Source organism: Balaenoptera musculus, chromosome 4, assembly GCF_009873245.2.
Source record: "Balaenoptera musculus isolate JJ_BM4_2016_0621 chromosome 4, mBalMus1.pri.v3, whole genome shotgun sequence".
Classification (NCBI taxonomy): Eukaryota; Metazoa; Chordata; class Mammalia; order Artiodactyla; family Balaenopteridae; genus Balaenoptera; species Balaenoptera musculus.
Genome location: NC_045788.1, coordinates 29,571,465 through 29,643,553, shown reverse-complemented (window position 1 = coordinate 29,643,553; position 72,089 = coordinate 29,571,465). Strand labels below are relative to the sequence as shown.

Here is a 72,089-nt window from a genome sequence, read left to right as displayed (position 1 = left end):
AGTATTATTGGAAATAGAAGCCTGCTTATTATAAGATGAATTTATGGCATCCCTGGATATAACCCCGCATATCCTGAGTATATGATTCTCAAAGTGTGGTCCTGACCCAGCATCATTAACATCACTTGGGAACTGGTGTTTGAAATGCAAATTCTCAGTCCTCACTCCAGATGTAGTAAATCAGCCCACATGGGAGTGGAGCCCAGTGAACCATCTGTGTTTTAATGAACGCTCTAGGTGATTCTGATGCTTATTCAAGCTTGAGAACCACTGCCCTGAAAAGCTTGAGACCCATTGCCCACTGTAAAACCCTCTTCCTTGGTATAAGACATAGTCTTCCTCCAATACCCAACCCCGACCCCCAAACACACACAAAGGCAAAGATAAATTTTAGTATTTGGAGATGCACTTGGGTGATAAAACTGTAAAGAAAGGTAAAAAAATGAATACTCTAAAGTCAGGATGATGGTTATTTTTAGGCAAGAGGGAAGGAGATGTGGGCTGTGCAGGAAAGGGCACACAGAGGACTTCTGGGATGGCTTCTGGGATGGGGGTGTTATGCATTTGAAGGAGCACCCATTATGTGTCTAGCATGGGTTTCAGGAAGACACAGTGGAAATATGATGGCTAGGGATTTGACACACTCACACCTCTGTTCCCAGCACAGAGTAGCTATGCATCTCTCTTCATAAAAGTAGAGTCTCAAACAAAGGAAACCTAGTACATGTATATTTGACAAAATATGAGGTATTTTCCAACACCAACAGTTTTCCAATTCTTTGGACACCAATCAGGTGTCAAACAATTAAATTCAATTCTGATACTAAGTCCCTGGAGTTAGTGTCAGATTCTACAGATTTAAGGGTTCAATCCCCCAAGACTGCCCCTACTTGAGATGCCAGTTGCAAATCATGGGGCCGCTCATACTTCTGACCAAATGGCTATAAGTTGGAGGTTCTCACCATCCCCTTCTTAGGCACAATAATTTGCTAGAATGACTCACAGAACTCGGGGAAAGAATTTACTTAATGTTTGCTAGTTTACTCTTAAGATATAACTCAGGAACAGCCAGATGGGAGAAATGCTTAGGGCAAGGCCCAGGGGATGGGCACACTTCCACTCCGTCTCTGGCTGGACCACCCTTCCAGTACCTTGATGTGCTCACCAACTGAGATGCTCATCAAATCTTGTTATTCAAGAGTTTTTAGAAAGCTTAATGTCTAGCCTTCCTTCTACTTCCTGGAGGTTAATGGGCGGGGCTAAATCTTCTAACCTTTGAATTGCTTCGTCTTTCTGGTGACCAGCTCTATCCCGAGGCTCTCTAGGGGCCTCACCCTAAGTCACTGCATCAACACAAGCTCAGGTGTGACCAAAAGGGATTCATTATGAATAACAAAAACATTCCTATCACTCAGGAAATTCCAAGCGTTTTAGAAGCCCAGAAATCAGGGACAAAGACCAAATATATTTCTTATTATACCACACAGAGGAAAAATCTGAAAGGGGAAATATGTTAAATGTAACAGAAACTCGACTGGGATGACAATGAGTCCAAGGGACTCTGGGCCTCCCCCAGGGCTGTCTACACATTTTGTTCTCTTCCTCTCTTCCATCTCCTATCTCTGCATCACCTGGCATGTTGACCTCGTTTATTACAGATGACAGTGTGTGGGCAGAATGCATAGTGTCAAATAATTCCTCAATTAAATGATTTATCATCCCAGCTTAGTGATCCCAGAGGAAAGACTCATCTCTCCTAGTATCCATAAATAAAATCCCAGGGAAGGGCCATATTGCCTTGTTTGGGTCAAAAGACCAACTTGCTGTGGCCCTGGAGTTAGGGTATTTTGACTGTCTGGTGTGGAAGGAAAATAAAAATGGAGTCAATATTGCCAAGAGAACTCTCTAAAATGGAGCCAGGAAGCCATTGAAAAAGTATGACTCGTGCATGTCTCAACATGTATGGAATTTGACCTTTTGACCATGCACTGTCCTACTCCAGATACTTATCAGACACTTACTCTAAAATAACTCATGATGGCCTATCTACCTATCGAACCCCTACCCTAAAATTAGTTGTGATTCCTTAAGGACAAATATTTCCTGATTTGCATCAGAGTTGATCACAATCCTCTCTGGGCAACTTTAACCACCTTGTGGCTTTTGTCTTTATAAGCCCTTGACTTTTTCTCTTCCCTAGAACACTCTTCCGGTTTTATTTGAATCTGTGTCTTCTGAATCATAATTCTTAAGACCTCAGATGAGGCTGGTTGTTCTTTTCGGCCTTGATGCTGGGCGTGGGTCATGTGTTTACACAAGGGGTGGTTGGGACTAGCCAAACCCACCAGAATCACATGGAATGCTAGAGGGTAGTTCCGCAAGGAGCGAGAAGAGGACTTCCAGGTGGCCAAGACAATCATACATGTTTGCTAGAAGTTTTGATGGAAACCCCACATGGCGGTACTATGTGCCTGGGATAGAGAGAGGGACATAGAAAGTAGAGAGCAGGGTGAGGCTGCTCCAAAGATCAGCTGCAGTTTGAACTCCTTGGTCCCTGGAAAAAGACATGTGTGTTCAGTGGAGGGATGCAGAAAACTAGAACAGATGCTGAGGGGTCTGCCTTGACCATCTACCTTGACTCATTTCCATCTCTCATCTAGCCTCTAGGAAAATCCTTGACCGTCCCAGCCTGGGAGTATTCTCCAGAGGCAGAGATGCAGAGCTGTGTGACAAAAAGAGCACCGGACTAGAAGTCAGGACCCTGAGTCCCAGGTTTGCCCCTGACTTGATCAAGTTCACTCCCTTCTCAATAAACATGGCCTTAGACCAGACCATAGTTAAGCAGCATACGGTAAAAAACAAAGACAGGGCTGGGGCTGGGGAGAAACAGAAGGAAAAACACCTCCAAGGAGTTGGATACATTTACTATCACAAAGTTATTGTATTATAAATCTATAACTTCATTGAAAAATAAAAACGATAGAATGGAAATATATTTCGTGCTATTGTATCTTAGCCCTGTAAAAGGAGATAATCTTCTCTTGTATCTCTTCATTTCTTTAGTGAGGAAAGTACAAGCTACTTTCCCTTATGGACCAGGATGGAAAATAGCTTTGTGGACTCCTGGGGGGAGTTTTCCTTTAAGAGGATACATATCATTTAAGCCACACCAGACACATAAGTAAAGGGTGAGTAGCCTAGACTGACTAGGGAAAGGCAATATAAAGAGACCCTTTATGTTTGGGAAGTTGGGGGGCAGGGGGCTGCCACCTTGCCCCTTGGCCATCACTAGAGAGAAAGGATGGCAAGGAGTTCTGTGAACAGTGGAGTCCGTTCTGATTCAAAGCTTCAGGAGCCAGCTCTGGGTATACAGAAACTAAAAGAGCTTGGTTGAAAGGGCAGCCACGTTGGGGTCCCTGGCAAAACGGAGTGCTGAGGGAGGGCACTGTCCTCTGTGAAGACCCCCTGTGGCTCTTTCAGGGACTGGCATCCTGAGGGCTCCTCACAGAGAGAAAGCATTTTAAGGTGAGCCAACTGGTCTTCAACAGTGACACCATGTGGTCGAGAGAAGTAAAGACAGCATTGGACCAATTGCCTTGCCCCTAGGGTTGAGGATGCCTGGCGAACCTGTGCCCAAACTTGAACGACTGGAGAGAGTGTGCACTTCAAAAGGGAGACACTGACCCTCTTGTTCTAGGCCAGGTGGGGCTACAGCGATTTTTTTCAGTATTGATACTTTGAGTTGTTGGAGCAATTCATACTGGTTACATACATTCTAAAACAAAGGTTATCAATAGACTTTAATTACATTTCTGAAAACCTATAACCACGTCAGTTTGACTTTTGCAGGTTTTGCTGGAGCCCCAAGCATCGCATTCTAGGCCACTGAACACAAGCTTTGTTTCGTTTCCTCTTTCACCGCATGATGTGCCAACTTGTTTTCTGAAAAAGGGGAAGAGGGAAGAGTGGAAGGACCCAATGTTTGACTTTCAAACAGGACTCCTCTGGGGTCATTACATTTTCCTCTAAGGTAACTTTAGTGCAAGTGTCTACATTTTTATATGGAACTGTTTAATGTTTTAAGAATCTCCTGGGAAAGTTATTCATGCTACTCACTACAGGCTTCTAGTTAAGAAATGTTTCATTTGATTTCTAGCTGAACACCACAGTATCGATTTCTCAAAGCATTTATAGATTTATTAGGAATATGACTGTGTAAACTAGTCAAATGGGTATAGACCATGTGGCTTGGAATGTCATACATTCAAACAATAGGGAGCGTGTGAGCCCCACCATGTGTCAGGTGGGGCTGGGCATGGAAGTCCCACCATGTTTGGGGGCTTGGAAGGTAGATTGGTACAGAACAAAACATAGCCTCTCCATCAAGGAGCCTGCTTGGCGGGAAGCAAGCACAGGAAGAGCTTGAGAGGAGGAAGATCCGAGCCAGTGTCAGTTGCCACCGCTGATTTTGAGAGGCATAGATAGACAGATGCCAACAACCAAACACAGAACTAGCCCTTGAAATCGGTCATTCACAAGGGAGGCAGTGTTGCTCTGAAGTTAGGTGTGTCAAGTGCTGGATCTGAATCTCAGTTCCACCACTTAGCAGCTGTGTGATCTCGGGCATGTCACTGAGCCCCAAGTGCCTCAGCTTCCTCGCCTGTGAATTGGAGAGAATACCCACCTCCAGGAAGGTTTTAATCAGAGAATACTGGCAAAGTGTAATGATGAGTAAAACTGCTCTATAAATTGAGCTTTACTGTAATAACGATAGTGAGTCAAAAATTTGTAGACCAATCAGATCATCGATGTATTTTCGTTATGTTCAAATCAAGAGTTGATCCATTTAATAAAGAGTTGCGGTTTTAGACCAGATTAGATTCATCATATTTCTCTAACTCTTTGGATCTCAACCTTGGCTGCATATTAGACTCACCTGGGGGGTTTTAAACCTACTGATGCTCAGACTTCAACCCCACAGAGTCTGATGCAGTTGGTCTGGAGTGTGCCTTGGGCTTCAGGATTTTCAGTCATGAATTGATGTGCAGCCAGGGTTGGGACCCGCTGGTCTAACTGAATATGAAGAGTGAGCAGATCTGTCCTTGGGTCACAGGCAACCAGGGCAGTTGCTGATGTCTATCTCCTTATATATCCACATTCTGAGCTAGGAGTTGTCTTGGAAACAAGCAGTGGGAGAGGGTGCTAAAAAGCTGGCACTAAAAATTGACTAGGTACCAAATAATTCTAACCCCATGAGGCATTTGTGAGTCCTTTTGGTACTAGGGCATGTTCTTCAGCCAGCAGCTCTGGGATGCGTGGAACAGCTGGAGTTAGAAAAGTGGATTCCAGGGGGCAGCTCTGCCATAGCCCAGCCAAGAGAGTATGGGCAAGTCAGTATGCCTGTGCCAACTTGGCTTGGTTATCTGTGTGTTTACGAGATGAAAATGTTCTTCTGCAAACCCCACAGAGCTGTTCTTAGGTCACTGAGATGATGTCGAGAAAATACTTTGTAAATCATAAAATACTATATGAATGAAATCAAATACCCAATAGAGATTAGACATTGCATTTTATGAGACTGTAAAAAAAATTGTAAATTATGGTTTCTGCTGTCCTGAGCTAAGTTTTCCACCACACTGTAGCAAAGTTGTGATAATTGAGACCATTTTACAAAGCAATTCTATATGCAGGATTTCAACAAAAGCAATACTGCAGTGCACTCTATTTTCTATCCTAATCAGTAACTTATCATGATAAACCTTTTGCAAAACATTATCTAGGGAGTGGGCCTGCCTGGTAAAATGACTCCTTTTTGTGCAGAAAAATAATTACTGTAATGAGTTTCTGTTATGCAAATATAAAGCACAAGGGTCCATGCAATTTTACTGAGGATGAAAAGTAACCAGCATTCAAATTAAGGGGTCTAATTTGTTATGTAAATTGAGTGGGTTTTTTGTTTTGTTTTGGTTTTGGGTTTTTAGGGGTTTTTTAGCAGAATTATTTCCTTCCAGTTTATGGTGACTTTAGAAAACATTCTTTTTGTTAAAGAACAAAATGTAACTGAATACATTTTAAAGATCTTATTGGCTTTTTTCAGTGATTCATGAATCTGGCAGTATCCTATCTAGCAGATAGAAAGGAGCTCCAATTAGTTGTACAGTTCAAGGGGGTTTTATAGACCAATGTGAGCAGGAACAAGGAAGTTACACTGGGCAAAAGCAGATTGGTTATTGCAAGGCTATTTCCTTACAGAGAGCAAAGGGAAGCCTCAGAGCAGGGTCAGGTACCTTGTGCCGAGCAGGCGAGCAGAGATTGGTTGATGTAGACCTTCCTTTTCTGGGAGAGCCCAGCATAGAAACTTAGCTAAAGTTTTGGTTTGCTGACATGGAAGCAAACTCCACCTTGGGCCCAATCTGGTTACTTTAACACTTTCCTACGTCTGATTGGGACTGTCTAGTGTTTGCGCGTTATTGTGTGTTCTTATGGGGTTATGTGTGTTGTGTTGAACAGCTGGATGCAGAGGTGGAGTTTGTCGTTAGGGACCATAAGGGAAACCTGCAGGCTGATCTCCATCTCACGCTGCAGAAAAAAGGTTATACGAAAAAGGCAGCTGCCCATCTAAGGAAAGGTCAAAGGTATATTGAGAGGCAGGCTAGAGCACAGACTCCTTCTAGAGTCACATTGCCTTGTTTGAGTCCCAGTTTCAATTCTTACCTGCTGTGTGACTTCGGGCAAGTAATTTAACCTCTCTGTGCCTCAGTTTCCTCTTCCATCAAATAGAGATAATAAAAGTACCTAAAAATAATTAAATTTTTATGAGAATTAAATGAGTTAATATTGATAAAATGCTTAAAACAGCTGAAACATTGTAAGCATCCTGTAAGTGCTAAATAAAATATACTTTTTAACCCACTATTTTATCATCTGTAATTTACTTTAAGATGCCTCAGTATAGGCAGACTCTATGAGTTAAATTAACTTTAACTGACAGCTTAATGGTGAGAAATGAACAATGAAATATCCAATTTGAGAGTCCACACTCCAAGGGAGGTTAGAGCAGAGCTTCATTATGTAAATCAGTACCAGAAGGTAAGCTGTTTGATTTAGTGCTAAGAAGAAAAAAATAGCAGATGATGACAACAGCAAACAAGCAACTTACTGAATAATGTGCTTTGTACAGTGTCATTTACTTAATACATTCATTCATTCAAAAAATATTTATTAAGAATCAACTATGTGCCAAGCACAGTGAAAGGTACTGGATATATTACATTTGTCTAAGATGGATGGGAAGCCTGCACTGTGGGCTCTAAGATGAGACCTGAAGGATGAGATGGTGCCCACGAGCCAGGACAGGTGAGGACAGAGTTCCAGGCAGTAGGAACAGCAAGGACAGGACCTGGGGGCAGGACACACTCTGCAGTTTGGGGCAACTGGAAGGCAGTTTGGGTGGTTGGATAGTGGAAGGCAAGAGGATGATCAGCAAGGGATGCTTCTCTGGGCATGTTTCACTTGACCTCTCCAGGGCACTGGACCTACTGAACCTTGAAATTGTCTCCTCTTGATTTCCATGTTGCTTCTACTCCTTGGTTTTCTCCCAGCTTATGTGGATTGAATAGCGTCCCCCCTACCACCCCAAATTCATGTTTACCTAGAACCTCAGAATGTGACCTTATTTGGAAATAGGGTCTTTGCAGATGTAATTAGTTAAGATGGTTAGTTACATGGATTAGGATAGGCCCTAATCCAATGATTAGTATTCTTATAAGAAGTCCGTGTGAAGACACACAGAGAGATGAAGGCCATGTGATGACAGAAGCAAAGATTGGAGTGATGCAGCTCAAACCAAGGACTGCCAATGATTGCCAGCAACCACCAAAGCTGGGAGATCATGGAACAGAGTCTGCCTCAGAAACTCCAAAGAACCAAACCTGCTGGCACTTTGATTTTGGACCTCCAGTCTCCTGAACTGTAAGAAATTAATTTCTGTTGTTTTAAGCCACCCAGTTTGTGATAATTTGTTATGGCGGCCTTAGGAAACTAATATGCATCTCTTCAACTGTACACTCTCAGTCCTTTTCCTGGTTTCCTCTTCCTGTGCATACTCTTGGTGTGATCCAGGGTTTCCATCCTTTGTTGATATGCTCTTCTTACACCCTCTCCCTGGCACCTATTGACAAAGAGCTTTATTCCCCACTCAAGGCAAATAGGAAAGAAGTCTGGGAGTTAGCCTGGACACTTTCCTCTATCCCAACTTCTACATTCAATTAGTCACCAAGTCCATGGACATTGCACTTTTATAAAAAAATTATTTTCAAGAAGAATGAGGAGTAACATTTGCATCTGATTTTTAAAAACATAGCATGGGGGCTTCCCTGGTGGCGCAGTGGTTGGGAGTCTGCCTGCCAATGCAGGGGACACGAGTTCGAGCCCTGGTCTGGGAAGATCCCACATGCCGCGGAGCAACTAGGCCCGTGAGCCACAACTACTGAGCCTGCGCGTCTGGAGCCTGTGCTCCGCAACAAGAGAGGCCGCGATAATGAGAGGCCCGCGCACCGCGATGAAGAGTGGCCCCCGCTTGCCGCGACTAGAGAAAGCCCTCGCACAGAAACGAAGACCCAACACAGCCAAAAAAAAATAAATAAAAATTAAAAAAAAAAAAAAAAACATAGCATGAATAGCTTGTATCTGTTAATCTCATACCCCTAATTTGTCCCTCCCTCCTTCCATCTCCCCTTTGGTAACCAGAAGTTTGCTTCCATTCATTAATATTGTAAATCAACTAAACCTTAATAAAAAAAATATGGTATGAATAGATATACAGACCAATGGAATAGACTAGACATTCAAAAATAACCCCAAATATATATGGAAATTTAGTAAATGATTGAGATAGTCACTAGTGAAAATATTAACTCTTTAAAAAATGGTGTAGGGACAACTGGATAGCCATTTCAAAAATGATCAAATTAGACCCCTGTCTCATACCACAGACCAGAATAAATTTCAAATGGATCAGTAATGTAAATGTAAACAAGGCAAGGCATAAGTACTAAAAGAAAACATAACTGGGTTTGGAAAGAATGTCTCAAAGCTATAAAACTAGATCCAAAAACAACAATAGAAAATCTTCATAAGTTTGATTATGTAAAAATAAAGGTTGTTTTGTTTTGTTTCATCATAAGCAAAGTCAAAAAGCAAATTACAAATTAGTGGAAAATATTTGCAACTTATACTGCAGAAAAAGGACTGATCTCTTTAATATATAAAGAGTGCCTAAAAATCAAAGAGAATAAAATCCAAAACATGATAGAAAAATCATCAAAAACATAAACAGACAATTCACGGAGAGACATAGATGAATCTCTTAAATTTTAAATTTTTTTTTAATTTTTGAATTGAATTTAATTTATTTTTTTATACAGCAGGTTCTTATTAGTTATCCATTTTATACACATCAGTGTATACATGTCAATCCCAATCGCCCAATTCATCACACCACCACCCCCACCCTCACCCGCTTTCCCCCCTTGGTGTCCATACGTTTGTTCTCTACATCTGTGTCTCAATTTCTGCCCTGCAAACCGGTTCATCTGTACCATTTTTCTAGGTTCCACATATATGTGTTAATATACAATATTTGTTTTTCTCTTTCTGACTTACTTCACTCTGTATGACAGTCTCTAGGTCGGTCCATCCACGTCTCAACAAATGACCAAATTTCGTTCCTCTCTATGGCTAATATTCCATTGTATATATGTACCACATCTTCTTTATCCATTTGTCTGTCGATGGGCATTTAGGTTGCTTCCATGACCTGGCTATTGTAAATAGTGCTGCAATGAACATTCGGGTGCATGTGTCTTTTTGAATTATGGTTTTCTCTGGGTATATGCCCAGTAGTGGGATTGCTAGATCATATGGTAATTCTATTTTTAGTTTTTTAAGAAACCTCCATACTGTTCTCCATAGTGGCTGTATCAATTTACATTCCCACCAACAGTGCAAGAGGGTTCCCTTTCCTTCACACCCTCTCCAGCATTTGTTGTTTGTAGATTTTCTGATGCTGCCCATTCTAACTGGTGGGAGGTGATACCTCATTGTAGTTTTGATTTGCATTTCTCTAATAATTAGTGATGTTGATCAGCTTTTCATGTGCTTCTTGGCCATGTGTATGTCTTCTTTCGAGAAATGTCTATTAAGGTCTTCTGCCCATTTTTGGATTGGATTGTTTGTTTTCTTAATATTGAGCTGCATGAGCTGTTTATATATTTTGGAGATTAATCTTTTGTCTGTTGATTCATTTGCAAATATTTTCTCCCGTTCTGAAGGTTGTCTTTTCATCTTGTTTATGGTTTCCTTTGCTGTGCAAAAGCTTTGAAGTTTCATTAGGTCCCATTTGTTTATTTTTGTTTTCATTTCCATTACTCCAGGAGGTGGGCCAAAAAAGATCTTGCTGTGATTTATGTCAAAGAGTATTCTTCCTATGTTTTCCTCTAACAGTTTTATACTGTCTGGTCTTACATTTAGGTCTCAAATCCATTTTGAGTTTATTTTTGTGTATGGTGTTAGGGAGTGTTCTAATTTCATTCTTTTCCATGTAGCTGTCCAGTTTTCCCAGCACCACTTATTGAAGAGACTGTCTTTTCTCCATTGTATACCCTTGCCTCCTTTGTCATAGATTAGTTGACCATAGGTGCGTGTGTTTATCTCTGGGCTTTCTATCTTGTTCCATTGATCTATGTTTCTTTTTTTGTGCCAGTACCATATTGTCTTGATTACGGTAGCTTTATATTATAGTCTGAAGTCAAGGAGTCTGATTCCTCCAACTCCGTTTTCTTCCCTCAAGACTGCTTTGGCTATTCGGGGTTTTTTGTGTCTCCATACAAATTTTAAGATTTTTTGTTCTAGTTCCATAAAAAATGCCCTTGGTAATTTGATAGGGATTGCATTGACTCTGTAGATTGCTTTGGGTAGTATAGTCATTTTCACAATATTGATTCTTCCAATTCAAGAACATGGTATATCTCTCCATCTGTTGGTATTTAATTTCTTTCATCAGTGTCTTATAGTTTTCTGCATACAGGTCTTTTGTCTCCCTAGGTAGGTTTATTCCTAGGTATTTTATTCTTTTTGTTGCAATGGTAAATGGGAGTGTTTCCTTAATTTCTCTTTCAGGTTTTTCATCATTAGTGTATAGGAATGCAAGAGATTTCTGAGCATTAATTTTGTATCCTGCAACTTTACCAAATTCATTGATTAGCTCTAGTAGTTTTCTGGTGGCATCTTTAGGATTCTCTATGTATAGTATCATGTCATCTGCAAACAGTGACAGTTTTACTTCTTCTTTTCCAATTTGTATTCCTTTTATATCTTTTTCTTCTCTGATTGCTGTGGCTAACATTTCCAAAACGATGTAGAATAATAGTGGTGAGAGTGGACATCCTTGTCTTGTTCCTGATCTTAGAGGACATGCTTTCAGTTTTTCACCATTGAGAATGATGTTTGCTGTGGGCTTGTCTTATATGGCCTTTATTATGTGGAGGTAGTTTCCCTCTATGCCCACTTTCTGGAGAGTTTTTATCATAAATAGGTGTTGAATTTTGTCAAAAGCTTTTTCTGCATCTACTGAGATGATCGTATGGTTTTTATTCTTCAGTGTGTTAATATGGTGTATCACATTGATTGATTTGCATATATTGAAGAATCCTTGCATCCCTGGGATAAATCCCACTTGATCATGGTGTATGATCCTTTTAATATGTTGTTGGATTCAGTTTGCTAGTATTTTGTTGAGGATTTCTGCATCTCTATTCATCAGTGATACTGGTCTGTAACTTTCTTTTTTTGTAGTATCTTTGTCTGGTTTTGGTATCAGGGTGATGGTGGCCTCATAGAATGAGTTTGGGAGTGTTCCTTCCTCCGTAATTTTTTGGAAGAGGTTGAGAAGGATGGGTGTTAGCTCTTCTCTAAATGTTTGATAGAATTCACCTGTGAAGTCATCTGGTCCTGGACTTTTGTTTCTTGGAAGATTTTTAATCACAGTTTCAATTTCATTACTTGTGATTTGTCTGTTCATATTTGCTATTTCTTCCTGGTTCAGTCTTGGAAGGTTATACGTTTCTAAGAAGTTGTCCATTTCTTCCAGGTTGTCCCTTTTATTGGCATAGAGCTGCTCGTAGTAGTCTCTTAGGATGCTTTGTATTTCTGCGGTGTCTGTTGTATCTTCTCCTTTTTCATTTCTAATTTTATTTATTTGAGTCCTCTCCCTCTTTTTCTTGATAAGTCTGGCTAATGGTTTATTAATTTTGTTTATCTTCTCAAAGAACCAGCTTTTAGTTTTATTGATCTTTGCTATTGTTTTCTTTGTTTCTATTTCATTTATTTCTGCTCTGATCTCTATGATTTCTTTCCTTCTGCTAACTATGTTTGTTCTTCCTTCTCTAATTCCTTTAGGTGTAAGGTTAGACCGTTTATTTGAGTTGTTTCTTGAGGTAGGCTTGTACAGCTATAAACTTCCGTCTTAGAACTGCCTTTGCTGCATCCCATAGGTTTTGGATCGTCGTGTTTTCATTGTCATTTGTCTCCAGGTATTTTTTGATTTCCTCTTTGATTTCTTCAGTAATCTCTTGGTTATTTAGTAACGTATTGCTTAGCTTCCATGTGTTTGTGTTTTTTATGTTTTTTTCCCTGTAATTGATTTCTAATCTCATAGCGTTGTGGTCAGAAAAAATGCTTGATATGATTTCAATTTTCTTAAATTTACTGAGGCTTGATTTGTGACCCAAGATGTGATCTATCCTGGAGAATGTTCCGTGCACACTTGAGAAGAATGTGTAATCTGCTGTTTTTGGATGGAATGTCCTATAAATATCAACTAAATCTATCTGGTCTATTGTGTCATTTAAAACTTCTGTTTCCTTATTAATTTTCTGGTTGGATGATCTGTCCATTGGTGTAAGTGAGGTGTTAAAGTCTCCCACTATTATTGTGTTACTGTTGATTTTCTCTTTTAGAGCTGTTAGCAGTTGCCTTATGTATTGAGGTGCTCCTATGTTGGGTGCATATATATTTATAATTGTTATATCTTCTTCTTGGATTGATCCCTTGATCATCATGTAGTGTCCTTCCTTGTCTCTTGTAACATTCTTTATTTTAAAGTCTATTTTATCTGATATGAGTATTGCTACTCCAGGTTTCTTTTGTTTTCCTTTTGCATGGAATATCTTTTTCCATCCCCTCACTTTCAGTCTGTATGTGTCCCTAGGTCTGAAGTGGTTCTGTTGTAGTCAGCATATATATGGGTCTTGTTTTTGTATCCATTCAGCAAGCCTGTGTCTTTTGGTTGGAGCATTTAATCAATTCACGTTTAAGGTAATTATGGACATGTATGCTCCTATTACCATTTCTTAATTGTTTTGGGTTTGTTTTTGTAGGTCTTTTTCTTCTCTTGTGTTTCCCACTTAGAGAAATTCCTTTAGCATTTGTTGTAGAGCTGGTTTGGTGGTGCTGAATTCTCTTAGCTTTGGCCTGTCTGTAAAGCTTTTGATCTCTCCATCGAATCTAAATGAGATCCTTGCCGGGTAGAGTAAACTTGGTTGTAGCTTCTTCCCTTTCCTCACTTTAAGTATATCATGCCATTCCCTTCTGGCTTGTGGAGTTTCTGCTGAGAAATCAGCTGTTAACCTTATGGGAGTTCCCTTGTACGTTATTTGTCATTTTTCCCTTGCTGCTTTCAATAATTTTTCTTTGTCTTTAATTTTTGCCAGTTTGATTGCTATGTGTCTCGGCATGTTTCTCCTGGGTTTATCCTGTATGGGACTCTCTGCTCTTCCTGGACTTGGGTGGCTATTTCCTTTCCCATGTTAGGGAAGTTTTCGACTATAATCTCTTCAAATATTTTCTCTGGTCTCCTTTCTCTCTCTCTTCTCCTTCTGGGACCCCTATAATGTGAATGTTGTTGCATTTAATGTTGTCCCAGAGGTTTCTTAGGCTGCCTTCATTTCTTTGCATTATTTTTTCTTTATTCTGTTCCACAGCAGTGAATTCCACCATTCTGTCTTCCAGGTCACTTATCCGTTCTTCTGCCTCAGTTATTCTGCTATTGATTCCTTCTAGTGTAGTTTTCATTTCAGTTATTGTATTGTTCATCTCTGTTTGTTTTTTCTTTAATTCTTCTAGATCTTTGTTAAACATTTCTTGCATCTTCTCGATCTTTGCCTCCATTCTTTTTCCGAGGTCCTGGATCATCTTCACTATCATTATTCTGAATTCTTTTTCTGGAAGGTTGCCTATCTCCACTTCATTTAGTTGTTTTTCTTGGGCTTTATCTTGTTCCTTCATCTGGTACCTAGCCCTCTGCCTTTTCATCTTGTCTATCTTTCTGTGAATGTGGTTTTTGTTCCATAGGCTGCAGGATTGTAGATCTTCTTGCTTCTGCTGTCTGCCCTCTGGTGGATGGGGCTATCTAAGAGGCTTATGTAAGTTTCCTGATGGGAGGGGCTGGTGGTGGGTAGAGCTGACTGTTGCTCTGGTAGGCAGAGCTCAGTAAAACTTTAATCCACTTGACTGCTGATGGGTGGGGCTGGGTTCCCTCTCTGTTGATTGTTTGGCCTGAGGCAACCCAACACTGGAGCCTACCTGGGCTCTTTGGTGGGGCTAATGGCGGGCTCTGGGAGGGCTCACACCAAGGGGTACTTTCCAGAACTTCTGCTTCCAGTGTCCTTGTCCCCTCGGTGAGCCACAACCACCCCCCGCCTCTGCAGGCGACCCTCCAACACTAGCACATAGGTCTGGTTCAGTCTCCCCTGGGGTCACTGCTCCTTCCCCTGGGTCCCATTGTGCACACTACTTTGTGTGTGCCCTCAAGAGTGGAGTCTCTGTTTCCCCCAGTTCTGTTGAAGTCCTGCAACAAAATCCCAGTAGGCTTCAAAGTCTGATTCTCTAGCAATCCCTCCTCCTGTTGCCAGACCCCCAGGTTGGGAAGCCTGACGTGGGGCTCAGAACCTTCACTCTAGTGGGTGGACTTCTGTAGTATAAGTGTTCTCCAGTCTGTGAGTCACCCACCCAGCAGTTATGGGATTTGATTTTACTGTGATTGTGCCCCTCCTACCGTCTCACTGTGGCTTCTCCTTTGCCTTTGGATGTGGGGTATCTTTTTTGGTGAGTTCCAGTGTCTTCCTGTCGCTGATTGTCCAGCAGCTAGTTGTGATTCTGGTGTTCTCACAAGAGGGAGTGAGAGCACGTCCTTCTACCCTGCCATCTTGGTTCCAATTCTCCCAATGTCGTCAGCAAGCTGAGTAGTCTGAAGTAAAGTTGCCCGTCTTTGAACAGTCAAATTAGTTCTTCACGACCCCAGCTGCTGACGCGGAGCACAGAGGAAACTCTTAAATTGAAGTATAGTTGATTTAAAATATTGAGTTAGTTTCAGGTGTATCATAGATGACTCAAACATATAAAAAGATGTTGAAATTTACTCATCATAAGATAAAGCAAATTAAAACTCTACAGAGATATTATTTCTCACCTGCCAGATTGACAATAATTCAAAAACTTGGCAGTGCACTCTGCCAGCAAGGCTGTGGGGAAACAAGCACTGTCAGACAATGCCATTGATAATGCAAAATGATACAACCCCTGGTGAAGGGAATTGGGCAATATCTAACAATAATAATTATGTATTTACCCAGGAAAACCCCTCCTAGGAAACTATGTTGATAGTAAACCTCGACAAATATGAAAGAATGCATGTACAATGTTCTTCATTACAATATTGTCTATAATAGTAAGATACTGAAAACAATCCAAGCAGCCACTAATAAATCAAACTGTGGTACAGCTACATGATGGAGTCTTATGCAGTCATAACAAAAAAATTTGAAAGATTTCTATAAACTGATATGGAGTGATTTCCAGGATGTATTGTTAAGTGAAAAGAAAATGAGGTGCATATGGTATATTACCATGTAAAAACTAAGGGAACATAAGAATATATATATATATATTTGCTTGTTTTTTTCTAAAAGAAAAAAAAGAAGGAACACAGGAAGGATAAAACAGAGACTAATGAAAATATCTGTTTATGAAGCTGGAGAGGTCAGAGTGGAGGAAGGATGAGAGTAACACTTCTTTGAGTATTCTTTTTTATATTGCTCTGACTTTGGAACCAAGTAAAAGTGATTCATTAAAAAAATGTAATAAAAAGGTTTTAAAAAGCAAACCTTAAAATTGACTATAAAAAGAAGCAAATGAATCTCTGTACGAAATTATTATCAAGATTTTTTTTTTGCAGTCCCTTTTGACCCCAGAACATGTCTCACTAAGGATTTACAGAGGATGTGTTCAAAGTTACTTGAATTACTCTGCTCTGTACTAAACACAGTACCCCGATTACACATCCTTGAGGGCCTTATATTCTAAAGAAAAGAAGGACTACAAAATATTTAAACTCTACCTCATAGATTTATGTTTGGTAGTAATATCAGAATTGTGATTCTAAAGCTGTTTTTTATATATTGTAGAATAAAGCAAAAAGTAAGTATGCTAATGCTGTTAGGAACTAAGATTTTCAGTGCAGTCATGTAGAATGTTTTTGGTCTTAGAAGATGCCTGTGGAAGTTTTTCCAATAAAGCTTCATGATGTCTGCAACTTTCTTTTAAATGATTGAGAGAGAGAAAACAAAAAAAAGTACAGTGAGAAACATAAAGGAAAGGGAGCGAAACATAAGCAACTGTGAATCTAGTTGAAGGATAAACAGTGACCGTTGTATAATTCTAATTTTTTCAATTTTTCTAAGTTCAAAATATTTCAAGATAAAAATTTTTAGGATAAGTAATATATCTTATTTGGCATTTTATAAAACACATTTTGCTATTTAACTCTAATCAGAAACACATCATTTATATCAGTAAAAATAAGCTAGATTTTGCTTCAGTAAGAAGCAGCATCAAAGTATCAAGGGCTTAGAAAATCAGAAGTTTATTTCTTGCTCATGCTATCTAACCATTACAGTTAACACAGAGGGTCTGTGCAAAAGGAGAATGGGAGTTACTGGGGCTCTCTCACAAATGATGAAATGAACACACCCAACTCATTAATCAAGTGACCCACCCCACCCCTAAGGGGAATCAGAGATGGGGGCTAGGGGAATATCTGATGAGTAGTATAAAGGACTCATATCTCGTTCATTATGTTTTACGCCAAAGTAAACATTGACAGACGTAGGACTTGGTCATTAAGAGCACAGATTCTGCAGCCAGATTATCAATCACAGTTCAATCACTTGCCAGCTAATCTTGGGCAAATTATTTAATCTCTTTTTGCCTCAGTTTCTTCCAGTATAAAAATTGGGTCTAATAAGAGTAACTGCTTCGGGGAAAGATTAGGTGATTTAATACAGTAAAAGCATTTGAAATGATGACTGGCATACTACCATCATCAACAGCATTCTTATTTTACGGTATGAAATTCGGTATAATGCATTAAAGAAAATTTGTGATGCCCCTCCCGCAAATCATACAGTAGAAAGATGTGCAGTGCAAAGTAAATTTCTCTCACATCTGAGCCTGACCAGCCAGTTTTTCTCCCCAGATACAACTGTTACCAGCCGTGGCATTTATGAATTTATTGCCTTTTAGACACAAATCCCCCCTTCATTTCTCTGCTTGTGATGACACATCTTTCCTTTTCCAGCTGACACGATATTAAAATTGGCCAGTAGGGGACGCTGAAGGGACTCTGGAGGAAAAATGGGCTTCTCTTCCTGGTTTTAGTGGGCTTTCTGTTCTTCTTGCTCCCGTGGTGCTGCGCTGGTGTGTGGGAGACCCAACGATGGATCTCACCCCAGCAAGTTCCGTGGGTGCCCCAGCAGGTTCCCCAGGGCCAGCTCAGCGACACTCCTGTAAAGCAGCTTCCTGGCAGCTTTCCAGTGAGTCCAATCATGGCCCTGCCAGCTTCCCACAAGTTCCACAGCTCTTTCCACGAGGCAGTTTCCCATTGAGTTTCATCAGCACCCCCCAGTTAGTGATTGCTTTCCCACCAGCCTCAGCCTACAGTTTCCCCAGTAGAGGAATTTTCAGCTTGTCAGTCTGGCCTGTGACTTATAGTTTGTCAACTGTGGGCCAGCTCCGACCTGAGGCAACCCAGCAAAATACTACACCATCAGAGGGGCTGCCCCCTCTCTAAGGAGGTCTGTGTCCAACCTTGAGGATCTCACTCTTCCAAGTTCATTCCTTTATTAGGTACCCTTTCTCAGACCTAGTGTATTCTTTTTTATTATTATCCTTATTTTTTATTGGAGTATAGTTGATTTACAATGTTATATTAGTTTCAGGTGTACAACACAGTTGACTCCATATTTTTATAGATTATACTCCATTTAAAGTTATTATGAAATATTGGCTATATTCCCTGTGCTGTACATTCATCCTTGTATCTTATTTAGTTTATACATAGTAGTTTGTACCTCTTAATCCCTTCTCCCTATCTTGCCCCCCGACACTGGTAACCACTAGTTTGTTCTCTATACCTACGAGTCTGTTTATTATTTGTTATATTCATTCATTTGTTTTATTTTTTAGATGCCACGTATAAGTGAAATATAAAATATCTGTCTTTCTCTGACTTACTTCCCTAGGCATAATACACTCCAGTTCCATCCACATTGCTGCAAAGATCAAAATTGCATTCTTTTTTATAACAGTAATATTTCATTAATATTTCATATATATATACATACACATATATATATGACATCTTTATTCATCTGTTGATGGACACTTAGGTTGCTTCCATAGCTTGGCTGTTGTATATAATACTGCTATGAACATTGGGGTACATACATCTTTTCAAGGTAGTGTTTTCATTTTCTTTGGATGTATATCCAGGAATGGAATTCCTGGATCAAATGGTAGTTCTGTTTTTAATTTTTTGAGGAACTTCTATACTGTGCTCCATAGTGGCTGTACCAATTTACATTCCCACCAACAGTGAACAAGGGTTCCCTTTTCTCCACACCCTCGCCAACATTTGTTGTTTTGTGGTGTTTGTGATGATAGCCATTACATCAGGTGTGAGGTGATATCTCATTGTGGATTTCATTTGCATTTCTCTGATGGTTAGTGATGTTGAGCATCCTTTCATGTGCCTATTGGCCAGCTGTATGTCTTCTTTAGAAAAATGTCTACTCAGGTCTTCTGCCCATTTTTTAATTGGGTTATTCGGTTTTTTGAGTTGTATGAGCTCTTTATATATTTTGGATATTAACCCCTTATTAGACATAACATTTGCAAATATCTTCTCCCATTTGGTAGGTTGTCTTTTTATTTTGTTGGTAGTTTCCTTCACTCTGCAAAAGTTTTTAAATTTAATTGTCCCATTTGCTTACTTTTTCTTTTGTTTCCCTTGCCTGATGTGACAGATCCAAAAAAAAACTTCGCTGGGGTGATCCTGGCAAGCCAAGCCTGATCACCAGGCAGTTTTCTGTCTGCTGCCTCCATGCTGTGAGCACAGTTTTCAAGAGTGGACTCTTGGTTTCTTACAGCCCTAAGGTAAACTCCACTGCTTTTCAAACCAGCTAAGTGTTCTCAGTGTCGGAAGCCCTAGGGTATTCTTCAGAATTCTCTTATTCCCATTTAGTAAATTATTAATCATTTTCCATATTAAACCTTCACTATTCAAATTATTGTGTAATTTCTGTCTCCTGAATGGATCCTAACAGATAAAAAAGCTCCTTGTAGTAGAGACATTCTATGCCTATATAATGTGTGTGTAAAGATAGATAGATAGATAGACCACACCTTTTTGTTATATAAGTAACAATATTATATACAGTGTTTTTCTAACTCAGCCATCATTGCATATAGATTTATTTCATTTTTAACAGTTGTATAGTATTCCATTATTATAGACTGCCATTATATGGAATAAATTATGCCATAATTTATTTAACCAGTTTCCTATTAATAGGGAGTGAGATTATTTCCAGTCTTTTTCTTCACAAATAATACAGTAGTATTCTTACTTGATAGGTCCATATGCCTATGTGCAAACATACCTTATCTGAAAAGTCACTTCCTGGAAAAATTCTACCTTCTTAAATTCTCTCCAGAGTATTTCCATGCCCACTTCTGCCACTGTATTATAGGCATTTTTCTTTTTAAAAAATTAATATTTAGTATTTTTTATTAATTAGAACTAAGAAAGCATTTGGTATACATTTCGATTGTTTAAAGAACATGTAAAATCAGTGAAAAACATATTCCAAGGAAGAGTATCATCAGATGCTTTGAGACAGGCATGGGCATGCATATATACACACACAGAAACTTTATGTGTCCCCAGAACATAAATTTCTTCTCGAGAATCCATTATACGCTTTTAAAAGTTAGTAACATTTTCCTCACACTTGTGCCAAATTGGCCGCTAAAGTAATATAAAAATGGCTGAAAATGTTTTAATATATTCTGAAATACTCCTCAGTGTAACTTTTATTCAGCATTTCATTCTTGCAGCAGTTAACTGGCTCTATCAGTTACCACCTCTTTTATTAATATGTCTGTTTTCTGGACCGTTGAAACATTTTGCTCTTCCTTCCCCTATTCTCTATCCAGTCAGTCCTCAGGTCCTATTATTCTTTTTCTTTTCCTTTTTTTAAAGTGAGGCATATTGAGATATAATTTCTGTATAATGAAGTTCACACTTTATAGGTATACAACTTTGATAAACGTATATGACTGTGTAAACTCCACCACAATAAAATACTATATAAAGTATTTCCATCACCCCAGAAAGTTCTATGTTCCTCTTTATAGTCAACACCTCCCCCCACCCCAGCCCCTGGTAACCACTGATCTTATTTCTATACCAATAGCTTTGTCTTTTTCAGAATGTCCCATCAATGGAGTCATACAGTATGTAGTCTGGCTTCTTTCACCTGACATAATGCTTTTGAGATTCATCCATGATGTTGTAGTATCAGTAGTTCACTCCATTTTTATTGCATAGTATTCATTCATGAAGGTAAAATTTATTTATCCATTTACCAGTTGATGCTTCCAGGTTTTGGTGACTATGAAAAAGCTGCTCTAAACATTCCTATACAGGTTTTCACTTTTCTTGAGTAAACATCTCAGAGCAAGATTGTTGGGTTGTATGGTATGTGTATATTTAATTTTGTAAGACACCGCCAAACTGTTTTCCAAAGTGGCTGTACCATTTTGCATTCCCACCAGCAACAAATGAGAATTTCTGTTGCTCTGCATCCTCACCAGCATTTGGCCTTCTTTAATTCTGATGGAATTACTGCAGTAGTCTCTGGAATGATCTCTTGGTTCCATGCCTTCCAAACTCTGATCCATCCTTCAAACTGAAACCAGAACTAAGCCTCTAAAATGCCCTCCATTCTTAAGTGGCTCTGACTTCCTCAGGATAAGATCCAGACTCTCCGGCCTGACATACGGCTCAGACTCTTCGAGCTCTGAGCTACTCCTCACGCACCCTCCCAACAACATCCATTGTGTCCCACTCGGGCAGCTGGACACAGCCAAGCTCCACTTGCTCCGAGTTGCAGAGTGGACCACTCTCTGTCCCGCCTCAGTGCTTCTGTGCAGCCTAAGGCACTTGTTTGGGCAGAGCATTTATTTTCCACTTTGTATTCCCAAGATGAAAGCACCCTCTGAATTTTGGGTAGTGTTGGCATTTATGCAACTATCTACCAGGGAACTTTTTTTTTCTTCAACTATTTTTTATGAAAATTTTCAAAAATTCAGGAAAGTTGAAAAACTAGTGCAATGAACATCCAAATTCAGTTCAACAATTGTTAACATTTTGTTACATTTGCTTCATTTATCTGTCTACCCTATATCCATCCTTCTCCTCCTCCTCCCCCTTCTTCTTCTGCAAAGCTATTTCAAATTTCATATTTCTGCTAAACCACTTGCTAAATCCATTTCAAGTGTATCTATCTCCTAAAAATGAGAACAACCTGCTTCATAACTACACCACTTCTACACCCAAAATAAAACAACTTCTAATATAGCCTAGCACTATCTATATGGATATTTTTCCAACTGTCCCCAAAATGTATTTCATCGTGTTGTCTTCCAAACCAAGATCCAATCGAGCTTTATACACTGCATTTATCCCCCAGTGAATATTTATCTTTGACTGAGTCTCAGTTTGCCCAGCTACATGCTTCTGTTAAGCTACATGACTCAGCTCTGTCCCTGCCCTTCCTAGGAATCTCCTGTGAAACCCCAGCTCCATTCAAAGTTCCTGTGATTTTTGTACTTCCCAGAAGCCTATGCTTAAATCTATTGGAGATTCAATATTTTGTATGCCAAAGCTTTTGTTGAACTTTTGTATTTCCCCTGTCAGACTCTGAGCAGAGCATCTTGAGGGCAAGGACGGGTGTTCTTCACCTCAGGAGTCTCCCCACTACGTAGTAATTGCTCAATACCTGTTTAAAGAATAAATGGTGGAATATGGTTTCTCTTCACCGTGAATAGCTGGAATAAATAAATGGACTCTGGAGGGCCGGGAGCCAGGGAGAAGAGGGTAAAGGGCAGGTACGACAAGAGTCTGAGAGGTCACTCCAAATACAGAATATTGCTCAGGGAACTTTGGGTATGAATTGTATATGACTTCCCGTCTCTCAGGAGGCAATATGCTAGATGTTTACTGTTAGTTGGAGATAAATCTAGAATCTAGCCACACTATAGACATTTTGGGCCAGATAATTCTAGAGAAAGAATTATAAACACAAAAACGAAGGAGACTGCATCTCAATGGTCCATTTTTGTTTACATAGCTATTCTACTGCTGCTTTCCTACCGTGTTTTGAAGGAAACATCCACTCCCAGTGGGTCCCTAGATTGGACCAGGATCACAACTTTGTGCCCACTAGATTGGACCAGGATCAGAACTTTGTGCCCACAGTGAGTAGGGGAAATCACAATGCATCCACTCTGAACTCCCAGGATGAACTTTCTTTCTGAATATTAGCCTTTTCTGCAGTTCAGCTTTTATCTTTGTGGCAAATTTTTTTCTTTGATAAACTTCTTTCAGTTACCTCCTTCTTCTCCACTCCCAACCACCTATGGAATTAATTCTAGGATGATATATTAATTCTGATTCCAGAGTGACTCTGAGACTGTACACGAGGACTATTTTAGGTGGAGTGTTTCCTCTTGAGTCACCTTGTCCCCTGGTAGCAGGCATCCTGCGGATTTCCTCAGCTCTGCTGTTGAGAACAGGAAACCAAGGCCAAAAGCAGCCAATAAGCACAGGAGCCCAGTGACTCTTCCCGGTTCCTGGAGGACCAGCAAGAAAATCTTGATTTAGGAAGAATTCCTTGGCAAGAAAATTGGGAGTTCACTGGAGACAAATGGCTTCAGGAAGATGTTTTTTTTTTTTTTTATGAGTACACATCTTTTTTTTTTTTTTTCCAGGAGGCAGGTTAAGAAAGAGTTTTCTTAGGAGAGAAATTAAGTACGTTTTTAAATTGTCCAGGGAGACTTCATTAGATGCTCTCATTAATGGGATAACCAAAGACAAGGAAATTGCTTATCTCCCCTTTTCACAATTTTATCAAGTTTTTCAGCCAATCATATCCTCTTCATTCACTTCTGTCACCCTTGCTGAACAGTCTTCCAAATGGTGTTTGGTCCTGCACCACCCCCCTCCAAATCTTCATAACTATCTGTGACATGAAAGCATCATTAGAGACATATTTTGGGGCTTGACCAAGACTGGGATATACTAGTCATACATGTTTCCCTTCCCTGACCCCGTCTCCACAGCAGACATCAGTAATCTATCTGGCCTGTATGTTTCTCCCACTGAAACCAGTGTGTCTTCAAAATAGCAATGTAGGCAGTCACTGCCAAAGAATCCAAATATCTAAACTTGAAACCTATTTGCAGTGAAAAAGAGGGGGTTAACACCTAGACGTGTATCAGGCCAGGGTGAACATGATGGAAGAGTTCAAAGAATATGTCTTAAATCTTGAGCTTAACTTCTAGTTCCTGGGAGTTTAAAAAATTTTTCTTAGATCCATTTTTCTACATGCAAAATGGAGTTAATGCCTTCACTTTAGTGTCATTGTGAAAATTTATTTTTTGTTTGTCTTTAAAGTATGTGAAGGCTTCTAGCACAGTGCCTAGCACAAAGATACTCAGGAGATGTCAATTTATCATGATTATTTTGAGGGGGGCCCTGATTGGGAGCTCACCTCACTGACACTGAAAATTCCTGGAAGCCACAGCACTGATAGGTAGGAACTGCTCAAGGATTCTACCCTCCATAAATTTTAACAAAAGGTATTCTTTTTTTTTTTTTGGTATCTTATTTATTTATTTATTTATGGCTGTGTTGGGTCTTCGTTGCTGCGCGCGGGCTTTCTCTAGTCTCAGCAAATGGGGGCTACTCTTCATTGCAGTCCACAGGCTTCTCATTGCGGTGGCTTCTCTTGTTGTGGAGCACAGGCTCTAGGTGTGTGGGCTTCAGTAGTTGTGGCACGCGGGGTCAGTAGTTGTGTCTCACGGGCTCTAGAGCGCAGGCTCAGTAGTTGTGGTGCACGGGCTTAGTTTCTCCTCGGCATGTGGGATCTTCCCGGACCAGGGCTCGAACCCGTGTCCCCTGCACTGGCAGGCGGATTCTTAACCACTGCACCACCAGGGAAGTCCCATTAACAAAAGGTATTCTTAATCACTCCTCTCCAAAATACAAAATATTGGCAATAAAAACTTATGAAGTCTCAACTAAACCCTCTTAGAACCTTGCAAATAAGTCTGTAAAACACTGTTCTTTCTGGGTTTCTTGGTAGCCAGTTACCCTCTTCAGAGATTATCCTGTTCTCCCACTTCTTTTTTACCTTATTTCATTGCCTGTTAGAATCTCTATGACAGATGTCTCAAGGTGAGTAATACTTAAAGCCAAATTAAACATTTTCAGTTTTTTAAACATCTTTGCTTAAAAGTTGATGGGAGAGGGGTGGTTACATATTGGCTGAAGAGACTGTAAATTTCAATGCTGGATGATACTGTGATCATCTCCCACCCTCAGTTCATTCCCCCTCAAGGTTACTTCCTTTGGTTCCTTGAAGAGTTTAGCACCTGGCTCGCCAAATGCAGTCATTCTCTCCCAAACTACCATTGTTATAATAGTTGATTTTAATATTCATTGCAAGGAATCATTCCAATATCCAGCCCTCTCAGTTGCTTTCTTCCAATCCTCCTGCTTTCCACCCTACTTAGGCCACTCACTTCCATGGTCACACCTACTAGTCTGCTAGGGATGCCATGACAAAATACCACAGGATAGGTGACTTAATCGACAGAAATGTGTTTTCTCTCATCGATGGAAGCTAGAAGTCCAAGATCAAGATGTTGGCAGGTTTGGTTTCTCCTGAGAACTCTCTCCTTGGCTTGCAGATGGCTGTCCTCTTGCTGTGTCCTCCTATGTCTCTGTGCACAGGCACCTCTGGTATCTCTCTGTGTGTTCAAATTTCTTCTTCTTACAAGAACACCAATCAGATTGGATTAGGGCCCACTCTACCAGCCTTGTTCTAACTAAGGCCCTCTCACCAGATATAGTCACAGTCTGAGGTTATGCGGCATCAACATATGAATTTCAAGGGAGCAAAATTCAGCCCAAGATATACCTCTAGACTTTGTCTCCACCAGTTACTGAAACATCTTAATCTCTAATTCCAGCATCCCTTCTTCCCAATCACTGCCTTCTATCTTTCCAGATCTTTTTTGTTTCCATTTTTTTATTGAAGTATAGTTGATTTACAATGTTGTGTTAATTTCTGCTGTATAGCAAAGTGCTTCAGCTTTATATATATATATACACATATATATTCTTTTTTTATATTCTTTTCCATTATGGTTTATCACAGGATACTGAATATAGTTCTCTGTGCTATACAGTAGGACCTTGTAGCTTATCCATTCCATATGTAATTGCTTACATCTGCATCTTTCCAGCTCTTTATCTCTCTGCTACTCAAAACCAGTAATTCTCCAACCACACTGGGACACACAATCTACAAATCCAACCCCTTTTTTACTGTTCCTCATATTCTTTCATGTCCTTACTTCCCTCCCTCTTTCTTCCACAGTCTATCACTATAATCACTCTCTTATATATATTCTTTATCCCTTTGTCCCCTTCTCTCTCTTTATGATACTTGCCTGGCAAACTCCCAATCCTGGTTGATTCCAGCTTTCTTTCTACTCTCTGCCCACACCTGTGCAGTTGAACTGCCCTGGGAAAATCACTTGACCATGCTGCCTAGTCTCACTATAAATTCATGACCTCAAGTGGGCCCTCAGTACCTGCCAGCACCTGCCACATCTCTCTAGACCTTTCACCATCCTGCTTTCCTAGGCAACTGTTTCACACCTTCTCCTCTCCCTCCAAACCTGTAACACCCTCTCCCCGTCTTCATTCTCAGCTGATAAGCCTGCTTCTGGCTTTACTGAGAAAACAGAAGCAATCAGAAGTTCCCACACCTCCAATTCCTTATGCTCTGTCTTCCTTCTGTTACTAAGACAGAGCTGCCTAGGCTGCTAGCTCAGGCCAGCTCCTCCATCTGTGCATACACTCCCACTGCTTCCCATTTACTCAAGAACACCGCTCTAGCAATTCTCCCCAGTTTCTCTCTTCCACTCCCCTCCCCTCCCCAACCCTCAACAAGAATATTCCCATCACTATAGGAATGTGCTGTAATTTTTTCCTTTAAACTTTTTCGCTGGACTCCCACTTTCCCTCCAGCTAAACTCTCCAAAAGTGTTACCTCTTCTCTCTGTTTCCAATTCCTCTTTTCTCATTCTCTCACGAACCCATTCCAGTTGGACTCATGTCTATCCCACCAGTAAAGCTCCTCTTATCAAGCTCATTGAAGACCTCCACATTGCTAAGTCCAATAGCCATTTCTCAGTCCTCCCACCATTACTTGCTCTATAGGCAGCCTTAACTCTAACTGATCACTTCTTTATCAAGTAGGAACTCGACTTCCAGGATAAGCTCTTGGTTCTTCTAACTCACTGGCCACTTCTCAGTCTCCTTTGCTGACTCCCCCTCTTGTCCCCAAACTCAATTCACTGGACTTCCCAGGACCTAGTCCTTGGGTCTCTTTCCTAACTACACTCATTTGTGCATAGTGTTTCATGTCTTTAAATACTATGTATACACTGACAACTCTCACATACTCCATCCCAGACCTCTTCTCTGGACTTCATATTTGTGTATCTAACAGCCTAATTGGCATCTCCACTTGGATTTCTAATAAGTGTCTCAGAACTTGGGATGTCTGAAACTGACCACCTCATCTTCCCCTCCCAGACCTGCTCAACCTGCTGTTTTGCTCACTTCAGTAAATGACAACTTCATTCTTCCCGTTGCCCAGGCCCCAAACCACGTGGTCATCTTTGACTCCTCTCTTTCTCTTCCATTCAAGCTGTCACCACATACTGTTGGCTCTATCTTCAAAATATAGACAGAATCCAGCCTTTTGTCACCACCTCTGTTACTACTGTCATGGTCTGAGCCACTATCTCCCATGAGAAGCCTGGATCGGTGAAATGGCTTCATCTCCTTTCTTTCACCCATACCCTTCACAGCCTAATCACAACACCGCAGCCAGAGTGAGCCTTTTAACGTGTCAAGTCATTTTTCGACTCAAAACTAATCTCAGATATTACTGCTCTTCCCCTCCCTCTCTTGGCTGCAACGACAGTAGTCTCCTCACTGGGGTTCATTCTACCTCAGTGCTTTTGCACACTTGCTATTCTCTCTGCCTGCAGTGCTTTACCCCAAGTTCTCTACAGGGCTCACACCCTCTGCTTCCTTCAGCTCTTTGCTCATGTCACCTTCTCAGCAAGATCTTCCCTGACCACCCCATTAGAAATGACATCCCAGCCCCATTCTCTGGCACTCTTGCTTGTCCTTTCTTGACTTACTTTAGCCACACTTACCACTACCTGATAAGCTATATGTTTTACTTACATATATTTTTTATTGTTAGTCTCCACTATGGTAGAATGTAAGTTGCATGAGGGCAAGGATTCTGGACTGTCTTGTTCACTGATCTCTCTCCCCAACCCTTAGAACAGTGCCTGGCACATAGGAGGTATTCAATAAATATTCAACCAAAGACGTTGTTGCTCTCCTCATCATCCCCAAAGCTCTAGTAAATGTGATTTTAGGTTGCTTCTATGTCCCTGGGGGGAGGGGGTGCAGAATCTAGTGACCAGACTTTGTTGATGCACTTTGCTAAAAACACTAGAGGAAGAAAAAAAAAAATCACATCCATTAGGGGGTGCCACGAAACCTCTTTGGAACCCACCATAGTTTGACTACTAGTTTCTAGTTTGTTTTATTTGAATCTGAATGTGGCTCCAAGTAGCTCAATTTTTAAAAAAATATAAGTATAATACAATTTAAAAGTATTCATATAAAAATAAGTTTTTATTCTCTTGAATTAAAAGCAATTATGTTATGGAGTGTTAGTACTTTCTGGAGGATAATACAAATTAAATATAAATACTTCTAGGGTTAAGATTTTCAGGGTTCATGATACAAAACTCTTTGGGTATTGAGAGGAATAAATAAGCAGACTTTACTTCTGATCTCTGTACCATTTTGACCATTATGTTCCTAAAACTGCTTTTTTATTATTAATGATGGCTCCCATTTACTGCCTTCTCCTTCTTTATCACCTGATACTGTGTTTTGCACACATAATCCTGTTAACCTACACATTATCTTTGTGGGGAAGGTACTGTTTTTTAATTCCCTTTTCACAGCTTAGGAAGTTAAGACTTAAGAAAGTTAAGTCAAGCAGGGTTCTGAGGTTACCAGCAGAAAGTGGCAATGAGGTCAAGCAAACCTTGAATTCTTTTGTTTTGTTTTGTTTCGTTTTTGGCTGTGGCACGCAGCTTGTGGGATCTTAGTTCCCAAGCAGGGATTGAACCCGGGCCCTCGGTAGTGAAATCACAGAGTGCTAAACACTGTAATGCCGGGGAATTCCCAACCCTTGAATTCTTTTTTTTTTTTATTAATTTTTATTGGAGTATAGTTGTTTTCCAACCCGTGAATTCTTTACACCACTGTCTACATTATCTTTAACATATTAGTGCCAAGATTCCTTCCCATAATCCTCTCCTTATGTCATCAGAAATACAAGGATCTGTGGCTCTTTAAATTTAGGGCAATAATTTGGAAGGGAGTAGAGAATGGACTTGAGGACACGGGGAGGGGGAAGGGTAAGCTGGGACGAAGTGAGAGAGTGGCATGGACTTATATATACTACCAAATGTAAAATAGATAGCTAGTGGGAATCAGCTGCATAGCACAGGGAGATCAGCTTGGTGCTCTGTGACCACCTAGAGGGGTGGGATAGGGAGGGTGGGAAGGAGATGCAAGAAGGAGGAGATATGGGGATATATGTATATGTATAGCTGATTCACTTTGTTATACAGCAGAAACTAACACACCATTGTAAACCAATTATACTCCAATAAAGATGTTTAAAAAATAATAATAATTTGGAAGGGAGAATTCCTAAATTCACTTCAAACTTAGTACTCATAAAGTCTTAATCAAATTACCCAACTTCTTTTACCTCTTTTTCCTAGGCAGTAAGAGATATGAATTTATTCCTGTTATTATTTTATTGCGAGGTAGAGATGATAGATGTGAACTCTTTAGAGGAAAGCTGTACCAGTCTTATAACAATAAACTCAGCGACTGTGATGTCTTCTTTTCCTAACTCACCAGTCTTTCCCTTTCTTTGTCCTTTTTGTGCCCCCTGCAGTTTAAACAGTGCTTGGTGAATAGTGAGCATACAATAAAGAACACTGAATAAAAGACAGATACATAAAGTCAGAATATTTGAGCAAACCGCACATCCGGTGCCAGTATAAGATCCCTTGGTAGTTTTCTCTTTAACCCCTCTGTTCACTGTGGGGTGAAATTTGCCAGACTCCATTCCAACCCCCCCTCCAACTTCCTTCTGCAAACATGCCCAGGATTCAGTCTTGAGTGCTCTAATCCAGAGGAAAATGACTTATTTTAAAAAGCAGTAAAAACACCACATTCCTTTGGCACAGGATGAAGACCAGCTCAGCTTTTCAGCCGTTGATCTTTGTCTATTGTTCTCCAAACAGTAAACCACTATTTCCACACCGACAGATTGCAGGCTGCAGTTCTGTCCGAGTCCTGGGCTCCTCATGAATATGAACTGAAGGGCTCTGACCCAGAAAGTGGTAGGTAATCTCGGGGCGGGGGCAGGGGGGAGACAGGTAAGGAAAAAAAAACAGGCTTGATGTAATTCTACACTCTTGAAATCTCCTGCAGGTTCTGAGCAGGGTAACATGGGGTCTTGGAAATGTGGAAGCTGCCTGAGTAGTCTGCTGATTCCTCTTGCACTTTGGAGTATAATTGTGAACATATTATTGTATTTCCCCAATGGGCAAGCTTCCTATGCATCCAGCAATAAACTCACCAACTACGTCTGGTATTTTGAAGGAATCTGTTTCTCAGGTATTATGGTAAGTGTGACTTTGGAGACTTGGGATTGCAGAAGGGGGAGTTTTTACTAAGAATTAACTTGTTCCTAGTGAAAAAGATGAATCATGGAAAAATCATTCTTCTAATCCTTGGTTTGGGTTTGGAAGATGGATGGGGGTAAAAAGGCAGGGAGTCCATGAGGACTTGGAAGGTAGCTTTGTTTTCAGTAAGCTGCTATTTATGTAGCTCCAGCAATGCAGGAAATTAGTCCTAATGAAAGTTGGTGGGACACTGGCCTATAGAAATATTATATCCTCATGAAAGCTGTGTGTCAACTTATGCTATTTAATCTCCAGTGGCACTGCTCTTCCCTAGAACGGATTTTCTGTCTGTACTCAGGATTTCTCTAGCTTGGAGTGGTATTAAGACAGTGGGAAAAGCAGAGATTTGAAGATTCAGACAAACTTGAGTTCCAATCTAAGCTCTGTCATTTGTGTCAAGAGACCTTAAAGCAAGTTACTTAATGTCTTTGGGTGGGTGTTTTTGAAAACTAAATCGGAGTATCCACAGTAAGAATCCATGGATGTTTTTATGATGACTTTGTGCTCTTTAAAAACAAACTGATAGTAAATCATGTTGGCAACTCAGAGGAAAAGACGTTTTTCCTGATCATACCATTTCTAAAAAAAAACCACACTGTGCACTGCAAGCTTTCTATACCAACAAGAATGCAAAAAAAAAAAAAAAATCCATTATAATCTATCTCTACATCTTTGTGGGTGTTTAATTAGTATAATATTTGAATAAATATGTTGGAAAGCAGTTTCATTTATTTGTCATTTTGCACGTTAAATTAATAAACTTTGAAATATTAATACACAATGCTACTGAAGGTGCTATGTGCTAGGTACATAATGACTGTTGGTGGTGGTACTATGAATAAATGCAAGCCTTTGGGAGAAATTTTTCATATGATATATTAAGATCCATGAAAATGCTTATGTCTTTTGACTTGGTAATCCTAAATCTGAGCATTCATTCTGAGGAAATAATCCAAAATAATGAAAGAAATTTATACATAGATGTTTGTGGCAGCGTTATTTATAATAACAAAAAACTAGAAGCATCCTAGCATAGACATGGCAAAATAGATTATGGTCCATTCACTTTATAAAGGATGAAAATTGTAGTTATGAACATGTAGCAACATGGAAAACACATGTTATTTTGTATTAAGTGAAAAAAGATATAACAAAATTGTGAATACATTATGATTCAAATTATGTAAAATATACACATGTGGGAGTACATACCTAAAAACATGTGAGAGTAGTGGTATTTTGGGTAATTTTCCTCCATTATTCTTGAGCCCTCTGTATTGCAGCTATATTTTACAACAAAAAGAGAACAAAGTTTCTCTTTAAACACGGGCTATGCCTGTGTTTCTCCTTTGACACAGGACTCTAGGGTCTAGGTCTAATTATTTCTAACAATATTGTAATGAAGCTGGTTACTGCACCTGGTTTATTGTGGCTTATCTTGTCATTGTTTCTCTCAATATATAATTGTAATAAGTGGAAGATTTGCAAGACATTACTAAAGCTAAACCAGAATCTCTTTAAAATTGTGTTAATTAATCGTGTTGAAAGGAGGAGAATGTAGGACTGTTTGCTTATATTCCATGTAAAATTTAAAACTGTAAAAAGAACCTATTCTCTATTTTTCACTGTCTAGGAATTCTTGAAAAATATTCTTTCAAGATCAAATCCTTTTTGGAGAAAGGAGATGAATATAGATAAATAATTAAATGGATAGATAAATAAATGACAGCTGAAGGAATTTGGAAACTGGAAATATTCATTACAAGGAGTAAAATAACAATGAACTCAACTACAAGATTCAGTACTGAACAGTAGAAGGAAAGGATAAGTGGAGAATTTGCCAGAAGCAATTCATGGTCCATACCTGCCCAAACCAAGGACTATAATATTGGGCTGGCCAAAAAGATCGTTCGGGTTTTTCTGTACCTGAACGAACTTTTTGGCCAACCCAATAGTAAAGAAATCCATGTTCTTTCCGGAACTTGAGCCCTTTGTCTAAGATACCAAGAAAAGGAAGTAGAATACACTGAATTCTCCCAGTTTGTTGGCTTCATACAGACAAACCCACTGGAAAATCTGAATCTAAGATGATCTGAACACTCGGGGAAATTGAATTTACTTTACTTTGGATTAAGAGATTTAGTTTCAGATTAACCATACCTTTCACCTGCATTCCCAGAGGGCAGTAAGTAGAAAGAGGCTGGCAAATGGCAAAGTCTGGTGAATGGTTTTCCTTTGTCCTCCACAACTGAGTCAGTGAGAAGTACATGTTTGCTGCAGAGGGTGGTATTCTCATGTCCATACCATTTGCCCCTCCTTAAGCATTAGCTTTTGATAACTGATAACTATAATAATAACAGCTAACATTTATCAATCACATGTTATGAATCAAGCACACTATTCAAAATTTTACGTAGAATAGCTCATAACAACCCAAAGAGGTGAGTTCTCAGCACCATTTTATAGGAAAGGACTCTGGAGTTCATACAGTTATTAAGTGGCAGAACTGGGATTTGAACCCAGAGCTACCTGATCCCAGAGTCTATGCTCTGAAACACTGTTTTCTGATTATGAGCATGAATGAAAACTAGTATTCCATTTCTGATATTTTTTCTCTTCCCTACTATAGATGCTTATAGTAGCAGCAATTCTTCTTGTACTGGAGAATGATAACAACTATAAATGTTGCCAGAGTGAAAACTGCAGCAAAAAATACATGGTAAGAACAATATTATTTTGAGGATGGTTGAGTGGGCTCTGGCTTTCTTTCCTCTCACTTGGAAACACGAAAATATTGACACTATTGTACCCTCTCCATCATCCTTTCAGTTCAGAGCCCAAGAGTTTACTCCAAAAATTATCTATTTTGTCTACAATTTTCCTCCACTTTTGTTCTGCTGATATTCTTCTAGCAATTCAAGATTTAAAGATACATGAAATTAGAAAATAATATTACCTTTTCCTAACTGGGTTTCTGTGAGTCTATTTTTTCCCTTATCAACTTTATTGAAGACTAATTTACATATAATAAATGCCATCCATTAAAAGTGTAAAATTCCATGAGTTTTGACAGTTAACTCCACCCATGAAATTACCATCATAGTCAAGATATGGAACATTTTCATCACCCCCAAAAGATAATCTTTGACCTCTTTTTGTCATTATAGATTAGTTTGTATTTTATATAAATAGAATCATACAGTATTGGTCTTCTGTATCTGGCTTCTTTCACACAGCATTAGATTTATCCCAGAGTTGGGTATATATGATGTACATTTTTAAAACTAGAACTTTTAAAATAATTAAAATAGAGTCAAGAGAGAATGATACAACCACATTTTCTAAGCCTAAGCTCAACACATAGGCACTGGGTTCCTGTATTTCCACCATTATCCCCCTCCCCCTCCCCATGTCATCACTTATTCATATTTGCATAGCACTTTATAGTTTGTTCACATTTACCCAATGAATTATATCATTGCTACTCCTGTTTTATAGATGAGTCACCTGTGACTAAAAGAGAATATGATTCATTAACTAGGAGGAGCTTTGCCAGAGGTCTGGGAGGCATTCTTTGCAGCAGTGGTTCCACATGTTGTCGGCACATTGCAATGGTCTGGGAGCTTGGCCTTAGAATCCCACCCCCAGAGACTCTGACTTAGTTGGTCCGAGGTGCAGTTACATTTAAATATGCAGCCAAGATGGTATGGCTTACTTTCTTTGACTGTTGTTTTTGGAAGATTAAATTAGTTGTTTAATTCACCATTGTGCCCCTAGTGGGGAAGAATTAGAAGACCAAAATACTCTCCCTCTCTGTGTGTGTGTGTCTACTTTCTTAACCAATTGAATCAAACATCCCCCAGTAACTGCTGGTATTATGCTACAGAAAAGCTTTCAAAATGGTCTAGGTGAAGCAATGGATTCAGGTAAATTTTAATCTATGTACTCAGGGAATTTCTAGAAAAGAAATGTTTGTACCATTAAGTATCTAATAAAAATCCATGTGTTCAATTTGCCTTAACTCATTATTAGCATCTCCAGCACGAATGGATGCTAGAAATAGTGTAGAGTCTGGACACTGTCTCATAATCAACATTGGATGAGATGACTGGCATCTCAGTGGGAAGAGCAGAAGGAAGGGAGAGAGGATTCCCTGGATTTTCTGCTTGGTTCTTTCAAAGTATGCTCTAGGATAGGGGTCCTAACTGATATGCCCCCAGATGCCAAATACCTGATGGCAGTGAAATATGTGAAATATGTAGACATTAGAGCAAATTTTCTATTTAAGGAAGAGAGGGAGCTGTTACTCAGGTCCAGCCAATTGCTACCACTACAATATTGGGCAATTCTCAATTTTCAATAGGAAGTAGAAATATGGAGTTTTAAGTAAAACTTCACAATTATAAAATGTTGGCAATTAATTCTCATTTAAACTAAATAAAACACATCTTGCAGGCCAAATTTGAGTCTGCACCAGTTTGTAACTTCTGAAGCTCTAGAATGGAAATTTAGGTCACCTAAGATACATTTTGTAGAGGAGAAAAAAAGTTTTCCTCAACCCTCTTTGGGTCCCTGGTTGGGTCTGAAAATTAATCTGATGACAGGTTAAGATGAGAAAAGCATACAAATTTTATTGAATTTTTACATGTACATGGGTGATTTCACAAGAGAATGAAGACCCGAAGATGTGACTAGAGCAGGAAGCATTTAAACTTCTTAGATAAAGAAATAATAACTTTGTGAAGAATTGACAAGACAGAGAGATTTGGGTTAGGGATAGAAAAAGGTGAAGAAGTAACTAGGAAGATAAGGTTTAGTTAAGCAAGGTTATTTATACAGAGTTCTTGGCCCCAAATTTTAGTCTCTGGTAATAAGAATGTCTTCCTTCCTCCTGGTACAGGGAGGGTATCTTTCACATGGGAGTTTTATGACCTGTTTCAGGGAAGAAGGGTGAGAGGGTGGGGGAGGTCAGAGTGAACTTCCTGCTTCTACCATTTCCTCAAACCCCTTCAGCTTAAGATATTAATATACCAATGTGCTGTGTTTTGGGGTAGTGTGTCTTGAACCCCATTATTCTTCTGTCTGAAACTTCCCTCAAGAAGTTTCACAGTCCAGAAACTGAAGGAGTAGATTGTCCCATAACCCAATGAACCAGTCCCTCAGCCCTGGACATTTGCATGAAAACAAACAAAAAACAAAAAGAAGTTAATGGTTAGAACAAACTATAAACTCATAGTTTTTGAGTCTAGAGGGCAGCCAGTTGAGAAGATTTCTAGATGTTGGAACTCCAAGCATCTTCAGATGGAGTGAGAACAGGAAAAGGTAATCTGACACTTCGCTGGTTCATAGTTTGAATGTCCCTGGGAATGTCATCAGGTGTTCTGGTGAACTCTCTGAGAGATCTACACAGCAACAGGCACAAAGATTGTCTAATATGAGCTATGGTGGTGCTTTCTCTGAAGTTTATATCAAGTTGTCCAGCTTTAGCTTTGTCCAGTTTTGGGAAAAGGGCAGTTTTAGTTCTCAATGATTCCAAATCAGAAGGATGGGAGAAAAACTGGAAACATTAATTTGGGGAATTGTAGCCAGATATTGGAAGAAACTAAAAGAATTTAGGACTCAGTCCAGTGTATAGGTAGATAACAAAAACTCAAAGACAATGAATAGGACTAGAATCTGATATCCATGAGGGTGTGTTATGACTTTCCAATGAAACATATTTTTTTCTCTACAGTCACCCTCATTTCTATCAGAAATAACCAAAGTAAGACTAATTTGTTTGTGAAATAAATCTAGTCTCATTAAACTTGGCCTGATTATTTACATAAGTGCAGCAAGAATAGTGATGACCATATAGGCTCTTTTAATGTCTACTTTGCTGGAACTTTTCGTAAAGAAACTCAGATAAGACTTTTAAAATCCTCTCCAGGCTAAGAAGACAAGCCAAGAACTTGCCATCAGACTTTGTATAAAATTCCTATAGATTTGGGTTAATTTCTCTCTTCTTTAGGTCCCCCCAAAATCCTGAGATTTCTGGGCCTGCCAGGAAGTGACTTTCCTTACTCACCTGGTAAAGCTGCTGGAAACCCTGTAAACAAGGTACCAGGCCACTTTTTCCAAGGAAATTCATTGGCTCCATAAAGTCAACCTTAGATCCTTAAAGTTGTCTGGTCATATCTGATTCTATGAACATTCTCAAATATGACATTCTAGTCAAAGCCTTGGTAATATAACCAATGTTTCCAACTGTGTCCTGTTGCAAGGAGAACAGATTCTTATTGAACTTATGCAAATAATTATATTGCCATAAATATAAGAATAACCACTAAAGGTTTTCAAATTTTGGAGGGATCAGGTAGGGAGAAAAAGTAATTGTTTCATTTTGTTCATAAAGGTATGCTTTACAAAATTGCTCTAAGTCATAGATAGCTGAAGAGAAAAAACAGTTTCCTTAAATATGGAAAGCAAAACATTAAGAATCAGCAAAGTTTTAAAGAGAAAGTAATAAAGAATTATAACTCATCAGTTTATTCAATCCCATGTAATTAATTTTTCTTCTGCTTGGTTTTGTGTTAGCCGTTTTACGAATCCATCAGTTTCTCCATTAGAGTTTTGGAAATTTTTACTCAGTTCAGTGATATGATCTTAACGTTATCAGAAACCTATACTTGTTAGAGTTCTTTCCATGTTCTTTCCACCTTTAAGACAAGCACTTCTGCAAAAGCATCAGAGTAAAACAATAACTCTCTGTAAATGACAAAAGACTTTAAAATGGCCATGGTTAAACATCTGATGAGAGTTTATTATAATGCAAAAGAAAGTAAAATTTGGTTATTTCTGAGACATACGACATTTTAAGATAATAACTAGAATTATGACTGATAACGTTATACCAGGGTATAGATTTCTAGAAATGCCATATAATTTCTGGAACACATATAATAACATGTACCCATACAAATATAGCCTAAAAAGGTTAAAAAAATCACTTCTTATTTGACAAAGCTTCCCATATAATTTAACATATCAAGTAAACCTAATTAGTTTGGTATCTCTCTCTCTCTCCCTCTCTCTCTCTCTTAAAGGACAGAGAACAAATTACTGAGATGTTCCAGGGGCCCTCTGGAAAATCCCAAAGTTAGTTTGAGGTCAAGAAGACTTCATTTAGAATTTAATTTGGGGGGAAATTTGTCAAAAATATCAAATAGGATCATGTCACTGTGAAACAATACATAGTGATCCATTTAACTCAAGTTAAACAATTTCAAAGGTAAATACAGAAAGTTACATAGTTGTAAAAAAAAAAAAAAAACTTGATTCTTTAAGTAGAGAAGACTCAGTTGTCTTAAGTAATCAAAGATGTGGTAAAAACAAACAATTCCCTGAAGCCCAGGGAATTATTTTGATAAAACACAAAATCTTTGCCTTTTGGGTAGATTGCCCAAAAGGTTAAAAGCCTTTCATGATTTCTTATCAAGAGGAGACCAATAGTCCAATAAAATTTGTCCTTTTAGGGGTGATAAGACCCAATTCTAGTTTTGCATCAGTGTACTTTTTTTTTTTCTAAGCATCTTTATTGGAGTATAATTGCTTTACAATGGTGTGTTAGTTTCTGCTTTATAACAAAGTGAATCAGCTATACATATACATATATCCCCACATCTCCTCCCTCTTGCGTCTGCCTCCCACCCTCCCTATCCCACCCCTCTAGGTGGTCACAAAGCACCGAGCTGATCTCCCTGTGCGATGCAGCTGCTTCCCACTAGGTATCTATTTTACATTTGGTAGTGTATATATGTCCCTGCCACTCTCTCACTTTGTCCCAGCTTACCCTTCCCCCTCCCTATGTCAAGTCCATTCTCTACGTCTGCATCTTTATTCCTGTCCTGCCCCTAGGTTCTTCAGAACCTTTTTTTTTTTTTTAATCCATATATATGTGTTAGCATACGGTATTTGTTTTTCTCTTTCTGACTTACTTCACTCTGCATCAGTGTACTTTTGATATTAAGGCCAGCTTGACCACATAAGATTTCCTCTCTCTCTTTTCTCAGATCTCTATATTCATTCAATTTGTCCTTTTTTCTCTTTCTGAACAACCAACTTTCTTACTTCAGGACAAAATTACTGTTTTTCCTTAACAAAAACACATCTCCATAATTCATACCTTTAACCAAAAGCACATTGTACTTTTCTTGCATACAGAGTCATTCCCTTATTACTTCTAGTAGCTTTAATTACATACATTAGAATTGTTAACTCTTAGAAATTTTAATTTCTAGTGAAAACTAGGAAGTAAGCAATTGTGAACTGTCTGTTACATATGAACATTCTGTTGATTGGAAAATTTATGAAGATATTATTTCATAATTTCTGGAAGTATACATTTCCTCATAGTACAATTTTTCAGTGTGGCACAAGACATGTTTACTAACAAATTCAAATATCTTTAGTTCCTCTATGATAGGAAGAAAAAAGTAGGTAAACTTATGTTCAGTAATTAATGTTTCAGTATCTTATCTTATTCAGAAATGATCTAGATAGCCAATGAATTTCTGTCACTTAACTTAGTATAAATTTAAGGTTTCAAGTTAGCAAAAAGATTTTGGAAGTTTTTTTCTTTTGCTGTATTTCTCACCTGTGACTCATTTATTTTTTTAACTGGAAGTTTGTACTTCTTAATCTCCCTCATCTGTTTGGTGAGGAAGTTATTTTAAATTAGACATATTTTATAAAACATAATTATTGTTGAAAAGTTCATTTATAAACTTTTATCACACATTTATTTAATTCACTTGTTCTTAATTATGTTTAGATTACTCATGAACATTTTATGAGACACTAGACAAGGTTAGCTGTTATCTTGTCATTTCTCTGGTTAACAAACTTTATAACATATATATATATATATATATATATATATATATATTAAACAAGCATAAACGTCATAGAAACAGAGAATCTAAAAATTAAACATACAGCTTCTCTCTTTTTTTAACTACTGTGCTTGGCAGACATTAAACAATGTATTTTTAATGTATGTTTTATTTTTAGGTTGAATTTATGGTTTTTATCATCTTAAACATCTAGTAGAGATAATATGTTTTTTTCACTAGTAAACCTAGGTAGAAAAAAATTGTATGACCACATTATATTTAATGCTGACAACTCTAAAGTTATGCCTTTTTTTTCAACAATTTAAAAACTAGCTTTATTTACCAAAGATTATTCCAGATCATGTGAATGAAGCTTTCAATTAGTTTTTATATTTCTGAGAGTTTTAGGAATACTTAATTTATGTGAGTGCTCATTTTTTTAAAATTTTATTTTATTATTATTTATTTTTGGCTGTGTTGGGTCTTCGTTTTTGTGCGAGGGCTTTCTCTAGTTGCGGCAAGCGGGGGCCACTCTTCATCGCGGTGCACGGGCCTCTCACTGTCGCGGCCTCTCTTGTTGCGGAGCACAGGCTCCAGACGCGCAGGCTCAGTAGTTGTGGCTCACGGGCCCAGTTGCTCCGCGGCATGTGGGATCTTCCCAGACCAGGGCTCGAACCTGTGTCCCCTGCATTAGCAGGCAGATTCTCAACCACTGCGCCACCAGGGAAGCCCTGTGAGTGCTCATTTTTATCTACACTAATTTGAACAGAACTCCTTTGAGAGATTTGATAAATTAATTTGGAAATAACATTGGGAGATAGGAAAATATCTCACATCTATAACATACATATATTGACAGAAATAAACATATAGACAGATGCAAACAGAGATCTTATAGCTTTTGTTTTTAAATTTTAACCATGTGTCAGGTACATTAATACAAAACTCATTCATTTATAGAAGAATCCAAATTGGCAGATAGAACAAATTATGGTTTTCCATTCATATGGCTAAACCTTTTTACTGATATTTGTGGAGATGACTTTTAAGATTTGTATCTGCCCTTGACAAGTAAACTTAGGAGGCTGTGGACTAGATTTTGAGTAAGGAAGCTTTTATAGTTCTTTTTTTTCCCCCAAAGCCTCTTTTCCTTTTTTTCCCCTCACTCTCAGGTGGTTGTGAACAGTGTTTTAGCTATCTCCTGGGATGTTTACATTTCAAAAACATGGTAAGAGTTACATCTCTGAGGGACAGAGAAAAGATGTAGGTTTTCTCTTAGATGGAGTTTTAGGACATATTTTTCTATTATCAGAAGTCTAGGGTAATTACTACTTAAATGTTTTCGTCTTTTTCTTGAATGCAGGACAGTTCTGTTTCCAACATCCTGATCTTTTACAATATCTGCCAACATTTTGTGTTAATATCAATAGAAGAGGTTTGGGGATTGGTAAGGTTTAGTGCACTTTTGCTTTTATAGCTGCATTTATGGTTTTGTAAAGCCTCAATTCATAAGACAAGGACAGCTGTATTTTAATTCCTCACAGATTTGGTTTGCAGCCTGAATGATATCAAGGGGTTGACCTGCCTATCCGACTACATTACCTTCAAGTTGCTTCCTTATATCAGGTGGAAGATTTCCAACTAAGATGGAAATGGAAAGATTTCTATGTTCTAGATTTAGAGCTGTGTGTCTTTGGAATGTTTTCATAAATCATTCCACAAAGCCTTCGCATGTTTTCTTTTCCTGTGAGTACAGAGCTCTATTTCTGCTTAGGAGAGGAGGCCTTCACAAAAAATGTTCCTATCAGGCTCTGAATATCAACCTCAAATTCTGTCAACTTCTGACCATAAAGCTCTTTAGGAAAAAAAAAAAAGTTTCAAATATTTAAACCAAAGGTATACTTTATCAAGTGACTCAAAATCAATACTTAACCATGGATGAAGAGGTGTCCCCAAAGAGGGTGCAAGAGATGCAGCTTTCTGAAGATCCAAAACCACTTCCAGAGATAACTGTTGGGCTGCACTCTACTGTGTTTGTCCAGCTGTGTTTGTCCAGCTTCAAGACTAAAGAAAGAGCCTGGAGTCAACAACAGAGACATCAATGGTTTAATGGATGGGGGAGCTTATGCGTCTGAAGCAAGGTCCTGGAGCAACACCCCACTGTGTGCAACGGATGGAGGGCAGGATGTGGTGGCAGTCTTTGCTCGTGGGGGGGGGGGGTGTAGATTGCCAACTATAGGGGGAATTATGTCAGGTTGGCTCATCAGTTTCCAGGGAAACCAGCAGAGGGGCATGCCCTTCACTGCCCCTTTGATAAGAAGAGTCTTTAAGTGGGGCCTGGGGCAAGTACGTAGGAAGGTCAGTCTTGCGAGTAGGTGTAGGTGAAGCAGGCACTGGCGAGCAGGGGATGCACAGAGAGCACAAGAGCAACCGTCTTGAGTGGCCTGATCATACAGTAGCCAAAAGAAAGGAAACTTGGACAACCGCTCCGCAGAACTGCTAACAGTCGAGAGAATACTAGCCACAAATGGGGCTCAGCTACATTTCTGTACAGCCATGCTGGGGAGGCTTGCCCTCTGACAGTTGGCTGCCTGCAAAAAAGCAAGACCTGACACTTGCATGCCCTGATGGGCAGAAAGCCAAGCCAAATTCTCAGGACACAAAACAAGAGATAAACAGGAAAGCAATAGCCGTCCCTGGGAAGGAAAATATCAATAACCAGTGGGTACCCCGAAACCAAGTTGGAATCAGAATCACAATCTCAAGAACTAATTCTTGCAAATGTTTTTCTCCTGCCAATCTGAATCTGGAAAGGAGAGGACCCTTATCTCCTTCACCCGACTGGTCTCCCCAGGCAGAGATTGAAGAGATAACTTGGCAAGAATTCTTCTGCCAGCTTTTGTCAGAGGTCTAGGATCTCTGACTGCAGCTTCCAGATTGAGCAAGGTGTTCCCCAGGAGATGGCGCCCCACGGTGGGTCCCAGAAACTGTAGGGGAGAAAAAAGTTTTCCTCAACCTTTTTAGGGTCCCTAACTGGGTCTGAAAATTAAACTGACAAAGACAGGTTGAGAAAAGCACACAAATTTTATTGAATTTTTCCATGTACACAGGAGTCTTCACAAAAGAATGAAGACCCGAAGACGTGACCAGAGCAGGAAGTTTCTACACCTTTTAGACAAAGAAACAACAATAAATTTGTAAAGAATTGGCAAGTCAGAGGGGTTTGGACTAGGAGTACTAAATGGTGAAGAAGTAACTAGGAAGGTAAGGTTTAGCTTAACAAGGTTTGTTTACACAGATTTCTTGGCCCCAAATTTCCAGTCTCTGGTAGTAAGAATGTCTTCCTTCCTCCAGGTGCAGGAAGGGTATGTTTCACATGGGAGTTTTATGACCTGTTTCAGGGAAGAAGGGTGAGAAGGTGGGGGAGGTCAGAGTGAACTTCCTGCTTCTGCCATTTCCTCAAACCCTTTCGGCTTAAGGTATTAATATGCCAAGATGCCATATTTTGGAGCAGCATGACCTGAACCCCATGAACTTCTTGGTTGTCGTCCATTCCTCTGTGGTGTCACATCTTCTGCCAACATTCTGTGGGTTGTTATCCCTGGAAAACAAATACTGGCCAAATAAGGGCACTTGAAATAATAGATAATATTTTGATTATGCTTTTCACTTTTCAAATAATTTTTATATGCATTGTATCCTTTAATTTTTGAAACAGCCCTATTATGTAGGCGCTGTAACCATCTACATCATCTACATTTTATGGACAATGAAACTGTGACTCAGAGAGATTCTTATTCCCACTTTATTTTGAGGCTTACTTCGATTGTGCAATTGTATCCACTCATTAGATTGTAATTTATACATGTATACATATATACATATTATGCTATGGTTGCAAATTCTTCAAATGAAGAAATTCTTCACTGATCTTTCCAGCGAACTGCTTAAGGCCATTTGGTAAATAAGGAGTTCAATCTTTTGAAAACGTCCTTCTTCCTTTTTCAAAGATGGCATTGGCGAATAGGTAAATATTTTTTACAAAGTATAACTAACAGAAATCTACTGTAAAAAAAACCTATTTATCTCATTCCATGACAAGGCAAAACTCTATTACAATCAATATGAGAAACATAACTTGAAAGAGCTTTCCATCATATGTGAAGTTGCCAATGAATTACTAGTATCAAATAGGAAAAAAGCATAACTGCTCTTTCCTTCTTTGTGTTTTTAAAATACTTTTTTTCTGATTTTCCATAATGATCATGTATTGATGTTACGTTTATAAAATAACTCCAAGCAAAGAAATATAATTTGATATAAACTTTGTTCCAAAAATTGCAGGTTTTTTGTTCTTTTTCTGCTCTCAGCTTTTGAATTTATCAACTGGCTACTACATGTTTCTGTTTGGCCATCCTACTCTCACTTGAAATCAGCATTTTTAAAACTAAATTAACTTTTCTCCCAAACAATACTGCTTTTCTTGACATCCCTATTTCTGTCTCCTTTTCACTCAAGTCCCAAACTCTGGAATTTTTTTCAGCCCATTTCCAGCTACTCATTTCCTCCTCAATGTCTTTTTGTCCAGTGCATGTCTTTGTTGCCACAACTTGACGTTTTCTCCACATGGAATTCTTATTTGGGGGCTCTCTCACTTCTGGTTGGTATGTCACCACTGCCGGAGTAATTTTCCAAAATCATTTATTGGTTCATGTCACTTTCTTGCTCAAAAATTAATTCCGTGGCTTGTTAGAAAAAGAGTTATTCCAGGTCTAAGGCAGCATAAATTCAAACTGATCTTGGGACATCTTGTGCCAGGAAGCAAGGAAGTGTTCAAAGAATGATAGGGGTATGTTGAAGGGTACAGGAATTGACTTGAAGGGATGTTCCACCTGGTCATATTTGAACCATTTGATCATCGAAAGGAATAATAACAATTATGAGTTATAGCATAATGAATTAGAAAATCTGTGCGTCCACAATAATACAGAAAGAGAGGGGCAGAGGAGAGAAACGGGAAATAGAAGTTCTTCTGTACAGAAAAATGATAACTTACAAACGCAGGAGAAATGAAAGAATTAGAAAAGCAGTACATTACAACCGCTTATCGTGATAATCGGTGATCAGTGAATATGAAGATCATCAGTAGATGCTAAATCCATCTGTTGAAATGTCTTTAGGGAACAAGATATGACACAGTCTCAAAGTATTACCTCACAAATTACTTCCTAATTGCAAAGTAGAAAATGTACATTTATAGATCTGAAGGGCACCACTTTAACCAAGAGATCAAATTTAGCATCATCAGTAGCAGTGAGAGGCCCATAATGTACCCACGCCAATCACATGTTCTTGCCAAAGTGTTTAATCCAAGTCCAATTGTGAGGAAACAATCAGAAAAGCCCTGAATGTGGACTTTCTACAAGGCAACTGGCTGGGATTCTTTAAAAACAATTTAATATCCTGAAAGAAAAAAGGCAGCAAGACTACTGTAGATTAAAGGAAACTAAAGAGATGTAACTTTGTGCATAAACCTTCATTGGATCCTGTACAAAAAAGGAAAAACAATTGCAGAATAATAGAATATCTTTATTCTTGGGATATAAGTGCTGGTGTGTTTAGGGGTGAGATATCCCAATGTCTGCAACCTACTTTCAAATGGTTAAGCAACAAAAATGTAAATAAATATATGTGTTTGTCAATGTACATATACATACCGAGAGAGGGAGAGAGAGCAAGCAAAAATGGTAAAATAGTCACAAAAGTTGGGTCTAAGAAAATGGTACTATACTTTCAACTTTTTTGTAGATTTGAAAAAAAGTTTTAATAAAAGGCTGTGGGAGAAAAATCCACTTACCCTGAAGGATGAAGTCCAGTCTCCTTGATCCAGCATCCAAGGCCACCTTCTGCCTGGATCTCCCAAGCTACACTCACGTTATAAGTGATATAAGGGCTGGATTGTGTCTTATCAGCCCTGCTTTCTCAGTTGTAGCACCATGCCAAGCTTCTCCCTCTACTCATCTGTAGGAATCCCTTTTAGATCAGATCAATCTACTTAGTCTCACAACTTGGCTTGTATGGATCTGTTGGTGAACATTGCTCATTCTTTCTACTCAAATGAAAATACCCTCCTCCCCATCAATCCCATCCTCACTTGAGTATAAACATGACCATCTAGGCTAACACATGATATTTCCTCACATATTCCTGTGTACGAACATATTCAAATATCATCTTCATAAGAGAAAAACAAGGATCATAGCTTTTGATTCTTAGAGAACCCACCCTACCTAGAAAATAACATGTCTTCAATAAAGAAGTATAGATTGATTGATCACATCCCTTCATTGCATTTATGTATGAGTTGATCAATATTATCATTATTGATATCAAAGCTCCAGAAAAAAAGGGGAGAAATTTAGTAAATTAACTAATTTTCTCTATGGAATGCCAAAGAAAAAAATCATTTAAAAACTTATTTTTAAGATCAAGTGGGTTTGGATTAAACGTTTCCTTTTTTTCTGTGGACATTTGTTATTACACAGGCTGCAGTAAGCTTGGATGAGTAGGGGAAGTTACCTATCTGATCACTTATTCACAATATCCCCTTGTCTCATTCTATGGCACTAACCTCCTTCTATGTTTAATTTAGACACTGCTGTCGATGATCTTTTCAGCCCTTGGAATTGCTTTCTCTGGATACTGCCTGGTCATATCTGCTTTGGGCCTTCTTCAGGGCCCTTACTGCCGCACCCTTGATGGCTGGGAGTACGCCTTTGAAGGCACTGCAGGACGGTAAGGAATAATTCCCTGATTTGGGAGGAAGTCTGAAAGTCAGAGACACCTGGCTTCATGCTCATACTCATTTTCCACGATCACTTTGTGGTTCTGTGTGTCTACCTTAGTCCAGAATGTTCCTAATAGTTTACTAATGTCCAGACCAACTTGTTCCTACACAGAACTCTGTTTAGATATTTTTTTTCTCCAGTCTTTTAATGTCACATGCATTCACTATTTTAAGGCTGTCGTGGACATTTCCGAATGAAAGGCATGTTTCTGCCATACTGCAGAACAGGGCTTCGTCGTTATTGGGGTCTGGCAACTGCTGGAGCTTGGGGCTTGGGTGGCTCTGGGCAGTCAGTCTTGCTTTGTGGCCAGGCTGGGAGAGAATCACAGTGCCCTTGGATGGTGCCATCTGGAGCTATACCGTTAGGGGCCACACGGAGGTAGAACCAGGCAAGGTGAGCAGCCAAGTGAGATCCAGGGACATGAGTAGGTGCAGGAGTTTGTGGAAGGAGCCAAGAGCTTATCGAGCATGTACTGAAGAAGAGTCCAAGCGGTAGCCTTGCTCTAAAGGCTGGTAGTTCAGTCAAGTGTTGAGGGACCCAGTCCTGGATCACAGAATGCCTCACACTGGCATTGTGCTGGCTCATGGGCCTACCAGCTCGGGAGGGAGCAGGGCCCAGACAGAGATACAAGAAGATCTACTCAATCTCTCCCTGTCTTGTGCTGCACAGACAATTCCAATGGAATAAAATGAGGGAGTGTCGGTACCATCCCCTGGGGAAGTTACACTTTCTTCTCAACTCCCCATGGCTGGCTCTATTGTTCAAAGCCCACATCCATTTGAGGTTTTACCTGCTCACCTCAGCCTGCACAGCACAACTGCTTCTGTGCCCATAGCTGCCTTTCTTCTAAAGTGTCCACGAGGAACCCCATGCTGTGAGCAGAGCTCTCCCTCAGGTCAGGAGAACCTAGAAAATTACTTTAGGTCTTTCTGAACACTTGGAGGAGACACTCCTTTGGGATTGAAAGGGCTCAGGAAAGGGGACCCTAATGTAGAAAGTCCCACTGGGTACAAAGGGTTGTTCTTTATGCCACCAGCCCCTGAACTTTTCCCCACCCCCAAAACAAGTAAGCCTCCAATTTCAATGCAGGAATCTCAGGCTGCCCACATGCCTCTGCATTCCTCCTTTAAAGTTGCCCTTGATATTTGTATTCACCTGATTCCAGCTCTATAAAAGTGTTTAGAGGTGAAAAATTGGAGGCCATGAAGGGAAGCTAAGTTTCTGGGCCCCTAAAGAAGTTTCCAAGGCTTGGTGAATGCAAGGTGGAACAGCTGTTAATGTTGAAGAAATCAGCTGAAAGTTGCCCAAATCACCTCTTCATACGTACATTTATTCAACAAATATTTATTAATCGCCTACTATGTCCCTGCCTTGGATTAGTTGCTAGACAATCAAAGATAAATGACACAGGTTCACTTCCTTCTAGAAACTCACGCAGATCTGACAGAACATTCTGCTGAGATGGAAGCCTTAGAATGAACATTGCCCTTTAAAGCACAGAGCTTCAGTGCTTGTAGATCTGGGTTGAAGTCTCCCGTCTCCTACTTACAAACTGTATGGCCTTAGACAAAAATCTGGATATCTCTGAGGCTCTGTAAACTGGAGATAATAATCATTCCTACCTCACAGAACTGAAAATTACAGAGAAGTAAAGCACAGCTTAGATTTAATAAATTCTCGACATGCCAGATTTTATTATTAAAATCATTACTTTGCATAACCTTCTATACCCGATGATGGTCTTCCATCTGCCAAGTGGACAGCAAGTTCAGCCATTAAGTTCAGCCACTGGCATGGTGATCAGCAAGGATCCCGAATCAGTTTCATTCAACAAACATTTTTTGATCTTCGCAATGCCCCAGGCACTGCCTTAGGCCTTAGACATGGCCATTCAGAGATGCATAAATCACAACAGTTTCTCACAGTACACTGTGTAGTGAGGAACTAGATATACAGATATAGCTATAGATAGAATTATAACATAACGAAGTACATGTTGTGTTAGGATGGTGTATAGAAATTGCGGAGAGAATGAGTATCAGGGCAAATTTCTCTACTCCTTCCAGACCTTGCTAGTGCACTTATGACTCATTCCGTTTATACAAGAAGAATAAATAGGACCATATCCTAGGAGAAAAAGAGAAATCCTGCAAGGCATCTTGCTTTAAAGTGTTGGATGATCTGTGCAGAGTATACACTGGGAACAGTCTAGAGTAAGGATCTTGAAGGGATTAGCTTCCCTGGTGACTGAGGCTGAGTTAGGAGTAGGAGGGTGTATGAAGTGGGTCTAGGGAAATGATAACAGGAAATTACATCTGTATTGTGCTTTATAGGTTCCAAAGCATTTTTACATACGTCTCATCAAATATTCACAATAACCCTAGGGTTAGCTATTTTATACCCATTGTCCAGATCAAAGAGGTAAAGTCCCTGGCCCAAGATCCTACAGATCCAGGAGTTCTGACTCCATATTCAGTGCTGTTTACCCCTTGAGACCTAAGGTCCATTAGCAATACCAAGAAATTCTCAGAGTGCCTCTCAATGTCCCAGAGCATAGAGAATAAGAAATTAAAAAGGGAGGAAAGAGAGAGTTAAGGACCACTTGGCTGGCACCAAGGTTGCTTGAAATGCTGTTTTGAAAAAAGGCATCTTGCTATTAACAAGATATTTACAAACAGCTCTGCCCTGTAATTGGGCTTAATTGTTTTTGTTTGGGGGATTTTTTTTTTTTTTTTGAGGAGACCAGTTTTTAATTTCGATTTAGTTCAACAAAGAGAGTGTCACTCTTGGAGAAATGTTAATGGCCATAGCTGACCTGGAAGTGGGCAAAAGACAGGATAATTCAGCATGGTTTTAAGACTATCTTAAAAGTGGAGGTGGTTTAATTCTCAAAATCCTGTGCTACGCTAGACTGATTGAACCATTCAGTCTTTTGTTTTTCCACCTCATAATCTCAATCTTTTTAAGAGCTGCAGAGCACACAGTGGACCCCAGACCAGCAGCATCAACATCACCTGGGAACATAGAAACCCAAAGTCTCCACCCCATCCAGACCTTCTGAATCTGAAACTCTAGGCTGGGACCCAGCAATCTGCATTTTCACAAGCTTTCCAGATAATCTTGATGTATGCTCAAATTTGAGAACCATTGTTCTAAAAGGCTTTGGGACAGAGTCTAAGAATAATAGCATCATTTCTCTTTGCTCTTTTACCACCTGTGTGATTTTATATCCAGTGCTAGCTCAGCCCTATCCCTGACAGCCTAGGCTAACTTTGGACTCCTAGGAAATGGGCAATCTCTACCTCTCTTGGTATTGACATGTGCGGCCTTTCATTGCTGTTGAACTCTTCAGTATGCATCTTGCCTCCTAAGTGAATTAGAATTGTCTGAGGCAGGCACCATGTTCATAATAAGCATAGCCCTGTGCTATGCACACTACGTGTTCAATTATGTATCTGAATAATTTTATATATTAACTCACATTTAATAATATTGTTTTTTAATCATGTATCAGTATCTTAATTTCCCAAACATATGAAAACCTGTAGCCTTCTTCCTTGGACCAAGTCTTTAGGCTTGGCCATGCATCATGTTGACCATTTCCTTCCTCTCTCTCAGTTTCCTTACAGATTCTAGCGTATGGATTCAGTGCCTGGAACCAGCACATGTAGTGGAGTGGAACATCATCTTATTTTCTATTCTCATAGCTCTCAGTGGGCTTCAAGTGATTGTCTGCCTCATCAGAGTAGCCATTCAGTTGTCCAAGATACTGTGTGGAACCTATTCAGTCATCATCCAGGTAACAGAACCCCACTGGCACCTGTACCTCCTCCATTTTACCCCCACTGTCCAGGATTCAATGGATCTTGTTGGAAGGATTTTAGAATTCCATCATTTTCTTTCCATTCCTACTGCCCTCATGTTTACTCAACCTCTAATACCTCAATTTTTTCTAATATTCCAATGTGTCTGTTGGCTTATCTAAATGGATTGAATCGATGGAATAACTATAAAATCACATTCCATGTTGTATGGTGAAAACACCACAGGTGTTTTAAATGAGCAATGTTTCTATGTCGAAATAACTCAAAGCTCAAAGAAATCTTACCATTTATTGAGAATGTCCCTGTTCATAAAATAGTCGAAGGCTCACAACCTAATCCCAGTGATATAATTTCTCTTTTGAATGCTGCTACATTCAAATAATCCTTCTTTATATTGGGTCATTAGTGAGTGGTTTTGAAGAAGAGAAATATGTCTTTATCCTATTGAAACTACTTGGGTTTCATCTGCTAAAATATTAACGTTAATTTAATTATGGTGGAAACTGCTAAACTTATGCAGCAAGTCCAGAGTAAAGAGAAATCACTAATGAGACATCTTGCATCTTGTTTAACAACATATAATGTATAATACCTTTCCTAGTAGTTTCAAATAGATATTTTCCTATTCTAACATGTTTTGCATATAAACTATAAGTTTAAGTTGCTACTTGGATTATGGATTATTAATCAAGTCAAGTTTACTCACTTTGTTTTTCTCTCTTTCTTTTTTTTTTTTTTTTATAGCCTGGAATCATTTGAATAAGAACAAGAATGTTCTTCTTTATCAAGATATGGTCATCTACCTGTGTCTATTGTATGGACTTGAGGGCCATATTCAGATGATGGCTTTTTTCTCCAGTTTGAGTTTATTGTCCTCATTGGAAGTGCCTTCCATGCTGTCCTTCCGTTTAGAATTTTTTTCTAAGCTATATGTGTCAGGATCTTCAGAAATGTTCATACCCTTTGATCAAATAAATCCAATTTCTATAATCTATACTATGAAAATAAATAAGAATACAAGATAAAGCTTTATGCAACTACATATATTTGAAAATTATTTAATATTCTGGAAAGTTAGAAATACACAGAAAGTCTAACTTTAGGGGAAGGATTAAATAAAACATGGTACATTAGTTGTAATATTATGTAAAATGATGATTTAAAGATTATGAGTAGTACTATGTGAAAAAGCAGATTACAAATTTATGTTTACAGTATAAGCGTAACTATCCAAAACAAACAAAACAAAACCAAATGACCAAAATACAGGATAAAAACTAAATCTAGATGGATTTACACAAAAATGTCAGCTGTGGTTGATTTGGGTCATAGGTGACCCTTCCTACTTGTCTATATTTTCCAAGTTTTCTTTATTATGTTTTACTATTAAAATACTTTTTTTAAAAATACATATTTTTACTATTAAGAGGTTTGCTATTTTTCCAACCTTTAAAGGAATACACTTTTTCCAAATGTTTTCCAACATTGACTATCTGTAAACATCACAGAATAACACTTCAATCAATGTTCAGTGGGGAAAGCAGTGAGATAGATAAGCCACAAAATGTTGTACACAAATTTATATAATCTAATTGAGCTCTTGGCATTATTTTTTTACTCCTGGTGGTGAGTATGGTGAGCTACAAGAAGTAGACTTGAAATGAATGAGCAGTTGAGAACATGCTCAGTGGGTTATAGAAAGTGACCACTGACCAGTTGATACCTGTTTCATGGGGAGTTACCACTAAATATTTATTTTTAAAAAATTTTTAAAGTAAAACATTTATGAACTTTCTATTTATACTTGGCATGACCTTCTGGAGGACAGTAGTCATGTTTTATATTTTTCCATCATCCGTAGGGCCTAGCCCAAAGGGGACATAGGAGACACTCAATGTTGGACATTCATGCCAGGCTCTTCTGCTCCTCATGGCTGCTCTGCTGAGTACCTATCTCCATCATGGACCCATTGGGCCTTAACACTTCCACCACTTCCCCATTGCCCTCCTCCACGGACACTGTCAACATTGCTCTACCAACACCTGCCTGGCAGTGGTAGCCAGTAGTCTGCAGAATGCCTCTCTCCTTGGTGCCTGCTCAACCTATAGCCTCCTTTAAGATAGCTGCCCTGTCCACAGCCTTTGCTGAAGTGAGCATCTTGAAAGCAAGCCATGTTGGGTACCACATGACCCTCATGATCGGGACTTTTAGCTGACAGAACTGGGACTGGCACCCAAGCCATGGGCAACCTATTGTCACTCTAGTGGCCAATGATTTAGCCTAAAGTGAAACACTGTCCAAATGAGATTGGTGGTTATTCTTGCTTGAAAATTTGAATTATGAAACCAAAAATGAAGCAACACAGGCATTGCTGCCAGGAAAACAATTAAAGGATGAGGAAGAAAGCCAGCATACAGAGAGTATCTGATTACTCTATCAAGCCCACAAGCTTGTCATATCCAGCATCTTCTTTCTCCAAAAGGTTCCTCAGTCCTCTTGTAAATGAAATTCTGGCAGGTCAACCCCACCAGTTTGTCATTAAGACTGTCTCCATTGTGTTTAGATTCATTATGGTACCATACATTGAGTGGACCATGAACGGATGTCAGCTGAATGACTCCACCACAGAACTGGAAACAATGTCTAACAACAGGGGCACAGTCAAATTCAGTACAGTATATCTATCAGTAAATCAAATATTAACACAGCCACCCAAATTTTGTATTTAAAGAGTATATGCTAATGATGCAATTTTAAGTAAAAACTTTATATAAATCTTTGTGTGCAGTGTGAACCCAAATTTTAAAATAACCATACAATTACATGTAGACGTGTATAAACGTTCAGATACATAGAAAAATGACTGGAAAATACCTAAAGGTTAATAGTTAATAATTATCACCAAATGATGAGACTATGAGTTATATTTCTTGTCTTTACATTGTTCTATATTTTCGAATTTGCCTTGCATTACTTGAAGAATTAGAAAAAAAAAATGTCATTTAAAAAGCAAGTATCCTCTAATCCTTTCTGTAAAATCCATTTAAGAACCTTAAAATAGGAAAGAACTGGACATGAAGCTATGTGTGTGATAGCCCTTTTCCTTACTTTTTTTAGAAGGTACTCTTTCCATTTTTTAAGTCTCAGATTGAATATTGCCAACTAATCCTAATTAAGAATGATTTCCATTTTGTTCATTTATGCTCTTTATTTATTATTTCTCTCTTATTTTCCTTGCTTCTTTCTCATTGTACTTTTCCTGACTTCTTAAATTGAAAGCCTAGCTTATTAATTTTTAACCTTTATTCTTTTCTTAAAATAAGCATTTACGACTATAGTGGTTCCCTCTCACTTGCTGGAGATACGGTCCAAGGCTCCCATTGAATGCCTGAAACCACCAGTAGTACTGAACCCTATACATACTATGTTTTTTCCTATACCTATAAACCTATGATAAAGTTTAATTTACAAATTAGGCACAGTAAGAGAATAACAACAATACTTAATAATAAAACAGAACAATTGGGCATCCCTGGTGGTGCAGTTGTTGAGAATCTTCCTGCTAATGCAGGGGATATGGGTTCGAGCCCTGGTCTGGGAAGATCCCACATGCCGTGGAGCAACTAGGCCTGTGAGCCACAACTACTGAGCCTGCGCATCTGGAGCCTGTGCTACGCAACAAGAGAGGCCACGATAGTGACAGGCCCGCGCACCGTGATGAAGAGTGGCCCCCGCTTGCCGCAACTAGAGTAAGCCCTCGCACAAAAACAAAGACCCAACACAGCCAAAAATAAATAAATAAATAAATGTTAAAAAAAAAACAACAGAACAATTATAACAATATATTGTAATAAAAGTTTATGAATATGATCTCTCTCTCTCAAAATTTCTTATTGTTCTGTACACACCCTTCTTCTGCTGCTGCTTATGATAACATGAGATAATAAAATGACCACATGATGCAATGAGATAAATGATGAAGGGATTGTGATGTAGAGTTAGGCTACTATTGACCTTCTGACCCTATGTCAGAAGGAGGATCATCTGCTTCCGGTTATCATGGATCATTGGGCCATGATGATATTGATGATGATTGGATGTCAGGAGTGGACGATGTCAATGGCTGGGGGTCCCAGGCAGGACAGAGCAGGGCAGCATAAGATTTCATCACACTGCTCAGAAGGCGTGCAATTTAAAACTTATTTAATTGAATCTTGAATTTTCCACTTAATATTTTCCATTTAATATTTTCAGAACTCAGTTGAAATCACAGAAGGTGAAACCACAGACAAGGTGGGGACTAGTCTATGCATTTTTCTTTAAGTACTGCTTTGGCTGCATCTCACAAGTTTTGAAATGTTGTATTTAACTTGTTATTCAGTTATGAATATTTTCTACTTTTCTTTATGATTTATTTTTCAAGCTATGAATGTGCTTTAAAATTCCCAAATATATGAGTTTTTGTTATTTTTTTTAGATTTCCACTTTATATGTATTTTGATCACAGAATGTGGTATATATGATTCTGATACTATGAACATTTTTAAGACTTGTTTCATGACCAATATTTATAAGTGTTCTATGTACTTACAAATTATGTTTTCTTCAAATATTGGGTGTAGGATTCTACATGTGTCCATTACTTCAAGCTGTTAATTTTGTTGTTCATATGTTCAGTATCTTTTCTTTTTGGTTGTTTGCTTGATCTAGGGTTTCTATGAGGATTAAATGAGTATATTTATGTACACTAACTTATAATATCTATCTATAATATATGTATGTTTACATAACATATAATATACATTTATATATAAATTTATATATTTTATATATATATATATATATATATAAAGCAGTGTTTGGCATGGATAAGATTTATAAGTGGCCTAAACATAGTGGTTTAAAGATGTACTCTGGAGTCGGATTGCTCAGATTCAAATCTGGGCTCTGACTGATTAGCTGGTTGACCCTGGTCAAGTTTACTTAACCTCTCTGTGCCTCAGTTTCTGAATCTGTAAAACAGGAATAATAATAGAGTTGCTGTGAAGATTAAGTGAGTTAGTACATATAAAGCTCTTAGAACCATGGTGACTTAAACCTGAATCCAAGTGCAACTGGGGCAGATTTGAAATTGCTGGACTTGGAAATGCCACAAATACATCAGAAGGGAAAGAGGGTGGAAGAAAGTCACAGGGTCACAGGGACAGCACAGGCTCAGGAATTTGGGGAGAGAGAGCAGGCAAAGGTAAGAGGTTGCTAGGCTAGATAGAGTGAAGGAGAAACTAGCACTTCCTTTGATCACACACTCCGAGACTGTGAACATAATCGCCATCATACTCAGGTTCCTAAAACCCCTGCCTCTGGCCAATACACTTCCATCCCACTGAAAAGCTACAAGGAATAGAGGCAATTCAAGGTTACTATTATGAAAAACACTACTTATATTCAGAAAGACTCCTGTCAGTTCTGCTTCCTGCTTTGTGAGATGAAAATGGGAATTAGGGATAAGATTCCAGTGCTTGCAGGAAACCAAGGCAAGGAGTCAAGCTTGAGGGTGCGTAGTGGGGCAGGTGGGGAGGATTCGCAAACCTGGCCACTCAAGTAAGAGCCAATCCATGCCTGACCCAAGGAACACAAGCAATACAAATTAAATGATTTTTCTGGGTTAATATGAAAACACACACATGCATGCAAGTACGCACACATGCACACACACACACTTCCAATTTCATTCCTGCCTAAAATCACATTAAATTTACAATAAAGGGTTTTGTTTTGTTTTTTTAAAGACATAAACCAACAAATATGGGGGAAATTAGGGGAGGAGATAACAGCAATAAAAGCTTGGAAGCTACAAAGCATATTGATGATATGTAACTGACAAAAACAACTCAAGAAACATGAAAATCCCAAGTTATCACTGGAGGAAACTGAGAAAACCTGATTTACACCTTGGAATCTTCAAAAGACTCCCAAATGGATAGCACCAGATTCCTCTGGAACTGGGAGTAAAGGGAGACCTCTAAAATGAGAGGGATTGGGTGCATCTCTGTATCCCCTCTCCTCTCCATGCCACTGGGAAGGGGCAGACATCTGAAAGTTTATTCTCTGGAAAGGGTAAAATAGAGGGTCTCTTAATTGGAGAGAACCAGATTCACCAAAGATAGGTCTACTACACCAGAATCAAAGAGATTAAGTGACTGGTATATCCTGAATGATGAATGCTAAGGCACACCCACCTCCAAGCCCTCTTAACCCACTCAGCTCTCAGAACGCTAGCAGCCAGAATTTTACTTTCCAAGTTGGAGCCTCTTTCTAAGGAGTCTGGCCCGTGCAAGAGGAAAAATGTAGATACTTACTGTGGTAGGCTGAATTATACCCCTCCCCAAATGCCCATGTCCTAATCCTTACGCCTGTGAATATGTTACCTTGAAATGGACTTTGCAGATGTGATTAAATTAAGAATATTAAAATGGGGAGATTATCCTGGATGATGCAGATGCGTCCAGTGTAATCACAAGGGAGGCAAGAGTATCAGATTCAGAGAGAAGATGTAAGAACAGAAATGGAAATCAGAGAGAAGAGGATCTGCTACAGTGGTGGCTTTGAGGATGAAGGGAGGGGATCAATCAAGGAATGCAGGCAGCCTGTAGAAGCTGGAAAAGTCAAGGAAATGGATTCTTATCTAGAGCTCCCTGAAGGAATCCAGGCCTGCTGAAATCTTAATTTTAGTCCAACGCCACTGATTTGGGACTTTAGCTCTCCAAAACTCTAAGACAGGAAATTTGTGTTTTATGTCTCTAAGCTTGTGGTTATTTGTCACAGTAGCAATAGGAAACTACTATAAATAATTTGAAATTCCTCAATAAATGGCTCACCCAGTTCACCCAGCAGTGAAGTTCAGAGCCAATAAGCCCTACACACACACACACACACACACACACACACACACACACACACACTCACACATACTCAATTCCAATCAGCTCTTTCTTCCATTCATTGCCATCACCAGATAGACAGGGATCCCCAGATGCCTGATGAAAGCCTCCTACAGGAAAGATAGAGACCAAAACAAATTTAAATAAAGACCAATTTGGAGGAAACCAACTTGGAGAAAAGAAAGCTTAAAAAAAATAAAACAAATATCATTCATTCCTCAGAAAGATAAGAGAAGATTCTGTGTTCATGAAAAAAGAAGAGAAGGCTATTTAAAAAGAAACATTCATAGAACAAAAGAAGAACTCTTGGGAATTAGAAAGATAGCATAAACAAAAAAGTCAGTAGAAGATTTGGAAAATGAAGTCAAGGTGTTACTCAGACACTAGAGCAGAGAGAGTAAGATATATTTTTTTAATGGTGCTAAAACTAAGAAAAATAAAGAACCTGTCAGTCTGAGAAGTCCAATACTAAATAACAGGAATTTCTATAACAGAGAAAATGGAGGACAGAAATCATTATAATTCAAGAAAATTTCATGAAACTGAACAACATGAGTACCCAGATGGAAAGGTTATACCAAATGATGTTTAAAAACCCACAACTGAAAGAGGATAGTCTATGTGCTTCCAGAGAAAAAAGAACAGGTCACATATAAAGTATAAGGAATCATATTGGCTTTAAGCTTCCAAACAGCTAAATTGGGCAAAGACTATGGAGCAATGCCTTTTAAATTCTGAAGGAAATTATTTCTATGATACATGATACTTTCTCATGAGTCAGTTCTCAAAAAAATCCCCCTTCCAAGAAGCTTCTGGAAAATGCACTCCACCAATGAAAGAATTCTTCTTCCTTCAAGAAGAGGAAGAAATAGAATTCAGGAAACAGAAGGTAGAACACAGGAGAGAGGTTAGGGGAATCCCCGGAAAGAAGGGCAGACTGTTCCAGAGCAACACCTGGTCGCCAGGTGTAGCGCAACCAGCTCACTGGAGCAGTGTGACCTGAGAGACAGAAATGCCCAGGGCAGTCACCAGCAAGGGCCCTGCTGCCAACGTACTATCCTTTTAATGTCAGGACAGCAAGCCTGGCTGCGATTTTTATCTGTATTTGGTTTGGCTTAACCACGTGCTGATGCTGTTCCTGCCCTCCTTTCTGTTCTCCGCTGTTTGGATCTCCTAAGGGCACTCACTTCACTCCTGAGAGCTGGAGGGGGGCCATGGAACCAGGCCGTGACCCGGAGACTTTCAGCTTATCTTCTCCCAGGAACGTTCATCCAATAGTGGCACAGTCGCCTCTCTGAATACAAACTGGTTTATGCTCGCTATTATTTTTTCTTCAAAAATAAACAACAGGGGGGACTTGGCAGTCCAGTGGTTAAGAGTTCGCCTTCCAACACAGGGGGTGCGGGTTCAATCCCTGGTCAGGGAGCTAAGATCCCACAAGCCTTGTGGCCAAAAAACCAAAACATAAAACAGAAGCAATATTGTAACAAATTCAATAAAGATTTAAAAAATGGTCCACATCCAAAAAAAAAAATCTTTAAAAAATAAAAAATAAATAAACAACAGGGACTTCCCTGATGGTCCAGTGGTTAAGACTTCCTCTTCTAATGCAGGGGGTGCGGGTTCGATCCCTGGTTGAGGAGTGAAGATCCCACATGCCTCGTGGCCAAAAATCCAAAACATAAAACAGAAGTAATATTGTAACAAATTCAATATAGACTTTAAAAATGGTCCACATCAAAAAAAATCTTTAAAAAAATTTTTTTTAAAAACCCAGCATATTTTTTAGGGATAGATACCCAGGTAAAATCTTAAAATGCTACAGAATAAAACAATTTACTTTCCAGGGGATGAGCTGTGTTCACCAAGGTAGATTCTAGGGTCACCCTGGCGGCTGGTTCCTGGGTCTTTAACAATCAGTCGTGGATTTCATGCAAAATGTTTTATTGAAAGTCTTGGGAAATTCTAGCTCAAGAAAACCCCCAAGCACAGCAACCCAGAGACTCACATTAATATTGAGGTCTTTATCTCATTCTCCAAAATTTGTCAGCCAGCTTCTGTGTAACCCAGATCTGGTCCTGCAGTTCCCTCCATGTGGCCTCGGATGTTTGAGCTCTGGTGGTGGTAAAGTTCATAACTTGTCACTCTAGGCACTAAGGTTAATATATCTGAGCAATGCTAAAGATGTTTAGAGAGATTTATTTTTATCTGTAGACCAACTTGGGGTCAAGCAACTTCTGGACTCCCCCTCCACCCTTTTATCTTCAACGAGACTCTGGTTCTCTACTTGTAGAACCACTGCATCTAATGTAGGGATACAGCAGAAGGCACTGAATGGAAGTTGGAGCTCCGTTAGGCTGGGAGCTGAGGATTCCTTTGTAGATGAAGAACACAGAACCCTGCTGATTGAGTACCACTGAGCTCTCTTGGCATCAGGGCATGAGGCCTCAAGGATCATAAAGTTATTACTGAAAGACCAGAAAAAAGGCCCTAGAAATAAGCCTGGGAAATGAGCAAGATGTGGGATTCTCTGCCTCAGGGGACAGGATGAGGTACACTGGCTGACCCTGCAGCCCTAGGGAATCCATCAGGTCTACCATGGTAGGAATCTCTAGAAGTACAGATGCTGCCTGTCATGGAGGGGTCTTTCATCAGCCTCTCTGAACTGGAAAATGAGGCTCCTTTTGGTGTTCTTGGATATGACAGAGCAACTTTCTGCTCTGCCTCTGAGCTCTGGGCTTCCTCTTCACCTACTCTAGCAGAGGCAGGTAGACCCAGCCCTAAGGGCAAGGGCAGAGAGATTGACAGGAAACATTTGCAAGAATCCTAGAGGCAGTTCCTGGTGTCTTGGGTCAGCTTCTGCAATTCCATAAAAAACCCTAAGGATGAGTTCTTTTGGACCGGACGTCTAAGAAGATAGCCAGGGGGAAGGACTGAGGCAGACTAAAAGAGTCCAGGGGTCCAGCTGAGGTTAACTGTCACTACTTATAGGTTTTTGGAGTTCAGTGATCAGAAATAGGGTTTGATCCCTTATTTTAATGAATGATGAATAAATAATACTAAACTCATCTAGTGAAAGTATGTTCGGGGAATAAGATATGTATTCAATCTCAAAGCATCACCTTTGAAATTACTAATTAAAAAGGGGAGGGTTTCCCTGGTGGCGCAGTGGTTGAGAATCTGCCTGCCAATGCAGGGGACACGGGTTCGAGCCCTGGTCTGGGAAGATCCCACATGCCGCGGAGCAACTGGGCACGTGAGCCACAATTACTGAGCCTGCGCGTCTGGAGCCTGTGCTCCACAACAAGAGAGGCCACGATAGTGAGAGGCCCGCGCACCGCGATGAAGAGTGGCCCCCGCTCACCGCAACTAGAGAAAGCCCTCACACAGAAACGAAGACCCAACACAGCCATAAATAAATAAATAAATAAAAATTAAATTAAAAAAAAAAAGGGGGAAAGATACCTTTCTAATGGCGAGATCTGGCAGGCATCACCTTCTTCAAATGACCAAATTGAGTATAGCAGACACGTCAGTGCCTCCTGCATTTCCCCTTGGTTCACCCAGTAGGGCTTCTGCAGACAGTTCCAGGGCAGGCAGATGACTTTCTGCACCTCTCTACCGGAAGATGTTCTCCTGGTGAAGGAGAACACTTGCACAAAACACAGGGCAGGCCAGAAGTACTTGGGGGTTAACACCCCATAATGACCTTCAACCAGTGAGAGTTGGTAGATAAATTCCATAACTTCCTTGCCTTTCATTAGGATAATTCTGAAGGGGAGTATTGTTCAGTGTCTCAAAAATCCACAGCCAAAATGAGCCCCAGTTGCCTAGAGCGTTAACTCACTCACTTATTGGCTTTTCCTCCCTTCCCTGTCTCACTTCCTTACTCTCTCATTGTGCTTCCTGGGGTCACATCTCAAATAAACTACTTGTACCCAAATTCTTATCTCAGGGTCTACTTTTAGGAGAGCCCAAACTAAGGTGTGTAACATTACCAATAACAGTGCACACTGACACAACGGGAAGTACATGATATTACACTGTGCTCTTGACAAAAAAAGTTTAAAAATAAATTATGTTTAAATAATTTTAAGTTATTAATTTTAAGTTGAAAAAAATTTAAATGGTTTAAAAAAAAAACAAGAAATGGTTAGCCTGAATCCAATAATGAGGAAACAATCAAACAAATCCAGATTGTGGAACATTCCACAAAATAGCTGCCTAGTGATCTTCAAAAATGTAAATATAATAAAGGACCAAAAAAAGTCAAGAAATAGTTCTAGAATAGTGAAGACTTAAGAGACCTGACAACCAATTGCAAATATGTTCCTTGATTGGCTCCTGGGTCAGAAAAAGGAAGAAAATAAAAGCTATAAGGGACATTATTGAGATAGTTGGGGAAATTTGATTATGGACTGTATATTAGTCAAGTTTTTGGTATCAATGTTAAATTGGGTGTGATAATGATATTGTGGTAATATATGAGAATTCCTTGTTCTTAGGAGATGCATGCTGAAGTATTAGGAGTGACAAATTACTTTTAAAGGGTTCAGAGAAAAAATAAATATATAGAAAGAGATAAAGCAAATGTAGCAAAAGGTTAGCTATTGATGAATCCAGGTAAAGGGAATACACGTGTTCATTGCATTAATTATTCCTTCAACTTTTCTGTAGTTTGAAATTTCAAACTAAAAAGTGGGAGGGGGGCAAACAAAGAGTCTGTAAAATACAAAAATGAATAGAACACATGTGTATCAAAGGGCTTGAAAATGTGACTGTTAAAAGTGCCAGCACAGCTATTATTATGGTTTATATGTTTTAAGTATCTTGAAAGATGAATTCCAAGGAGAATAAATCCATGTTTTTCAAATGAATCATTTATAAGAAAGAATTGATTCTGTTAACCCCTGAAGTCAGATACCCAGCTTATATATAAAGTCCTTGAAAGGGCTCTTTCAGAATCATTAATTCTTTTTCTCTAATTAAACTTTTTCATAAAAGAGCCAACATTGTCTTCTACCATTTTTATTGTAAGTATGAACCCAGTGATTGTTTAAAGTGACCTTTTATATTATTCACTATTTAAACATTTCTTCCCATATGACACAAATATCTTTCTGAATCCATTGTGTCAATATATCTGTTACTCCGTGCTATAAATAGAATGCCAATCAAATGTAAATAATGCAGGATTTGAAAGTCACTAAAAGTAATGGGGAACTACCCAAATCACACACGAAGTTCTGACAAATAAGGATCTGGCAGAGTTAGGATAGGAAACATTTAAAGAAAAAGTCAAAAAGTATGATAACAGGTTATGATATCTAAAGAATGATTTCACTATTGTAGATTAAGAGATTCCCTTAGGATGCCCTCTAATATTTAGGCAAAATAACCCTTCTTGAGAAAGTGCTGCAAAAATCAAAAGTGAAATGAAAGACTCCATATTGTGCTCTCTTAAAGTTTTGTCGATAAAAATGACAGCATTTGAATCTAAACAACATCTTGATTTATTTTTGGTTGATTCTAAGATTTGGTGCAGACTTACAAGGTAAATTAAAATTGTGTTAAATATTAGATTGAACCGTGTGGAACTGTCATTTTTATAAATCAGAAAAGTAGGGTTTAAACTAATATAAGATAAAATAAGCTTATTAATTGGTTTGCATTTCTAACAATAAAGTCCTAGTAAAATATTTTGTTTCCAGTTCCAAATGAATTCACTTTAAGTGGCTAATTTTTGGTAACAATTATCTTTGGTTATTTATCTACATTTGGGGTTACAGTGGCATTTGGAGGGCAGAAGTAGAATCCACCCACTGCTAGGAACATTGTTTCAGTGGGAGAAAAGTCATCCTGGGGTCCAAATAATGAATTAAAAAATTAATTTTTGCAATCAACCCATTTTTTAACTGATAACATGCTGAAGAATTATGAATGTGACTTTGGTTTAATAAGATACACATCCAAATGTGCATATCCAAGTGAGTGTCGATATTTTCAAAGCCATCACCATGGGAGCTTCCACAGACATTTTCATGATAGGGTCAAGGTCACAAACAGTTCTGTGGTCTTATCCTCTGGAATCGCCCTGAAATTCTGTGGCAATAATTCCTTTTACTGTCTTTCGAGATGGTGAATAGTCATCCACTGAAGATGGGTTGGTTTTTTAATAATGCAGTAAGTAAACAAACTGGGCAATATCTTTGAGGGCACACATAAGAAATGATGTTTATGTTCTTGTATGGCCATATTTTACTTGTGGCTGTACCGTCACCCACAGGCCCTCCTCAGTCATTATACTGCCCAATTTTATAATGCCATTACCCGCTGAGCAACTGGAAAAGGCAAGGCATGTAGAAACTCTCCATAACTATTTGCTGAATGTTGAATACATGAATGAAGCTATGACTTCTTATATATGAGTGTCATTCACATACATAGTGAAGTAGAAATGGCTCACAGTTGGTAAACAAAGAAGACAAAAAACTTTTTTTCCAGTACAATTTTCTTTATTGATCTTGCTGTTTTATATCTCAGTATTTCTGGGCAGTTGAGTACCTCTGAGCTGTACCAAGCTCCCCCAGTTCCTCTCCCACAAGAGTCCTGATCCACTTCTAACAGCAAGGAGTTAAGGCTCTGCTAGTTTAGATTAATCTGGTGGTTTAAAATTGTTCTGTTTTCTTTGAAGTACATTGATTTGCAAAATCACTGTTTGCTCATCCTTAAAGGTACAGGGAACCTGGATAGGCAGGACTCGTCAGCACTGTATTGTTAAGGAAAAAAAAAGATTTCTCATGCTGAGTTGTGCATATTTGTGTCTGAAAATAGGAAGTAGGAACATTAGGAAGGATCTGCAAAATGATGTCCACAGAGCCACTGGGTCCTGGTTCCACCAAGTCATTGACTGATAATCTGAAATCATCAGCAAGGTTAGTAAAATAGTGAAGCAGAGTGACAATTTTGTGGATGCAAAAGAATCCTTAAAGGTAATCCAGCCCAAAACAACAAATGCTGGAGAGGGTGTGGAGAAAAGGGAACCCTCTTGCACTGTTGGTGGGAATGTAAATTGATACAGCCATTATGGAGAACAGTATGGAGGTGACTTAAAAAACTAAAAATAGAATTACCATATGACACAGCAATCCCACTACTGGGCGTATACCCAGAGAAAACCATAATTCAAAAAGACACATGCACCCCAATGTTCATTGCAGCACTATTTACAATAGCCAGGACATGGAAGCAACCTAAATGCCCATCGACAGATGAATGGATAAAGAAGATGTGGTACATAAATACAATGGAATATTACTCAGCCATAAAAAGGAACGAAATTGGGTCATTTGTAGAGACATGGATTGATCTAGAGACTGTCATACAGAGTGAAGTAAGTCAGAAAGAGAAAAACAAATATCGTATATTAACGTATGTATGTGGAACCTAGAAAAATGGTACAGATGAACCGGTTTGCAGGGCAGAAATGAGACACAGATGTAGAGAACAAACATATGGACACCAAGGGGGAAAAGTGGTGGGGGGGGTGGTGATGGTGGGATGAATTGGGAGATTGGGATTGACATATATACACTAATATGTATAAAATGGATAACTAATAAGAACCTGCTGCGTAAAAAAAAACCAAAATTCTAAAATAAAAAAAAAAAAAGTAATCCAGCCCAAAAACTCATAATAAAGAGGAAAATGCCTGAGGTGCAGAGAGAATCATCTGCTTTCCCAACACAGCATGTGGATTAAGAACATGGACTTTGGAGCCAGAAATGCCTTGGTGTTCAAATCCTGGCTCTGTCTCCAGCCAGCTATGTGACTTGGACTGAGTCTTCCCTTCTTTCTGTTTTAATTGCCTCACTCTTGAGGTTGTCAGGATTAACTGTATTAAACTCATAAAGTGCTTAACACAAAGAAAGCACCTCCCAAATTGTTGTTATTATCACTATTGTTGCTGTTGTTGTTTTCCTAGGCCACAAAGCCAGTTTCAGGATGTACTACAATACATTCATCCAATAAATATTTATTAGGCACATGCTTTGTACCAAACACTGTTCTAGGTGCTGTAGATACATCAACAAACAAAACCAACAAAATCTCTTCCCTTATGGAGCTTTCATTTTAGTAAGGACAGACAGGCAATAAACTATAAACCTGATAAATAGGAAAGTTTCACAGTAAATTAGAAGATGATATGTACTATTGACAAAAAAAAAAAGCAAGGGGGGGGTGCTTCCCTGGTGGTGGAGTGGTTAAGAATCTTCCTGCCAATGCAGGGGACACAGGTTCGAGCCCTGGTCCGGGAAGATCCCACATGCCGTGGAGCAACTAAGCCCATGTGCCACAATGACTGAGCCTGCGCTCTAGAGCCCACGAGCCACAACTACTGAGCCTGTGTGCCACAAATACTGAAGCCCATGAGCCTAGAGCCTGTGCTCCACAACAAGAGAAGCCACCGCAATGAGAAGCCTGTGCATCACAACGAAGAGTAACCCCCACTTGCCGCAACTAGAGAAAGCCCACGTGCAGCAACGAAGACCCAACGTAGCCATAAATAAATTAATTAATTAATTAATTAATTAATTAATTTAAAAAATTAAATTAAAAAAAAGTAGGGGGATCCAAGCACTGGGGAGAGGAGAGGTGGAGCAGGTGGCGATATTAAATCAAGTGGTCAAGATAGACCTCACTTAGAGTGTGACATTTAAGACTGGAGGGAGGCAAAAAAGGGAGCCATCAGGATATCTGAGGGAAGAGCAATCAGGAAGAGGGAAGATAGCTCAAGGGCCTTACGTTAAGAGTGGCTGGTATGTTCAAGGAACAACAAAGAGGTAAGCCTGCCTGGAGTAGAGTAAGCAAAGGAGAGGAAAGGAGAGGTGAGAGAAAAGAGGTAATGGGAGCTGAGATCCTTAAGAAGCTTTGAGAGCCATAGAAAGGCCTATGGATTTTACTCTGCAAGAAATAAGGAGCCATTGCAAGACTTTGAGTGGAGGAGTGACCTGATGGGATTTATATTTTTAAAGGATCACTCAGGGTTCTGCTTTCTGGGTTATAATCCTCAGTTTGGCTCAAATGAAATTTTCTTTGTTCTCCTAAGAAAAAAAAGGATCACTCAGGCTGCTGTATTAAGATTAGACTGAGGGGAGGCAACAGTTGAAGTAGGGAAACCATTTAGGAGACTTTAGAGCACCCCAGAGGGGCATAATGGTGGCTTGAACCAGGGAAGTATATCAGTAGAGGTGGTGAGAAGTGGCTACATTTTAGATATATTTTGCACAGGTGACAGACAGGATGTGAAATGTGAGAAAGAAAGAAGCTATGAATGAATCCTAGATTTTTGGCCTGGGATGTTGGAATACCGAAGGTGTCACTAACTGAGATGAAGAAGGAAATGACTGGAATGGCTTTTGGTGGGATGAGCAAGATCAGTTCATTTTCATAATTCTTATCCTTGTTTCTCGATAGGTAAGATATTTCCCCTTTCTGGCTTCTTCCAAGATTTTCTCTTTATCTTTGGTTTTCTGCAGTTTGAATATATGTTTAGGTATAGGTTTTTTGGTGTTGGTATTTTTTTTCCTTTGGTATTTATTCTGGTCTTTGGTGTTCTCTGAGCTTCTTCTTGGATCTGTAGTTTGTGTCTGTCATTAATTGTGGAAAGTTCTTGACCATTATGACTTCAAACATCTATTTTACTCCATTTCTTTCTTCTCCTTCTGGCATTCCAATTTTCTCTATGTTACATCTTTTGAAACTTTCCTACAATTCTTGGATATTCTGTTTTGTTTGTGTGTCTGTGTGTGTGTGTCTTATTGAGGTATAATTGACATATAACACTATATTAATTCCAGGTGTACAACATAACATGTTTTTTGTTTGTTTTTTTGTTTGTTTTCACTCTTTTTTTCTCTTTGCATTTCAGTTTTGGAAGTTTCTATTGACTAATCTTTAAGCTCACTGATTCTCTCCTTGGCTGTGTCCAGTCTAATAAAGCATCAAAAGCATTCTTCATTTCTGTTACAACGTTTTTGATTTCTAGCATTTTCCTTTGATTCTTCCTTAGAATTTTTATCTCTCTACTTACATTACTTACCTGTTTTTGCATGTTGTTTATGTTTTTCATTATAGCCCTTAACATATTTATCATAGTTATCTTAAATTCCCTGTCTGACTATTCCAACATTTGTGTCATATTTGAGTCTGCTCTGTCCCTTCAGACTTTTTTCTTGCTTTTTGTCATGCCTTGTCATTTTTTGTTTAAAGAGGAAGATGTGGTATTGGGTTATGGATACTGAGGTAAATAGACCTTTTGTATAAGGATTTATGATAATCCATCTAGGAGCTGGGCTTGGTTTAATGTTTTTTAATGTTTGCTATAGATCTAGGTGCCAGAGGCTTCAAACTTTTCTAGTGTCTCCTTTTCTTCTTTTTTTTTTTTTGGTCTCCCCTCTTGACTTTGGGCCACCTTAAGTATGTCTTCTTAGGGACACACTGTGTCTTGTGTCTCTTTCAATTGTAATCTGCTTTTTTTATACTGGAGCACAGTGGTAAGGTATGAAAGAGGAAGAACATTCTATAATCTTCCAATAAATCTCAGTCTTTTTCTTTTTTTTTTAATGTCTTGGCTGTGCCGCACAGCATGTGGGATCTTAGTTCACCAATCAGGGATTGAACCAACACCCCCTGCATTGGAAGTGTGGAGTTTTAACCACTGGACCACTAGAGAAGTCCCTAAATCTCAGTCTTTTAGTCAGCCTCTGTTTCTCTCCTGTGACCTTCACAGGTGTTTTTTCTGGTATAGCGCCTTTCTCTCCCTTAGATGAACAGGAAGGCTATAGAGGGCTGGAATGAGAGACATACCCTTCTCTTATGCCTCTGGGAAAAGCCTCTGATCAAGTCTTCCCTCTGGAGAATAAGCCTTTGCTATGGAGAAGTCTCTGAGCCTATTTCACTGGTTTTATTTTTCTCCTTCCCCTGGCAGAGCCATGTGGGGATCTTTCTCAGATCTTCACCTTGAGAACCTGGTGGGGTTCCTGGAGATAAAGCCTATGAAAGTATGGCCCTTCCCCACCCACCAGCCCGGCACTGAGGCTATGGCTTCCTGGAGTTTCTCACTCTCATGCTAGCCCATACTCAGCCTCCAGCAGTTCATTAAAATTACCTTTCAAGTGTTCCTAACATTACACTCCAGGGGCTTCTGCTCTAGGTAAGCAGATGTCTTCTAGATTCACCTGACTCTCCAGATGTGAGGATAGCAGTTTGCCCTACAAATTCCATTCTCTGATGGGTTCAAAAAAAGTTGTTGAATTCCGGCTTGTCCAGTGTTTCTTGTTATAAGAATGGCAGTAATGGCTTCCAAGCTCTTCACAAGTTGGAGTTAAAGCTAGAATTCTTAGGAGTTATTTGGGCATGTTGATTTTGAGGTGTCTGTTGGATTCCTGCTACTCCAGGCATGCTTATGCACCTGCAGCATTGTGATTATCAGAGAGCCAGTGCAGAAATGCAGACTTTCAGGCCCCACCCCAGAACTACAAAATCAGAACTTGCATTTTAAAAGATCCACAGATCTTTCTGGAGATTCATCTGCACATAGATGTTTGAGAAATACCGTATTAAACAATGAAGTGAAGATGTGGAAGAGACCACCATATGCACTGGAGTCTCGAGTTAAGCAGAGAGGTCCAGGCTGGAGACATAAATTTCTGAATTTTTGCCATGTTGTTAGTATTTTAAGCCATGAAATAGGTTTCTTTTTCTAGGGAAAATGAGTGTCAATGGATGACTTAATTGAATAAGTTGTGTTTATTGCTCGTTGCAATGTGAGAGAACCCACACCATGGAGAACCTGGAGTATCTCAGAAAAAGTGTGCTAGAAAGGACTTGTTATAGGATTAGGACTAACATTAGGTGATTTATGGGGGTGCGTAAGGAAGTAGGGCTTTGCTCTGGATTGAATGCAGTGAGGAAGTAGGGGTAATTGTATGATTGGATGTCTTCATAAATCTTGTCTGTAAGGTAGGAGGGTTAAAGCTAAAGGTGTAATAGGTAAAGAAGCAGCCATCAGTTATGGCCAGGATAGGGGAATGTTTGGTTATTCTAAAGGTTTGGACAATGTTCACGTTCCTCATGTGTGTTCAGACATTACTATGGAGTGGTCTTGTTTTTGTCTTGATCTATCCTGGTCACAGTGGTGTTGTCTGATATTGGTGTTCTAGAAATTGTTTATGTCCAACAGGAGAACACCAGGTCTACCTTTGAGTGCCAGGCCAGCTCTGGATGTCAGGGGTTGCTTTTCTCTTTCTCATCAGTCCTCAATATCTTCCCTCTATGCCCTTCTATGCCTTGTTTTGTGGGCATCTGGTCCTTCATGGAGTCTAGCCCATACTGTGAAAGCTTGCAATTTATATAGTCTTAACCTGAAAAGGACAGAGGGCTTCATCTGCACTCATCTGTCCCAGCTACTAGTTGCTCTACTTATTTAACCTCCTCTAACCCAGAGGAGTTCAAAGAGGTTAAATAGTTTTCCACAGAGTAGCCTAGATTACAAGGCAGAGCATTTAGTAGTAAGAGCATCCACCAGCATTTAAGGCCTGAGTTTAAATTCTAGCAATAATACCTACTTGCTTTAGCAAGTTGTTTAAAACCCTCTAGCTCCAGTTTCTTCCTCTAGAAAAAGAGCTTAATAAACTTCCCTTTCGGGATTGGCTGACACAATTAGACCTAGTGTTTAGAAAGCGGCTAAGGAAAATATGATGGCCATTTCAACAAATGGTGGTTATTGGTAGAAGTAATAGAAAGAGTAGAAATGGGTGTAAAAATTGCTGGCATCTTCCCCTTGTCTTTGAACTCCCACCTTGTCCCCACACCATTTATATCGCATTGGTTTGCCTTATTGGAAGATATGGTTAGAATTATACATTCTGAGTAAAACTTAACATTTGTTGATAATATGGAAGCATACATTCTTCAATTATGGGAGCCAATTAGTAAGATCACATGAAAGAGACATTTGACTTGGAATCCAGTGATTTATATTTGACTCCTGGCTCCATAACTGGGAAGTTTACATCCTACAGCAACTTATCTGACCTTCTGAACTGTAGATACCTCATCTGTTAAGCAAGTATGAGGGGTGGGAGCTAGGGGAGAGTGTTTTGAAGATGACTTTGGGTAATATTTTTCTTTTGTAAGGTATTTTATATATTGTAAAACATTTTACAAAGAAAGTTCTATTATCATTCGGTCCTTATGCATATTTTTATGTGCTCAATTTATTCCTTAAACTTATTTTCAGTTATGGAATGGAAAAACCAGGAAAGCATTCAAATTTCCCTCCAAGGTATTTGAGCTCATACCTTGGGACCCAATTCAGCGAAGCTTATCTAAATCAGTTGCCTTATGTTCTTGGGCTACCAACCAAGAATATAGTCAAATAATGGTGACCAACTTCAAATCCTGCTGTACCAAAAGACTGATCTACTGAAGGCTATGCAGGAAGGGAAGGACAGGACTGCAAACATAATTTACCTATGGATGAGCCATAAAATACAACATTACCTAAGATAAAGTGCCCCCCTCACTCCCCCCAAAATAGAAGCCAGTCCTAGTCATTTGTTGAGAAGAAAAGAACAATGAACATTTACTAACACCATTTTCATTGTCTCAGGGGAGATGCTAACTTTGAATGCCTACATTGTGTCAGGCTGGAAGAGGTCCTCACAGGAGCCCTGAGGTTTCATTATTATTACCTTCATGTTACAGGTAGGAAGGGACTGGAGTTTAGAATGATTATGCTACTCATCCCAAATCACACAGCTAGTAAATGGCAGAGTGAGAATTGGAGGTAGATCTGTTTGAAGTGAATACATTAGACTTCTTTGAACTTATTGGGGTACTTACTGAGGGAAAAATATCCCAGCTGAATGGCTCTTCTATTATCTACATTCCAAAGTAAAATTAATGTTCCTAAAAGAAAGAGGAAGGAAGTTATAGAATTTCGATAAAGGGACATCTGAAAACCCATTTAAGGCATCCTGTTCCCCTGCCTGATGGGTGGATCCTTCTACAGCAGCTGGTCTAGGTCACAGTGACAGGGAAGGTTATAAGGTCTTACATACACAGAGTGAAATGTGGGAGACTGTAGCGTCCAACAATTCCAACCCAATTGGATCTCCTCACTTAGGTCAGAGAGCCCATCCCTAACTCCTCTCTCGTGAAACCCATCATGTCTGACCTGCATCTTCTCCCCACTCCTTTCAACTGCTTCCCAAAGGGTGCCAGATGTGAATCCCTTCCTCATGGCTCTCTTGTGGGTGATTTCTCCACCCACCATGGTCCCTCTAGGCCTAGCTTTTCTGAATTTCTTCCAACATCTGCTGGTGACATAAAAATCTGCCAGAGCAGTGGGCTGTTTCCCCAGCTTCCTCTTACAACCCTCCGAAGGATTCACAAATGTGAAAAACGTTGTGATATGACAGCCTGCTTGTTTTGACCTGTGTAAAATTTAGCAACTGTTGCTTATAAGGAAGATATTTATAGCCTCATTTTTTTTAATGCAAAAAAGAAAAAAATTGCAAATATTTTGTGGATTTTTTAAATCAAGTAAATGGAAATGTGCTCTCCTTATAAAAAAACATTTTAAATATAATAATCATCTCTCTTCCTCTCAGAGCTGTATTTAGTTTATGTCCTTAAGTATGCATATTTACCTGTATGAACGCCCAGAAAAAAATATACTTTGATATTTTGTGTTTTAAAAAATAAATGAAGTACACTCATGATAGAAAGAAATATGCTGCAATTAAAATGAAAGATGTAGACATCTAGGTAGTGATATATAAAGGTCTCTAAGACTTGTAGTTCAGGAATAAAAGCCAAGCTGCAGAACAATACATGCCATATTTGCTGCTTTAATACTTCTAAGTGTGGGTTTCTAGACCTAAATCAGAGCAGCACTCTGACTGTTGAAACCACTGT

At 39.1% G+C, this 72,089-nt stretch overlaps 1 protein-coding gene across 1 annotated transcript; it reads left to right on the top strand.

The window, feature by feature from the left end:
- The first annotated feature begins 30,107 nt into the window (after nucleotides 1-30,107).
- On the top strand, nucleotides 30,108-51,303 carry TM4SF18 (transmembrane 4 L six family member 18). The gene is made up of 6 exons (XM_036849463.1): nucleotides 30,108-30,273; nucleotides 30,365-30,558; nucleotides 33,248-33,337; nucleotides 46,144-46,286; nucleotides 49,958-50,138; nucleotides 50,908-51,303. The coding sequence occupies exons 2-6, from the start codon at nucleotides 30,382-30,384 to the stop codon at nucleotides 50,920-50,922; spliced, it is 606 nt and encodes a 201-aa protein (XP_036705358.1). The 5' UTR covers nucleotides 30,108-30,273; nucleotides 30,365-30,381; the 3' UTR covers nucleotides 50,923-51,303.
- The last annotated feature ends 20,786 nt before the right edge of the window (nucleotides 51,304-72,089 follow it).

Bases quoted from the DNA above. Each gene is read 5' to 3' on its own strand.
- TM4SF18 (XM_036849463.1), top strand. From the start codon at position 30,382: ATGGGGTCTTGGAAATGTGGAAGCTGCCTGAGTAGTCTGCTGATTCCT. The intron at 30,559-33,247 runs GTAAGTGTGACT...TCCCTACTATAG, and splicing joins TCTGTTTCTCAGGTATTATG to ATGCTTATAGTAGCAGCAAT. The intron at 33,338-46,143 runs GTAAGAACAATA...TGTTTAATTTAG, and splicing joins ACTGCAGCAAAAAATACATG to ACACTGCTGTCGATGATCTT.